The 70,980-nt window shown below is 43.0% G+C and overlaps 5 protein-coding genes across 9 annotated transcripts in view; 3 read left to right on the top strand and 2 right to left on the bottom strand.

The window, feature by feature from the left end:
• Positions 1-7,079, top strand: part of lfng (LFNG O-fucosylpeptide 3-beta-N-acetylglucosaminyltransferase) — an 8,485-nt gene extending 1,406 nt beyond the window's left edge. The window contains exons 2-8 of the mRNA XM_030347577.1: positions 3,809-3,857; positions 4,072-4,174; positions 4,306-4,459; positions 4,571-4,656; positions 4,797-4,962; positions 5,097-5,182; positions 5,301-7,079. Coding sequence (XP_030203437.1) covers positions 3,809-3,857; positions 4,072-4,174; positions 4,306-4,459; positions 4,571-4,656; positions 4,797-4,962; positions 5,097-5,182; positions 5,301-5,367 — 711 coding nt within the window. The 3' untranslated portion in view covers positions 5,368-7,079. The remainder of the gene's footprint in view (positions 1-3,808; positions 3,858-4,071; positions 4,175-4,305; positions 4,460-4,570; positions 4,657-4,796; positions 4,963-5,096; positions 5,183-5,300) is intronic.
• An 8,285-nt stretch (positions 7,080-15,364) lies between these two features.
• ttyh3a (tweety family member 3a) lies at positions 15,365-38,027 on the bottom strand. Its single transcript, XM_030347530.1, has 15 exons — positions 37,532-38,027; positions 37,046-37,327; positions 36,238-36,407; positions 32,641-32,752; positions 32,227-32,447; positions 30,741-30,836; positions 30,095-30,167; positions 29,849-29,924; positions 28,353-28,408; positions 27,491-27,583; positions 26,172-26,264; positions 25,506-25,642; positions 23,044-23,226; positions 20,689-20,764; positions 15,365-18,053 (listed from the first exon to the last, which is right to left on the bottom strand). Exons 2-15 carry the CDS (start codon positions 37,169-37,171, stop codon positions 17,982-17,984), a joined length of 1,584 nt encoding a protein of 527 aa, XP_030203390.1. The 5' UTR covers positions 37,172-37,327; positions 37,532-38,027; the 3' UTR covers positions 15,365-17,981.
• A 461-nt stretch (positions 38,028-38,488) lies between these two features.
• snx8a (sorting nexin 8a) lies at positions 38,489-46,977 on the top strand. Of its 4 annotated transcripts, none has more exons than XM_030347541.1 (14): positions 38,489-38,658; positions 38,823-38,889; positions 39,347-39,474; positions 39,836-39,965; positions 41,085-41,275; positions 41,483-41,603; positions 42,637-42,773; positions 42,932-43,012; positions 43,157-43,317; positions 43,572-43,701; positions 43,798-43,866; positions 44,514-44,663; positions 45,127-45,276; positions 45,746-46,977. In XM_030347541.1, the coding sequence occupies exons 2-14, from the start codon at positions 38,868-38,870 to the stop codon at positions 45,821-45,823; spliced, it is 1,548 nt and encodes a 515-aa protein (XP_030203401.1). In that variant the 5' UTR covers positions 38,489-38,658; positions 38,823-38,867; the 3' UTR covers positions 45,824-46,977. The 4 variants fall into 4 exon arrangements, with proteins under 4 accessions (XP_030203401.1, XP_030203425.1, XP_030203418.1 ...); XM_030347565.1 differs by lacking the exon at positions 38,489-38,658 and adding an exon at positions 40,739-40,892 and having other exon boundaries at positions 38,865-39,056; XM_030347558.1 differs by lacking the exon at positions 38,489-38,658 and having other exon boundaries at positions 38,865-39,056.
• nudt1 (nudix (nucleoside diphosphate linked moiety X)-type motif 1) lies at positions 46,947-48,574 on the bottom strand. 2 transcript variants are annotated; one of them, XM_030347603.1, is made up of 4 exons: positions 48,427-48,574; positions 48,185-48,341; positions 47,912-48,057; positions 46,947-47,403 (listed from the first exon to the last, which is right to left on the bottom strand). In XM_030347603.1, the coding sequence occupies exons 2-4, from the start codon at positions 48,334-48,336 to the stop codon at positions 47,231-47,233; spliced, it is 471 nt and encodes a 156-aa protein (XP_030203463.1). In that variant the 5' UTR covers positions 48,337-48,341; positions 48,427-48,574; the 3' UTR covers positions 46,947-47,230. The 2 variants fall into 2 exon arrangements, with proteins under 2 accessions (XP_030203463.1, XP_030203473.1); XM_030347613.1 differs by lacking the exon at positions 48,185-48,341 and having other exon boundaries at positions 48,427-48,564.
• A 227-nt stretch (positions 48,575-48,801) lies between these two features.
• mrm2 (mitochondrial rRNA methyltransferase 2) lies at positions 48,802-50,182 on the top strand. Its single transcript, XM_030347591.1, has 2 exons — positions 48,802-49,198; positions 49,344-50,182. Exons 1-2 carry the CDS (start codon positions 48,898-48,900, stop codon positions 49,769-49,771), a joined length of 729 nt encoding a protein of 242 aa, XP_030203451.1. The 5' UTR covers positions 48,802-48,897; the 3' UTR covers positions 49,772-50,182.
• The last annotated feature ends 20,798 nt before the right edge of the window (positions 50,183-70,980 follow it).

Here is a 70,980-nt window from a genome sequence, read left to right as displayed (position 1 = left end):
GGAAATGTGCGCCGCCGCTGCTGGGAATAGAACAAGCGCGCCGGGGTTATGAAAATGTGCAAAGAATCTCTTTCAAATTGAGCCACAAAGAGGGGGCCGCAGAGCCACGGGGTTCGGGGCGGGGGGGGGGGGGGGGGGGGGGGCAGGAGGAAGCGGCTGTAGTCAATGTGATTCTGTGCCGCGGCCGAGAGTGGCCATGCAGCGTCCTAGCGTATAGAGGCCCTTTTCATGGGCGATGGACGTGGTCCCTAAACGTAGCTCTTCGCTTTTGTCCCTCGGAGAACGGAGAGTGTCACCCTGCATTATATGGAGACTGTTTTTTGCTGCGAGCCATTGGCAGTGCTGTCGGCGACTGGGGATTTCTTTCCCCCTCGTCATTGTTGAGTGGCCGGCCGATGAACACAGTGGCCGGGGGGGGGGGGGGGGGTATCCAAGACAAAACTCCTCAGCCGTCAAACCCCCACTCCTCAGAACACAAACTTACTCACTAGTACCACCACCTCCATTAGCTTAGCATAAGTTAGGCCTACACTTCAAACCAGGCCTCTCTCAGAGACTGTGGTATCGTGTTGCAGGTGTGGGCGACCCAGTGGGTCGTAATGACAGTGATCCCAGCTCCCCCCCCCCCCCCCCCCCCCCCCCCCCCCACCAGCCAGTCCACGGCGGCAGTGCAGCAGGCAGCAGGGGCTTTAGGCTGGCAGCTGGTCTGGAGGCTGGGCCGACATAAAGGATAAGGCTGCTGATCCCCACAATGCAAGAGGGAGTTCCTAGAGGCAGAGGAGAAGCCAGGTGGCCACAAGACAGAGAGACAGAGGGGGAGAACAATGGACAGCCTTAATGCCGGCCATATGATGCGGTGAATTCCCACCAAATGCATATGGTCCCCTTCCACTATCAAGTTTGATGGGAATTATCAGCTGAATGCTTTTATTTTGAAATCCTATTTTAGACCACTCTCCTTCAATGGATATTTTCTGTTTTCAAAATAAAAGTAAATCAAAGAAAATAAATATACTTTCCATACTTTTATTTTGAAAACACAGGATATCAATTGAAGGTGAACTGCTCTAGAACAGTATCCTCCCACTCTCCACGCGGAGGACAATCAATGGAGACTTTAACATGTAATGGATATCTCTGCACAGGTTGCAGCAACACAGTTCCATTGAAACCCAAGCGGCCTCTCTGATGGCGTGGCCCCTCCTTATCTGTATGTTAATGAGCCCCCAGTCACATGATGTTTACACATCAACATAAAGGGCAGATCACTTCTGTGATAATCAAGCCCATCTGTCAGGCTACTTTTCTTCAATTGTGCTATGATTTAAAAGTGAATGGACCGTTTTATAGGATTGATAGTTATACATAAAATAATTATAAAAAATACTACTATTGAAAGTTGATGAGGCAGGAATATGTAAGGTGGGTTACATTTTAAATGTAGATGAATTGTACCTAAATTGGCTGTGTTGATTCAAACTACTTTAATACATTTCCAATGCATGTGGATGCAATTGTTGAAATGCAATTGAAATCTTACTGTGGAGCTCAAGCTTTACTTAATATCCTTGACATATTATCAGTGGCACACACACACTTCACACGTTGCATTTTTCCCCCTGTAATGACTCCCTTACTTCCATAAATCTGCAATGAAACAACGCCAATTCATGAAATAAAGAATGCGTTGTGAAACTCACTCACGGCTGCCATTGAATGAGGTGGACAAAGGCGGGAAGGAGGCTGGGTGGAGGCCATTATTGATTGGGGTGGAGGGTGGGGGGGGGGGGGTCCCGGTGCCCTTCCTTCCCAGGGAGGAGGCAGCCAGCCAGGCACCACTCTGGGCTTAGACTAGGGCCGGGGAGGCGTGCCAGGCCGTCTCTTTGACCAGGAGAAGTGGAGTCTCTCATCTTCTCCCACTTTTGTTCTCAGCCTCCACACCCTTGTGTGTTTTACCACCTACTGTATATTTTCAGAAGAAATATAAAAAAACAGGAAAATGAGAAGAAAATACAAGGAAATTGGCGTTCACCGTGATTGAATGTCCCCTTTTAAGGGTCAGTTAAGAAACAAAGAGAATAGGGGGAGTGAGGGATTCGTCTCTTTGGTTAACTCCTGCAGCTGTATGCAAATGCTGGCAAACATAGTGAGAATTTACCACAGTGGAGGCTTTACCCAGCAGGAAAAGTCTCAGTATTGTTCCATTCAAGAGGCTGGCTATCCAGGAGGAGATGGGGGGAGGAGGAGGAGGGGTTGGATTGAGCGAGTGAAGTGGATTGAATGGCCACACACAGATTCTGAATTACCAAACAGCAGTGAGAATCCAACCCCCTCCCTCCCTCGCTTGCTCCCTCTCTTGCTCCCTCCCTCCCTCCCTCACCCCCTCCCTCCCTCCCTCACCCCCACTCTGTCAGTACCCTGGCTGCCCCGCCAGCTGCCTCTGTGATTAGGCTGCCTTTTCACTTGGGGCTTTAAAGCAAACAGTGCCAGCCTGTGATCCCTTTTACCGCCAAAACCACCACCGCCACCACCACCACACGCACCACCACCCATCCCCTGAACAAACAGAGGCCCAAGGCTCCTACCTCACGCAACATCTGCATGGACACTCTCCAACCGTGACGCCCATACATTGCACCATTGTACACCAGTACCCACAGAGAACAAAAAAGAGGATCAAACCTTGGACCAAAAAGCAGGAAGGACCCAGGAAGTCCTTTTTCCCGTTCCAGCCAAGCGCACACAGCAGACAATTAAGATGCAGATCGCGCAGACACGGCAGACTGTTGCAACAGGATGCCGGGGTTCACTGAAGTTGTGAGGGAGCTACTTTGTGCTAGTGTGCCACAAAGCGCTTCTCAGTATTCGCAGAACCGACGAACCAACCGGCGTGGGGTGATGGGGCGGGGGGGGGGGGGGGGGTGCTGGAGGAGTGAGACAACCAACGCGTGACCCCGGCCTGTTGCCACACGCGGCCTTGATTATATAGCGTGAGCTTAGGCAGGTGCTGCCTCACCTGAGCTCAAGAGTAAACACACAGTTTATGGGACAGTTGACAAGGCCACCCGCCCCCAGGGCATTCAATCTTCAATCATCGCACACTCTGCTCTGTCTGCGACACACAAACACACCCACACACACACACAGCCTTGCACCTGCTCTGTGCAGGCCACCATAAAAGCACCTTATCCAAAGCTGGATCGTTGTGTGTGTGGTAGGGGTTGTGTTTTTTCTTTATAAAAGCAAGGGGTCATTGTGTTCCTCAACTGCAACGTCTGTTGCAACCGGTTGCGGTTTTAACCAGACCACACTTTATTGTGTGGATTGTATCTTGTATAGACCCTTAACTTCATGACCCACGTGTTTGGTTGTGGTGTGGTGTGTGTGTGTGTGTGTGCGTGTAAGTAATATATTACATGTTGTAGTTAGTCATTGGGCAAAGTGGAGGAAGGGCTCTACTAGTCAAGATGGGGTGGGGGTGGTGACTGGGTTAAGATGGATGGGTCCCCCACACCACCCTATTGTTCTATGTCTGAGATACTTTGGGGGACATTGCAAAGTTGCCATGGCGAGGGTGAAAGAGGGGACACAAAGGGTCTTTATCGGAGCTGGGGTCTGTTTAACTCCATGTGCTTCCCATTGTCCCACCAGAGGATGCTTATCAGACCCCCGGGCAGATGGGAAGAAAAGCAAGAGACATTAGCTAGAAGCAGAAGGAGTTCAGAATTGTTTTATTTGTTCCAAGACAATTGCATTTTAATTAGAATTTCAGGACTTCTTGTTCACGTTTTGGTTTTTTTGCTTACAGACTTACGTCTTCACAGACGGAGAAGATGAGGAGCTGAAAAAAAAGATTGGTAAGTTTGTCTGAGCAACGGCTAGTAGTATGATTTGAATATCTTTGTCGTAGTACAACTATTCAGCGTCCTATTCATGATATGCGATCAGGCCAACATTAAATGAGGCCTTAGTTTACATACAATCGTTGTAAGCTGCCTTAGCAAATCTAGATTTAACCATCTCATACTATGCCTCGTCATAACTCTTTCTCTCTCTTCATTGATGCCACAGGAAGTCACGCCATCAACACCAACTGCTCCGCTGCCCACAGCCGGCAGGCTTTGTCTTGCAAGATGGCAGTTGAATACGACAAGTTCATTGAGTCAGGCAAAAAGTAAGTGCCTTCGTGTTCCCCTTCCTCCTTCGATCCACATCTTCCTCTTCTTCTGCATCACACGTTAAGCTCTTTTAAAAAGCCTTAATTCTGCAACATCTAAGCATGTTCTTGCCGTTTCTCCTTTCCAGATGGTTCTGTCATGTAGACGACGACAACTACGTGAATGTGAGGTCCCTGGTGAAGCTGCTGTCCCACTTCCCCCACACCCAGGACATGTACATCGGCAAACCCAGTCTGGACCGGCCCATTGAAGCCACCGAGAGACTGGGGGACAACAAGATGGTACGAGATCCCCATGTGGAACAAAACCATTGCCTGTGTGTGTGTAGTTGGGTTCTTATCTAGCAGGAAACTCTTTCCCGGCGCTAATGTGCTTCCTGTTTCCTCTTTTAGAGACCCGTCAACTTCTGGTTCGCCACCGGGGGCGCAGGGTTCTGCGTGAGCCGCGGTCTGGCACTGAAGATGAGCCCATGGGCAAGGTGAGCTGATGATGATGATAAAGATGAACGAACACCATAGCTTCCCAGTCAACCGCTAAACTCCCCTCCTCAAAAACCCTTCCAGAACAAGTGTACGGCCTATATACTGACAGGTTTCCCTTTGTGACTCCTTCCCTCAGTGGTGGTCACTTCATGAACACGGCGGAGAAGATCCGTCTGCCTGACGACTGCACGGTGGGCTACATCATCGAGTCGGTTCTAGGGGTGCAGCTGACCCGCAGCAACCTCTTCCACTCGCACCTGGAGAACCTGCAACAAGTCCCCCGTTCTGAGATTCACAAACAGGTCAGAGGGCTAGAACTGCCTTTTGTTTTACCCTTACTGTACTGTTGTTGTTATGGATGATTCCCCAGAAAGACTACAGAGGGGTGTTGTGAATTAATAATAACTCATCTCCCTTTTGGTCTCTTTTCTTTTAGATCACATTGAGTTATGGCATGTTTGAGAACAAGAGGAACATCATCAACATGAAGGGAGCTTTCCCTGTGGAGGAGGACCCCTCGAGGTGAGACAAGTGGATTTTGAACTGAAAAAAACGCTGTATTGAAGATGTGACGAGAACTGCTTCAAAGCCATGTGAATCTAACTTCACTAACTACTTTCTCTCTCTCTGGTTCTTCCAGGTTCAGGTCTGTGCACTGCCTCTTGTACCCAGACACCCCGTGGTGTCCTCCTCAAGTTGCCTTCTAAAGGCGACTGCTCCTTCTCATCCTCGTCTTCGTTAAGGCCTCGGTATCTGAAAGGCCCGTGGAGACCAGCGTTTGGTTTATTAGACCTCCACACTGCAGACTTTTTCGCTGCGGTTGTGTTTGGTCTCGTAGTAGTTTTAACTGGGCTGCTGTGCGGCCCATCTTGGGATCCTTCCTTCCTTCCTGTCTCAATGAGGCGGAGGAGGGCCCTGCACCCTCTCCTAGGAGAGTATAGTCCGGGGCCCTCTTCTTCCCAGGCAGGAAGTTGCTTTCAGCATTTAGCTTTTGCAGGCAATCACGTGTTAAGCTTTGAGATGATGTATATGTTGCTTGTAAATGTTTCTGCGATTCTCATAGAATGTATTCACTGCCACATATTCAAGCTTTTTGCCAGCTTTACATTAATGATTGCATTTAGATTTTGGTTTTAGTCCAGACATTTAAAAGAAAATTTAACAGAAAGCCATTGGAAACTAATGCCATTGGTCTTTATATTTTAAGGTTGTGTTTTTTTTGTTCGTTTTTTGCTCAGAAGACTCCGGACTAAATTTTTTAATATGAAGATAGAATTTGTGCTTTTACGTTGAGGTTAAATGTCAGTGTTATTTCTCTTATGATTTGAGCTGGTATTTGGCAGTTTACCAAATATATCCTTGGGTAAAGTACCCTGAGGTATATCAGGATAGAGCACTTTCCCCTCTCTGATATTTTTGGATAAACTGACAGAATTAATTTTCCTTGATAATGTAAGGTGTGCAAATAACTCCAGGATTGTCATTATCTCTGAATTCTAATATATTTAATTAAGCTCCTTGCATTCGTTACAATCAGGGAAAAAATAATATATGACAGAGATAATAATTTTGGGGTTGCGATCAGATTTAGATTTGCCCACCTACAAATGTTTTAAAAATAGAAAGAAATTGCACAGCTGTATTTCAAATTAACTGTTTGTGTGCTCCTGTTAAGAAATGTACCTCATGTTGCGGAACCATCAATGACCTGGCAGTTACAAGACACTTTAATAGTCTTTAATAGTTAGCACGGTAATGAACCAATGAGACTGTGTTCCTTGCTCTTTACATCCATTAATATTGGATGGAGGATCCTGTCTAGCTCAACTGCTCTACCCCTTGAGCAATGGCATGAAACACTGCCAGGGTTTTGGGTTCAACCCCTGCTAGTGTTGCCTGAGAATTTATGCAATCACGGCATTGTAAAAAATTCTGTGTTTGCATACTCCAACCAAATGGCATATAGTAATACAATATTGCCGGGTCATTGTTGAGGCATGTGTGGGGAGAACTTAACAGGAGCAACAACAGTATTTATTTAGATTTTTTATTTTAGACAGAGGTATTTGCATCTTTGTGTTTGCCAACCCATATTGGGTGAGCTCGTTCATCTAGTCTAGGCAGCGCCGGTACTGTGTACCGTGCCACTGCATAGGTTTCTCATGTAGTGATTGTAAAACGTTCTAGAATGTAATTTCTTGTCGTGGTTTACATATGCTTTTGATGACCTTGACATGATTGCGTACGGCTTGGAACTGTACTAAATTACTGCTTTATTCTCCAGTATCTGGAGTTTTTTTTTTTATCCATTCCATTACTGGCTTCTCAGGGATTAGGATTCTGATCCTGGTATTATCACCGTGGGAATCACATTGGGGACCTAAACCTCTGATTAAAAGTCCATCGCTGAGAAACATTACAGAGTTGTCTGTCTTTATTTGAGCGGGAAAGAAAGGAATGCATGTGGGAGTAGAGTGAAGTTCTGTATCAATTGTGAGCATGTTAATGACCGATTAATAGCTTTCACAAATGTTACATTTGTGAATGTAATGAGAAAGGGGAAACGAGTGAAAACGAGAAAGGTTTATGGAAATACATACAAATAAACCCCCTAAGACGTCTTAATTAAAAGGGCAGTTATTTTTTGTGCGAGGCTAAAAGCCTGAACCGGGCCAGGAAGTAAATTGTGATGCTAATGGAGAACAGAGCCAACACTTCAAATCCTTGCCTTGTTTGGATGTGTTTATTGTTTTACAGCTCTTGGGAGTATGGGAACGGACATAATTACAATAGCAAACACATGAAACCCACCACAGAACTACATTGAAAATGATACCAATTGTAATTAAGTAGCCTTTAATCTACCATCAGAAGTTTATGTTATAGGGGGGTAGGATCAACTAGGATTCCACGCCAAACTGGAGAAAACACTATTTAGTCATTATGCATACACTTTTATCCAAAGCAACTGAAAATATATGTCAGGGATGGGTATGGGATGTGACAGACTTTAGGATGCTTACAGGGAGACTGCAGATATTGCCAATTAAACCCAGAATCTTTTGTCTGGTAATGAAAGACCCATGACACTATCCTGTCCTAATTGTCCAGTAGTCATTGGTTAGCAATCGTCTATTGATTAAACTATTTCGATGTTTAATACTTTCAAAAAATGAATTAATTACATAATATATAACCTTACGTAACGTACGCTGCTTTACACATGTAATCCCAGTAGGCAGAAGTAAAGGGTGCATCTTTTTATCACATTAAAATAAGTCTACAGTAAAACCAGCCTATTTATTATGTTGAAGCTGCTCTTATTTGTTGCAAAGATCAAACTGCCTCACATGGGATTACCAAGTACGCCTACACTTTCACAGCTTGCCAATTTAATAACTAGAATTGCAATCCCTGAAGGTATTGCGGTGTGAATGCTAACGCTGAAATGCTCCGCTCTACTGCTGAAGCTGCACGTTGAAGAATCGTTGCAATGAATCTAGGACATCTGCTGAACATTTTGAATGTAGAATAAAGTCTGTAGAATGAATCATGAATGAGTTGAATGGTTTTGAAGTCATACTGCTAAAGTCTGCTGACGCTGAAATGCTCCGCTCTACTGCTGAAGCTGCATGTTGAATCAATACACTGAATCTAGGAAATCTGCTGAACATTTTGAAGGTAGAATGAAGCCTGTAGAATGAAGACGCTGAATCTAGGAAATCTGCTGAACATTTTGAATGTAGAATGAAGTCTGTAGAGTGAACTATGAATGAGTTGAATGGTTTTGAAGTCATACTGCTAAAGTCTGCTGATGCTGAAATGCTCCGCTCTACTGCTGAAGCTGCACGTTGAAGAATCGTTGCAATGAATCTAGGACATCTGCTGAACATTTTGAATGTAGAATGAAGTCTGTAGAATGAACTATGAATGAGTTGAATGGTTTTGAAGTCATACTGCTAAAGTCTGCTGATGCTGAAATGCTCCGCTCTACTGCTGAAGCTGCACGTTGAAGAATCGTTGCAATGAATCTAGGACATCTGCTGAACATTTTGAATGTAGAATGAAGTCTTTAGAATGAACTATGAATGAGTTGAATGCTAAAGTCTGCTGACGCTGAAATGCTCCGCTCTACTGCTGAAGCTGCATGTTGAATCAATACCCTGAATCTAGGAAATCTGCTGAACATTTTGAAGGTAGAATGAAGCCTGTAGAATGAAGACGCTGAATCTAGGAAATATAATAGCAAGATGGTACTAATGCAGCTGAACGTTTTAATGTTTGAATGCTAACATCAGCGCTAACGCTAAGGTCAACTCAAATGTCAGCGCTAACGCTAACGTCAACGCTAACGTCAGCGCTTATGGTGACGTCAATCCTAACTTTAGCGCTAACGCTAACGTCAATGCTAATTCAGCGCTAATGCTAACGCTAACGTCAACGCTAACTTCAGTGCTAATGCTACCGTCAGGGATAACGTCAACTCCAACGTTAGCGCTAATGCTAACGTCAATGCTAATTCAGCGCTAATGCTAACGTCAGGGCTAACGGTAACGTCAACTCTAACGGTAACGTCAATGCTAACTCAGCGCTAATGCTAACTTCAGCGCTAATGCTAACTTCAGCGCTAATGCTAACTTCAGCGCTAATGCTAACTTCAGTGCTAATGCTAACGTCAGCGCTAATGGTACCGTCAATGCTAACTTTAGCGCTAATGCTAACGTCTGCGCTAACGCTAACGTCAACGCTAACGTCAACACCTACGTCGGAGCTAACGTCAGCGCTAACGTCCGCGCTAACGTCAACTCTAACGTCACTGCTAACGTCCATTGTTGTAGTCCATGACAAAGACTACAATACCCTCCACCACACTGGCTTTAACCAGATTCCAGAGTGGTGCGCTCGCCACTGATAGTCAACGAGCAACAGCTGTGGAAAACGGTTAACGAATCCGGAATAAAACTAAAACTGTGAATTTCAAAAAACTATAAATGATATCGAAATTATGTTTGAATATTATTGAAGAGACAAATGTGTAAATCTGTTTAATTCTTTGAATGATGGTAAACGGTTGAAATTTGACCAAGTTATGAAGGTTTGAATGTTGGAAGGGTTGAATCGAGTCAAGGATGAATCAGCCTCATTTGAATATCGACTGTTGGAGACCACTGATTGGTCAACGAGCTGTTGCCATGGCAAACGGTTAGAGTGAGAGCAACTGAAAACGAATCCGGAATAAAACTAAAACTGTGAATCTGAAAAAACTATAAATGATATCGAAATTCTGTTTGAAGATTATTGAAGATACAAATGTGTAGATCTGTTTAATTCTTTGAATGATGGTAAACGGTTTAAATTTGACCAAGTTATGAACGTTTGAATGTTCGAAGTGTTGAATCGGATGAAGGGTGAATCAGCGTTTTTTGAATTTTGAATGGGAGTGAATGGGGCAATTTTCGGTGAATAAAGTTGAATATCTCGGGAATTATGAAGAATATCAATAAGAAAAATAATAGCACGCGATTCCTAATGGAGCTGAACGTTTTAATGTTTGAATTAAGTTTCTACGTTGAAGTATGGCGAAGGAGTTGCACGACAAAAAAGTGGCGGAATAATAAAAATAAATACGTAGGATTTCAAAGCTGTGAATGCTAGCAGCATTCACACCAATAAAAGAGTTTGATTCTAAGCCTGGTCTTATTCATTTCCCATGGGAACATGGCCAGAGGAAGGACTTCCCTAGTTGTCCCATCAACAGGCTCAGAATTTAGAATCAACTGCCATTTACAAACATCAATTCGGCTATAAGGTAACCGAAGCTTTCCCCCATTAAAGGCCTATGACATCGATTTTCCAGCTTTTTCTACATTCTTCCATGTGACCACAACAGAGAATAAAATGTGTTTGATTTAGGAAGAAACCCATGATGACGGATGTCTCTTTAACCATGAGATTCAGATACATAAAAGCCTCCAGCTTTTCCCACCGTACATCCCGGCTAAGCAAAAGCTATCATTATGGTCTACTCTGTGGTGTGGATGTTTGCTTGTGTAATTTGTCTCCCATGCTAGGCTTTGTTAATGTTTCTTCCACTATCGTGTTTACACAGTGCAACTTTGAATCAACCCAACATTTTAACGTTAACCGACTACGCGTGTTTTAAGTGCTTTTATACTTTATGAGGAACACGCGCGACTAGAGATTTTAACTGGAGAGATTGTGATGATGAGGCGATGACAGGAAACTGTTGCTCTCCAGTGCGCGTGGGCTACACTTCTGTAGTATGAAAGCCACCTGCCAGGATGTCTGGTGCGGCGGGATTTGCGGCTGTTGTTGTGGCTTATTATCTGCCGATGATAATTTAACCAGTAACCAAATATGTCTATTATGTCCTGTTTACAAAACATACACAAGTCTCGAACTGGTACAGATGTCCGTGGTGTCACAAAGTGAACAATCATCCAGGCTGTGTCGGCCGTCAGACCTATGGGAAACAGAGTTGTGTTCAACATGACGCTTTTGCAGCCACTGTTTTTAATGATTTGATTTCTTAGGGGGGGGGGGGGGATTCTTAGCCCTATTTTTGACCACCCCGCCTCCTTGTCTTCCCACGCATGCCTTCAACTGTAAGCCTGTTGCTGTTGTAAAAGCAGAACTAAATCAGGAAATCCCTTATAACTAAGAATTAGTCAAAGTTGTGCTTGGATTCAAAACACTAACTAAAGCAACCTTTTTTTGATTCACTTTTACTCAGCAAATTTGAGACGGGTCTGGTATAATCAAAATAAAGATATAATTGCTAACCTCGATCAGGACATCCAACACGTGAACCGCTAACTGAAATCCCTTTATGATGGGGCTTTGTATTTGAACAAGCCGTGAACGTGTATAGCCTCCAGCCAACCCCCCACTCCCCCAGTCTCACCAGGGAAGACTCTTTTATAGCGGCTAGTTAGCCTTGTATACGGCGGGGGCCAAACCAAACACCTAGGTGTGCTTTTTACACCTCTTTTCAAAGGCGTTGGAAGGAATCTGTGAAATTTCACACGCTGTGGAAGGCTCTGACTAATTGTTTTTTTGCCTAACAAAATACAAACCTCGGCACCTCAACTGTCAGACTCCCGGGCAGGTATTGAACTCAGCGGAAAGTCAACCGTTGAGAGTTTTCGTGAATCCCGAACCCGGCAACAGCACGACTAGCAGACAGCAATTCGGCCTACAGGGGACGTGTTGACCAATTAGAAGCATCCAGCCATACCAGAGAGGGACATTCCAGAAGGTGCCGTTGGGGTTTATGGGCGACATGACTTCCCTGTCCACCTCTTATCGACCCGCCGTCCAATTAACGGGCCTCATCGGCAGCAGGATTAGTGACACCGAGAAGGGTGAGCCGCTGGCCCTGCAGGGAGATTTTACAACAACTGGCACAGGCCTTAATCCTCCTCTCTCCCCCCCCCCCCCCCCCCCCGGCACAAAGAGCAGGATCAGAAGGGGGTAGCATTTACGATAATCCTGGTATCACATGTCCACACGATAAACAGCCTTCATGTTCCTAGTAACTCATACTGGACCAGGGCCATTGTTTTAAGGGGGGGGGGGGGGGGGGCCTCTCAGACGCTACTCGTCTGAGTAGCGTTGTGCCCAGGAATTTCGATTTTAAAGCATGGTTGATTTCGGTTATATGTAGGGCAATACACAATATGTTAGGTTTGTTTAGACGTTCGAAAAAAAGATTGTACAAGTGTTTATTTTTAAGGGGGTCGTTTTCTCGAACTACTTAGCCACTCATTAAGTCTGTTAGCAGTCCGTCATAGTTTGCATATAGTCGGTTGGCCGTTGACAGGTCAGTATTTTTAGACGTTATATCCAGTGTCATGACAAACATGTCTGCGTGTGTGACTGTCTCTGTGTTTTCATAGCACTTAAATTCACTGTCTCAAAGTACATTTTATTTGTTGTTTTACATTTACTATGCTACTAACTTTAATTGACGCTGACACTACGTCATAGTAATGATATGACTTTGGCCTCAAAGTTTCACACACTAGTGACATGACATTGATTTGAATGTCTCTGGGGGAACAATTCTGGCAGAGCAATATGAAAATTAGAACTATTGAACATGCAGCTGGAATTGGATCTGTTCCAACAATTTCAATGCAAACGTGGAAATGTAGTATTGTGCTGTGTTCTGAACAAAAATGCAAAGCGAGATGCAAATAAGTCCCACGCTCTGCACATTCCTGGCACCGTTCCAGAGGTAGACCTACACTGAACGACTTCAGTGTCGTTAAAACGGAAGGAAACACGTTTAGTCCACCTGGCAGGTTGAAGATTGCTTCAACATCCATTACGCATCACTGTTGAGAATCTAAACTGCCAGAAATTTGAGTTTATTTAAATGATTCCCATCTTCCCTACTGAGAGACCACTTGGCACAGCCTGATGGCAAAATTACCCCAACGTCTGCCTTCTAATTTTTATCAGTTGGTGAGGAAACGCATTTCTCTGTCTTATGTTAAGTGTATAGAGCTTGAGGTGAACCACTGCTTTATGAGACATCTTGCTCTGAATGTAAAAAGCAGGCCTTACCTCACTGGGAGTATTATGGAGGAGAAAGCTACTAACCAAGATATGTTCGGAAATGACATAATAATTATTATTCACTACTAAGTGTTCTCTTCTGAAGCTCAATCCAAATGGATGGGTGAGGGTCCCCTCAAAGCATGCAGTCTGTCCATGACTAGTGTGTGTCCACACGCGTGCATGTAATGCGTGTTTGTATATGTGTGTGTGTGTGCATGTTTATGTCTGTGCATATGTATTCGTAAAAGGTGCAGTGACACCCAGGATACAGCTCCTTCTCTTTTTAAACCCTCCTGCCACACAGACAAGAGGACAAGCCAGCCACACGCACAAACGCACAAACGCACGCACGCACGCACGCACGCACGCACGCACGCACGCACGCACGCACGCACGCACGCACGCACGCACGCACGCACGCACACTTCAAATATCACACACATGGAAATGTTCATCTATGAGTGTACTCTGTGTGCCATGCAGCTGTTTGGCACTGGATTGGAGCGGGCATGGAGTGTGTGTGTGTGTGTGTGTGTGTGTGTGTGTGTGTGTGTGTGGGGGGGGTGATATGGTTGGAGATGGGTCAACAGAACCACAGTGTGACCACCTGGCACGGAGCCCAGGCAGGGTCAGGAAGTGTCTGCAAGGAGGGGGTCACCACAGTGCAGGAACACCCCCCCCCCCCCCCCCCCCCACACACACACACACACCCCTCGTCCATTCAGCCAGTCACCTCAAAGCATTAGTAATGCATTCCTCCACTCCAGCTACATGCAGCGTAATTCAATTTCCTAGACACTGGGGCCGTGTGAAATTGAATTCCTTCGTCTTCCCTCCTCATCAGTCTGGCAGTAGAAAGTCCAGATGACCACCTCAATGTAGCGCAGTCACCCCTAACCTCGACCCCACAACAAACAGAGGAGGGTATGATGTCACCTCTGTATCAATGCGCCGCCATCTGTCTGCGGACGGAACACGTGTGTGGAATGAGCTCACATGTACTGAAATCTCCCAGCACATCCAAACACATTCAAGAGCAAATGGCATGAGGCGTCATTAAGGTAAATGCATGCAATCCAGCAAAACAAAAAATACAGTCAAGTAACTAAAAGAGGAACAGGTGGTCCAGAACAATGTCCACTCAAAACAATGTGCATGTGTTCTATTCTTTTTATGGACACCTCATCAAGCCCATCCCCTTGAGAGTGGTACAATTATAAACTGTCATTTTTTTTTTTTTAAACCTTTATCCCAGAACCTTTTCTCTTCTTAAAATAATATAAATAGTGGAAGCACCACACATGGGCCAGATGTTTGTTTTTAATTTTTCAATAAAAATATTAAAAAAAGAGAAATCCTCCCTATGACAACCGTAAGACTCCCCTCATCATGTCCCCCATCCTCCCCACATACCACATCGCCGGCACAACAGCTGGCCGTCGGACCGCAGGAAGCAGACTGAGCCAGACTCCGTGTCCTGTGGATGACATGGCCCCCTCATTCGCCGTCTGCTCAGAGCGAGAGAGGAGAGGTCACCGAACACAACGCTTCTCTCTTCCACATGGTCAAAAGGAACAGGCATTTGGGGCACCCTCAGCCATGTTGAGGCAGATGTACAGAGTGCAACCACACAACGGCGGCCCCATGCCTATCACGCTAATCTGTGCAACAGCAGCTCTTCAGTGTTCTGCATCCGGGCTTTGTGGATAGTGTGGATACTGTAGTGGGTGAGGGTGCTTGACTCCCAGCTTGAAGGTTCTTCTGGGTAAGAAGCCATCTTTATGTCCCCTACTTGCTCCTTCATGACTTTTTGGAAAATAATCCCAATGTTTTGGAAAAGGGAGTCTGCTAAATTACAAAATCTTTGGAAGTACTTTACCGACATTAAATATACTGAGATGGGAATACATTTCTAAACAACCAAAATAAAGTATTTCCGATGGTAATGTTCGTCTGTGAGGATGTGTTTGTGCTGCTACCTAGTGTTGTCAGGCCATACTGCTAGCATGTGGCAACTGAAACACAGTTCTTTGTGAAGCCACAACAAGGGAGATAAAATTGCCTTTTTTTCCTTTGTCTTTTTTACTGTCAATGCATTTAAAAACAGAGCAGCGGATTACAGTTAAGATTTTGGTTTATTTTTTTATTTTTTAAAACAGTGTTCAAGCTCAAGGTAACCACAAGTTTAACAAACATTTTTGTTATCACAAAAAATATTTATAAAACAATGAGTCAGTCTGCACTGGTCTTTTCAGAGAGAGCGAGAGAAAAAAAATGATGAAAGATGTAAACTATTCATTAAATTAAATGAAACGTACGTTTGCAAGATATTCTAAAATGCAATTTAAGAAACATTATCAAAATGAACAAAGCAAAATAAAAAAAAACGTATGTTGCTTAAAATCAATTTAAAAGATTGCTTAAGATAATGTCAACTCAACCAAGATTTAACTCCATTTTCAAACATTTATATTCTGTACAACATCATTGCATGACAAATAAACGAAGTGTCCTACCCCAAAAACAGTAACATTGCGTCGGAATATTAACATTTGTATATTTTACAGAGCACAGAAGAGTACGCAAGATTTTAAGTCACAATCCCGATTCCTTCGCCCAGGCAACCCTGTAGCGGGAACTTCACAGACCTAGACCTAAGTGAAGACATAAAAAACAAGATCTTGTGCTTTGTCGTTTGGTCCAGTCCTACATAAACCAAAGAAGAACAAACTCCTCTTCAGGAAACTTGTACGCCATGCAGAAATATGGAGGCAGTAGTAGCACAAATATGTCATATTTCACTTCAGATTCTTAAGGACTGTCATGCTTACGGAGGAAAAAATGACTATGCAGAGGATTCACATGAACTCTGGAGAGGAATACAACGACACAACAAAACAAGCCCCCACGGGATCCGTCCTGCAGGATCGGGCTAACTCGTTCATAACTCAAAATGCTAAAACACATTTGTGAGACAGAGCCACCAAAGCGCCGGACCAGAGGAAAACTTCCAGCTTGGCCAATGCATCAACAGCAAACCCAAACCGCACTCACGTATCAACTTTCTTCAGGAAAGTTTAACCCAAGTGACTGCAAACCCAAACTCAAAAAGGTGTATTATTTGCCGTCTCGTGTATTATTTGACTTCTTGCATTGAAGGACAATGCGACACGCTTCGGGTGCCGACAGCACTTCAGCAAAGTTTTCATATACAAAAAAGGGGCAGTTTTGAGTCTGCACTTGTTGCTCATTGTAGTTCTACCTGTAAGGCTGCAGATGACAGCAACATCATGACGCCCACTAATGTCTCCTGTCCGTTCGGTCCTCTGTAAGTCATCCTGTACAAACATTTGTGCTTTCTAGCGGTACAAAAGATTCTCTTCTGTAGTAAACGTGATCCCTGGAGGATACCACAGTACTGGGGGAGTATGGGGAGGGGGGGTCCAATCCAGTCTGGGCTACTGGCTGGATGGAAATCGTTTGTGAACGCTCTCCCCAGATAAACCTATTCCACATACAAACAAAACAAAGACAACGGTCCAACGTGCATTCCAAATGAGCAAACCAGTGGCTTTCTCACTGCATCGTAAAAAGGGGTTGAAATCAGTTAAAGATCCCCACATGTAACAACATACTTCCGGAAATAAAAAAATCACAGGCTTTTCTCATGTGACCGGACATACGATACGTGTGCAAGACTGCAAAATAACTGGTCCCATACAGTCCCCCATGTGGGCAGAAGAATAACATAAGACAGGTGAACGGTAATAAAAAGTACATGCTTGTTTTATATACCACAGTGTACACTGGGTAGTGGCTCAAATGGGAGTGGCTGACCTGAATATAGGAGGCTGGGTTGGGGGCTATCAAACCGCCACCGCCACCACCTCCCCCCCCACCCCCCCCCCCCCCCCCCAAACCCATATCTGAAACAAAATACACCACCAAGCGAGACGATGGATATTCAACAAAGTTTGTCTGTTGTTACACTCCCTGAAACACAGCAACGATGGAATGGTGTGAGATACGCTCATTGGGTCGTGGGTGTTTTCGTGTCCGTTTTGCACCCACTCTCTACAACATTTATAGACTAGTCTGGCGTCGGGTGGAACCGCGGAAACACTAAGTAGTCATCACCGTCAAGTCCAGCATCTCGTATGGATTTCGGTTTGACTTGTCGGCTCGTCAGATCCTACGCTAGGATGCATTCGTCAAAGAAACATCCAAGATTAATCAGAGGAAACCGTTTCGCATCTTTTTTTAAAAACAATGAATCACACTGCAAATAAATCAAATTCTGCAATGTTAGTCCAACTGCCTTCTGATGACCGCATCTCAGCACAGTTGAATGAATGACCAGATTACTGAAAGAATGTATGAATGATAAACCAACAATGGGAGTTGAATAAACATCTGACGACCAGATGTAGGGTCCCTCTCAAACATGTGAATGATCTGTTCCATGCATTGTTTGTATGTGTATGAGTTTGCGTGCGTGTGTGTGTGTGTGTGTGTGTGTGTGTGTGTGTGTGTGTAAGTGTGTCTGTGCACGAGTTTGAACTGTGTGTTTGTGTATATGAGTTTGCGCGTGTGTGAGGTTGAACGAGTTTGCACACGCGTGTATAAGTTTGCGTGCATGAGTTTGCGTGCATGAGTTTGACATGTGTGTGTTAATATATATGCACGTGTGTGTTTGTACGCATGGGTGGCCAGAGAGAGCGAGGCCAGGCGTGGTCTAGATCGCTGCGGGTTGGTCCAGCTCCGGTGGACTGTTGGCCAGGTACTTAGCCCTCATGCTGGAGGTGTACTAAAGAGAAACACAGGACATGACACACAAGTTAGCTTCACTTGCATTTCTTTACAACTATTGCATGCATGAACTATTTTAGATTGTATCATTAGCTTCAACATCACAGAGAAATGTTGAAACTTAATGAGGGTGATCTAGAATCGGACAACGTCGATGGTCAACAAGAGGTTTGTAAACGACAGCTACAGCTAAATAATGTCTTATGAATCCATATTTGTTTGGTCGCCATCTTTCACAAGTAAAACTACATTGCAAGTGAGCTTTATTCCACTCCATAATCCAATATGGATACAACTCTTCCGACAAGTTGCCTCAGACTCCCCACTCCTTACTTATGAAGTTTGCTTTTCATAAGTAGGGATGACCTACAAATACCATACACCCATTCCCCATTTCACCAATGAACACAATCTTTTTTAAAGATGGGGGGGAATCAAGATAAGCTTGTTTGGGTCCTGAGATGGAATGCAGTTCCTTTGAAAATAAAGCAGCAGTCAGTGTATTTTCTGCTGAGGGCAAAACATACAGTACATCTTTCACCCTCAGTTCACTACTTGTTCAATCATCGTGTGCCACCTTCATGCACACTTCAGCCAGGACCATGCGAGTCACAATGCAAGTGATTGAACTTCCAAATACGTACGGGAGAAATAACACGGTACATGGTATTTGTACAACAACACTCACCAACAAAAGTGCCATCACACTAACAAAATGTTAGGATGCAATTTGATTTATTGACACCGCCTGTACTGTAGTGGGAACATTGCATATCAAGATGATATCAAACTTACCTTGGAGGCAGAGTGGCAATATTGTTTTGAATTGTTGTGTGTATGCTACATTACATCATCGAGTCATAAGTGCACTCTACTCTGGTCCATTAGAAAGATTTACGGGCACTTTCATGTAGTGCCCCCTCGTTTTAAATGTATCAACTTTGTCCAGTTGAATGTGAAATACCTCCCTTCTGAAGACTAACAACCCATTTAGGGATGAAGAATGAATCAATATTAACCAATAAACTAAAGTATAATATTTTACGAGAAATCAATCTATACAGCCCCCCGGAATTTGCTTAAATTTACAGATAAACCATATCCTGAGGTTGTTAAGACAATATCCGCTCTGCAATCATAGTATCACAACAACCGATGTTGGGGCCGTGGAGATCCAGTTACTGAGAAAAAATAAGAAAATGCGAATAACAAACGGCAGTTTGGGTCAATGGTCTCCCAACGTCAGGTAGCAAAGGCTATCTCGTCATCTTGTTATAGTGATGTCTTTAGACACGCTGTGGTGTGGGGGTCTGGGGAATAGAGAGGGGGGGGGGGGGGGGGGGGGGGGGTTCAGATGAACATGCAGCCCGAGGCCACAGCCGTCCAGAGTGCAGGTGAGAGATCCTACCTCCAGGCAAACAGACCAAAAGAGAACGCGGGAGAGTGGGAGTGTGGCTGGGATGCGGTCCTTAAAGGTGCTACTGGGTAGGCTAGGTTCGGGGGGGGGGGGGGGGGGGCTGCGATTCCAGGGGAAGGGAGGGGATATGGGAGGGGGTGTTGGGTGTCCACAGTCCAGCAATCAGGGACGGAGGAGGGGTTTGGGTTGGGGGGGGGGGGGGGGGGTCGGGTTAGGTGGTGGTGGTGGCAGGCATGAGTAGTACCTGTTAGCGATAGGAGATGGAGGTGATGGAGGTTACCAAAACGATCTGGAACTCCCCGAGGGCTTTAATTGCCAGCTCTGACCGCTGCTACTGTCGGCGGCGGTCAAATACAACTGGACGGATTTGGCGGGGGGGGGGGGGGGAGAGGGGGGAGAGACGACAACAACAACCACAAGAGAGGAGAGGAGGGAGAGAGAGAGAAAGAGAGAGTAGATACAACAAGGCTGAGGCTCATCTGGATACCAGGAGGAGTTCTCAGAAGGACGGCGGAGAAACCAAGGGGAGGAAACCAGGGGAGGAAACCAGGGGAGGAAACCAGGGGAGTAGTCGGGGAAGACGGAGGAGGGGCGAGACTAAAGCTGGGATTTGCGACACGAGGGAACTACACGATATCAGAAACTTCCATAACCCTTGGGGTCGTTGTCGCCCTGTGTCCAGAGCGACGGAGAAGACGATTGAGGAAGGCTATGGGACTGGGTATTGGTCCATGTTTTGAACACGGGTTCAATAGCTGCTGTCAACACCACATGCTGCCTTTGAGGAAAAAACTATTAATAAAGGTGGCGTGTGTTCATCTAAGGTCAAGTAGGAGTAACAAGAAAATTACCAATGAACTATTCAATTTGAGACATACAAATTGCATAGTTATTGTTTTTTTATTATCTTACGTTTAACAACACCTCTCCAAAAGAGATGAGGGAATAAATTATACAAAGCATTGAACGAAGCGCGATCGACCAATGCAGACACGCGCGTACAGACGTTTCCATGCTTCCCACGTGCACTAGGGAGACGCTGAGAGTGTGGTCAGCCCGGCAGGGTGCTGCCCTGAGAAGACGATGTGCTCGGGGAGGGAACTAATTACAGCCACGTCGTTCCTCTGGAGGGCTGGCACGCGGCCCACGGAAGGGAATCAAACAGGGTTGGTTTTTTTTCCTTTTCTACCCGGCGACCAGCGCTGGCTGTACTTACAGAGGGGGGAGGAGACTCTCGTCCAATCAGAGGGGTGTTTTCGCAGCGCGGGTTCTGGAAGGCGGCGTTCTGGGCCCTGAGGATCACACACACGGACATGTATTAATATAAAAAGAAGACAGCGCATGAATCCTTCTTCTTATTCACCCAAAGGCGAGCTACATAGGACATGTGAACACATCCCACTTCTCATATTACTAATAAATAACTGAAATAAGCTCTTTAAACCCGTGTTGCATGGAACATGTATAGAACAGCAGGTTGGAGAATATAAATATATACATGAATGGCGCGCACACACACACACACACACACACACACACACACACACACACACACACACACACACACACACACACACACACACACACACACACACACACACACACACACACACACACACACACACACACGAGCGGGTTAACAAGAGTCAGGGTCTCACCCCTCGGCATGCAAAGGCCAGGGGGCCACCCGAGGTCAGCCCCCATCAGCCTCCACCCAAACCCCCACTAATCTTGCGGAGGGCCTTGGGTTTCAAAGGGCGCCCAGCTGGGGAGCAACAGCTGCATGCGTCGGGCTCCACAGTCAGTATGCACTGGAGCAGCATTTTCTCCAAGACTACGACCAAAATGGTTGAATTTGCGATCATCTATTATTTATGTTGTATGCATGTTTTTTTTCCCCAGGGGGCATCGGTGCCAGTAAAACTAAAAACATGTATAGGTCATAGTTCACCAGAAACAGTATAATTGTAATAATAATGTGGCAATATGCCATGCTCTTTCCTAACAATTCAAAACAGGGCTGTTGTAACGCAGACATCCATTGGTGTCGTTTTCTTTTTTTCCGCATTGTAATTTTAAAACGGTTAAATTGGAATAACGCAACAACAACAATAAGAACAATACTACATCACGAGTAGGTGCTGTGTGCCGGCAGTCAGAGGCGTTCAGTTAGCGCAGAGCTTCAAGGCAAAGCGAGATGGCACACCATACGAGCACCGGGGGGCCGTGCAGCCATTGCAAGACAAGGCAACTTTATTCGTATAGCACTTTTCATACACAAGGCAGACTCAAAGTGTAGTAGTAAGACAACGCACGTCGGCAGATTCCATTGTAGGTCTCGTTCCGTGTTTAGTATGATGTGTGGCAATGAAGGTTTTGAGCAGGGCTGAACGCAGCCGCGGTGTGAGGGCTCTCATTGGAAACACAACCCCTTTAAGCTCCAGTAGGGACAAACGGCTAAAAGAGTTGGTTTGTTCGCTGTGCAAAGTGTAATGTAATGTAATGTCAATGAAATTACACAGCAGCGCTAATGCTCAGGCATTCAAGATATGCGAACGCGGACACAAACACACACACGCCAGAAAAGATAAATCGTAATACATTACACAATAACCAGCCTTGGATTACAAGTGGGTCGAGATTTTTTATAAAGTAGGAGGGGGAGAGTTGGTTCGTGAGGCAAGAGACGTCGAGGTAGACGGAGTATAAAAGAAATAGACCTATGCCTATGCAATAAAATCTTTTTGTCTCAAGTGAGTCAGTCTTTAAAAATGAATGTAGACAGATGGATGGTGCGTGACAAAGGCCACGCTTATACAGCAAAAAGGCAAGCCCTGCTCTTAGGAAACCCTTTGGGGTCCTTCCAGATTCAGTTCCCCTTTGCTCCTGAACCACGGCTGCACGATCACTACCGGATTCGATAATTGAGATTATCTTTCCCGATAATGGGGATAGCAATTATTCATTGCGATTAACCGATTATGGATTCAATTTGCCATCCACAGGTCATTCCTCAGACGGACACACCAGATTCTAGCGCTCATAAAAGACAATTCATGTGAATTGTTAGAGTGCAAATTTTTAGGATTTAAGACTTGCCCCAACTCCCAACTTTTAAGACAAGACTGAAGACTTTTACGCTTGTTTTAGCTTTCTCCTAAATCTTAAACAAATTGCACTTTCAACAATGCATTGTTTAAACTTTGCCTTTCTTGTACTTTCATTTACTTTTATGCATGACGATGTTTCTATGTGAAGCACTTTGAGTCTGCCTCGTGTATGAAAAGTGCTATAGAAATAAAGTTAACTTGCCTTGCATTGCCTAATTGTTGAGTTGCTATTGTTATACATTTTTTATGGAACACACAGACAAAATCGGATTACACCATTTCTACCATTATATTACTTTGAATGCACGACGTGGGACCCTTAACGATGATCAAATTACGGAGACAAAAAACGCAACTTCGATGAAATCACAAACAACCGTGCAGTCCTTCCCAGAGCTCCCTCACTTTTCCACGGGGGGGGGGTCTTGTTATTTCATAACCAGGCGGGCGTTCACACTCACATGTACTCGGTGACGGGGGCGTTGCTGACGGTGTGCGCGGCCGCGGGGATGCTGGTCTCGCTGCCGTAGCTGCTGCCACAGCTGTACAGGCTGGGCATGTGCACGCGGTACAGGTTCTCGTGGTTCTGCCGGCCGCCGTGGCTCAGGGAGTCGTCCTCCTCGATGTCGTCGTCCTCCTCGCTCCTGGAGGGGAAAAAAACAACCGAAACAAAATAGAAGTCAGTCGTGCAGTTACAACCCGTCGCCACCAGGAGGAGCCCTTCGCCACTGGGAATGGATGATGGCACTAGTGATACAAAAAGAAAAAAGAAAAAAAAAAAAAAAAACGTTTCCAGTGGATCAAATGTGGTTTCTTTTGTGCTTAATGCGCTGGAAGACTGCGTCTAAAAATAGCCTCACTTGGAACATGTAAAGCTCTCTTTATGACCGAGAGTCCTTCTGACACTTAGGAACCCGGTGGTTTTCACTGGGATCTGGTGGGGATGGTGGAGGGTACGGTGGGGGGGTCAGTAACAGTGGCTCACATGACCAAGGCTGTTAGAAAGCGGCAATAGAAGCACATGGTACATCATGACTACCTATGTCCCTCTAGTGTACAGTAACACAACGCCCCCCCCGCCTCCTGGGGCGTTGTGCAGCATAGCCAAACAATGACATCACCGCAAGCCAATCGGTGCACGCGTAATAACGGTACAAAGGGCAGAGCGAGAGATGCTGAGCTTTGCATTGTGGGGGCTCTTTAAATCAATGACTAATAATATTATGCTTCCGTATGTTCCAAAATTGCAGCAGTAGGGAAGGATTATACCAAGACATGGACGGCTCAGAGGGCAGACTGAAGACAGTGGGGGAACTAAAACAAACAGAGGGGGGAGCTCAGCCAAATGACTTGAAGGCGCGATGCACGTATGCCAGGGAATGACCCACTGGACTCGATCAGGCAAGCCATATGTCCACTCCAGTTAGGAGTGGACAGTCCCCTTCAATGATCAAATGTAGCACAAAGGCTTTTTATATATTCAGTGTTGAGCCATCCACTACTTAAAGAGATACAAGTAATTTAGGAGCAGGAAGTGAGTCATGTTCCTGTACAGTTTCCTCCACCCCATACCCCCCATGTGTAACTAGGTTTATTGAGCTTTAGCGCAATAAACATAGAGATGGATGGTTTAACCATGACAACATTTCGCTGAGACGGCATTATGTTTTAATCCGTTGCCAAACGAATGCTAATCTCACAACGGGGCGATGAAGGAAGCGTTAAGAGGACGAGTAGATTGGCCTCGTCATGAGCATGCCGAGCTCAAAGCCAGCGCGCCCGGCCCCATTAAGTAACGCCGTGCCGCAGGCCTAGTCGGGCAAAAAGCCCACTTCCCCAAACCCAACGTCGCGCTCAAAAGGAGGGAACGGAAATCGGATGCGTTTCATCCCGTTTCCACGGCAAGCGACCCGTTCCAAGAGCGTGCACACACACACACACACACACACACACACACACACACACGCACACACACACACACACACACACACACACACACACACACACATCGGAGGTAGGATGTGGAAAGATTCTTTCCTCCGGCCCGGAGCAATTAGGTGGGCTGACAGGAAGCGGTGTCTTTAGAGGGAGCAGCTGGCGTGGGCTGGCCCGGCTCCAGCTGCTCTGGGGAGCACACAGCCAGTCTATCATCGGCGGGGAGAAAGGCAGACGCGGCAGCGCCCCCGCTCAATGGGCTCATCCGGCGGATCGTTAGGGCTGTCTGCGCTCCGACGCTGCTAAAAAACCACCAGAGGGGACTGACCCCGAGCCACGATCCTTTAAATGGAGTTTATGAAGAGGGCCGGGCGAATACCGTAAACACTCATGTTTCACTTCCCCGTTTCAATATTGTTTACTCAGGAAGAGGAGGGGTGTGGATGGCTTTTAGAGCTTTTCGCAGTCACTTTTTTTTTGTTCCGAGTAAAACGTGTGTGAAGCAACAAACCACAAGTGGGATGGGATCATACGTCAGGCTTTAGATGAGCACAATGGGGAAGTGTGATGTGTTATTCGCTGGAATATAAGCTGGCCCACGTATTCATCGCTTCCAAAATAAAGAAACTGCTTAAGAGAAGTTGGATGTATTAGTTGGAGGTCAATTTGCGATTCAACCCATTGCCAAATAGGTGAATAATACAACTGCACAAAAGAGACTATTACAATACTGTCAATCAGCAGATACTTCAATAGAAAGATTTACAGGGAATTGTATAAGAGACAGGTTTTTAATGAGCAGGTAGGGGGAGAGGCATCTTGCTCAAGGTTGCCCTCCGGTGGAATTGACATTGCCAATGACATTTGGGTTCAAACCCGCGAACCTTTCGGCTGGCAGTCACACACATTGTGAGACCTGGGGACAACCCTGCCACCTGAACCAGGCGGAAAACAGATCCATGTGAGCCAAAAGGTGGGCATGCATTACCCTTTGCTGTGCCAGGTGTGAGGGACGCTGCAGATGATGGAGGTGAACATGAGGGCCGTGACGAAGGAGAAGAACAGCAGGTAGATCAGGCCCTCCAGCCCGTCGTAGCACAGGCCGGTCATGGCCTGAACGTAGTCCTGGAGAAACACAGAGGGGGGGGGCAGGGCTTCGTTGAGGCACGTGCTGATCAAGGTTAAGACGATTAAGATCAGCTTTATGTTCCCATGAGAGTTTATGTTTATGAGAGGCCGAGGCTGTAAAATGTGCCCACATTTTGTCACACACACACACACACACACACACACACACGCATTCAATGATGACTAATGAACATTTTTTTCATAGGGAGATACTCGGAAAAACATTGACTTTCTCTCTACTTTGTACACCACAAAATGCATCATGCGATAATGTAAGACCCATTGTGCTTAACCAAAACCAAGGAACTGCTTTAGCACCACACGTTTCCCTTGAAATAGACCCTCATTTGCGGAGGATAGTTATGTGGTGTGGAATCATTTATGATAAGCACGGTCGACGATACTGCGGCAGTAGACAACAAGGAGGGAGGACGGTTTGAGGAGACTGAGCAGGGCATCCAACAGGAGCTGGCCCACACAGTGGCGCTGTGTGTACAGACAGAGCCCAGTGTGTGTGTGTGTATACCATGTGCAGGCTGCGGCAGTCCACCAGCGCCGTGAGCTGATGCAGGCCGATCTCCGTGGTGTTCAGGACCCCCTGGATCTGCTCCAGATTCGGCTGGAGAGAGCGAGAGCGAGAGAGAGAGAGAGAGAGATGTAAACCCTAAGAATCGGCGGATGATTAAAAGCTCCAGCAGGAGGTTGAGAGCCTTTGTGTGTGCCGTTCCTCTCTCTGGTGTCTGGAGAACGCATCTAACCACTGGTCCGGCCCCGAGACCACACAAAGGGGCTTGGTGCGTGTTAGAAGGACTGGGGAAGTGCCCTGTGGTACTGTAGGTCGGGGTTATATTAACAAGGCCGAGAGAGATAATGAGAAAATGCCGTCACACAATAATGCATAACATCTTTGTTGAGAACAAGGGCTGTTTCCATCTATTTTATAGATCGTTAGATACCAGTAAAATAAGGTGGATTGGTTTGAGCCTCTTAAAAACATACCTTATATCAATTGAATGAATTGATTAATCAAGGAAAGATGCTTTGAGTATAAAGAGTCACCATGAATGCTAATCAATCTCCTCTACGTGTCCTCCGGGGAAATTCCACCTGCCCATGTGCCTGTTTTACTCGTTGTAGTAGTACTACTACTACTACTACTACTACTTCTCCTACTACTACGTCCCGTGGTACCGTACACACATTCTTAATGACTCGGCACATTTCTCTGTGCGGGCGAGCGAGCTCCGCTGATGAAGCACGGCCCCGCTCTCCCCGAGCTCGTATCACCTGCCCCGGCTGAGGTCCCAGGACACCGTGTGGTGCACCGGCCAGTGAGAGCACAATACAGCGGCAGCGGACCATAATACAGTCCCTCTAGTTCCCCCAACCGTCAACAGGCCCTTTATGTAAACAGGTGCACTTCTCACTCTGTCTTACCCCCAGAGTGAGAAGTGTGTGTGTGTGTGTGTGTGTGTGTGTGTGTGTGTGTGTGTGTGTGTGTGTGTGTGTGTGTGTGTAAGTCTGTCAAAGAACAACAAAAGGTACTGTAGGTGTACTGTAATAATAATAATAATAAAACAAACTACAGATTCAAAATAAAAAAATTAAATCCTCTCCAAATGTATTTGGGCTTTGTGCGTCGGCAGGTTGGCACCTCTCTGTCTCCAGCTGCTTATGGACTCAGGATGGAGCTGGTGTAGAGCCCTGGTGTTGTAGCTACATGCTGCTGGTGGAGTACAGTACAGTGGAGCACCGACCCCCCCCCCCCCCCCCCCACACCCACCCACCCACCCACCCACCCACCCACCCACACACCCACACCCACACCCACACACACACACACACCTTGGTGTCGGCGTAGTCCCTGGCCGCGGAGCGCAGCAGCTCAGACACGTCGTCCTGCATCTCTACCAGCGCCTTATGGCTCCCGGACAGCTTCTGCAACACGGGGTTAGAAAGAGATTGATATCTATAGATAAAACAATACCACACACACATCAGTCTCGAAGAGCAGCAGTCTGCTATCGAGAGGTTAGCGACTGCCTCCGTCCCGTCACTCAGAAAGTTCTCTCCCCACTGTCTGTGCACTCAGGGGCGCGCTGGTGGCGGACGGCGGGTGAATGGACGGTGTACATGTGGAAGCAAAACGCTGTGCATTATACATAACCCGGCCTCTGGAAGAAAAAAAAAAGGGGGCTGCCTGGGGCCTAAGTGGCACTCAACGGTTTTCATTAATTCATAAAGGCCGGGAGGGTGAAATAGATGATGAATGATTTCAGGGGGCAATCTGCTGTTTTTTTGTTTTCTCGTCTCCGAAAGGATGTTTTACAGTAGCAACATTATTGAATCTGAAACTAGTTCTGTTATTCTCGTATCCAGTCCCGCATGCGTTTCTGTTTTTTCCTTCTGCTGACGAGGTGGAAGGGAATGTACTTTAGTCTGAAGAACGAAAACCGTTCTCTCCAGGGCCACGTTTACTGGGGCAGAGAGGGAGGGGGGGGAAATCACTCACAGCGTATCAGCCGCAGGTCATAAACAAGCTGGAGACCATATGCACAAGTGTGTACACTTGTATATGCCATCATGCAAATGTATGCATGAGGACAGAATGCTGCTCTTGATGTAAGGAATACCACAAGATCCCCCAACATAAATACAGCATTCATCATCTTTTATAAACATAAGGTTAAATGTCAGTTCCACAAACCTGCTGGAACGGGTTGGCTTGCTCCACATTGCAGGTCAGGTAGTACTGCAGGATTTCTGAGGGGGGGGGGGGGGGGGACAAAGAAACACAATAGGCGTTTGAGTGCGTGTCAGCCGCAATGACAATAACGCTCACAACCATACACTTACAGTTCAACAAACCAGATTTGAAAAGGGGCAGTTTTGTGCCCCTGTTCAAACATGTGACTTTTGATTGTGTACCTTTGTGGTGGTAAACACCCCGACCTCCCCATTGACTTCTGTTGACATGCTCCGCTCATATTCCATTGGGTTAGAGGCGTGCCACGGTACGTTTATTTGGGTTGTATTGTCTTTCATCGTAAACGCAGACTAAAAAAGATTCCCAGGCCCACAGTTAGTTTGGTTTCGCGGACTTGACGCTAGTACTGAAGCCCGAGGAAAACCCGCGGTGGAAGAGGAGCCGCAGCGGTCAGGCCTTGAAGCAGACATCTCCAATCAAAAAACCCCACAATGCCTTTTGTTAATATGTCTTGCCATCTCGCCATTCTGACACATTTTAAAGTCGAGCTGGTCAGCAACTTAACCGAAAACAACCAAAACACGGGACTCATCACCCGAGATAACAGCGAGCAGGTCCCGTTCATCAGGAGTGCAAAAACAAGAAGATCATAAACCGTGTCTTTACCAAACGCACACACAGCAGCAGCAGAGCGCTGCTGTGTGTGTACATGAAGCGGAAAAAAGGAGACAGCAGGAGGGTCACATGCATGGCTGAACCCTGGGGGGGGGGGGGGGGGGGTGGACCGACGTACAGTACTACAGCAGCGTACAATGCGAGCGCACAATAAAAGAACCATGGAAATCGTGCTTCGATTTAAAAAGGCAGCCATGCACCAACCACAGCTGCAGACCTCGTCTCCATTATTCTGGCCCGGGCACAACGAAATGTGCGCGCCGTTGAATTCCCCCCCCCCCCCCCCCCCCGCGCATAGAATTAGATGAGAGGAAGAGCGGGGACATGGAAACACTCATTGTGGAAGCCTGCGGGGTCCTTGATAAGGGAGTGTGTGTTGATAAAAAAAAGAACGAATCGCTGGCTTTTATTTTCCAAAGCGGCCTCGAGTACGACAGAGGGAGCGAACACGCATGCTGTGTTCCAATTGTTCCGCTCGCGCTCGCTCCGCCCACTGAGGGAGCAGATTGGTCGATTAATTACTGAAACCGCCACACTGGAAAGACGAGAGTTATATATGGGATAGTCAACCCATTAGCCTGTTAGCCAGAGACGCTGCTGATCATTCATTTTTTAGGGCCCTTTTTATGGCCCCATTGAAAAGACAAAGTCCCCCACGCCCTCGTCCATAAAACAAGGGCCTTTTTTAAGGATAATCAGAAACCACGGGGCCGTGGAGAAGGCACCGGGCTGCCAAACGAAAACAGTGTTCTTTACCGTTCAGAGCTGGGTGACATAAAAAAAAAAAAAAAGACAAGCGATGATTAGCTCATCGTTAGTACCTGGTTTCATGACGCCATACTTCTCCGCCAATTGGGTCACGTAAAGTTGCGGGGAAACGCAGAAATCACTGGAGGCCTGGAAAACAAAAAGAACAGAGAATGTTCTTTACCACATTCAAATTTCCACAAAAAAAAAAAAAAGAGTAAAAAGAATGAAACCGAACAATAACTGCGACACCCATTGGTGCGGCCTTGTTCTATGCTCTCCGTGGAGACCAGAATCCTGGTTTCCATGGAGACACTCACCGCGGAGACGGCGAGCTCCAGGCCGAGGGAGGCCCAGCTGATAACCATGGCCAGCACTGCAAACAAGCACACCCTAGGGAGGCGGGAGAGCAGAGGTGCACAGACATTTACCAATCATCCACCGAGTTCTGTATTGCATAATGGTCTCTCCTGTACATGTTCTTGCAACTGCATTACTGCTGATGCCTTTTATCAATCCACATGTGTTTTCTTCGCTCACATTGGGTTGTGCTGTTCGAGGCCTGGATCCTTAAATGACCTCCCTGGGAACAGTAAAGCACTGAACCCAATCTGCTCTACAGTGAGGGGAGGATGGACCCCGGGCGATGTGGAGCATTTCTCCATCAAGTATGGAATACATAGGTGGGGTCGGATGCAAGCCCATACATTTTCCGACCAAGGGTAAGTTGGTTAGGGTAAGTTGACATTTTGTTTAACATATCCAAGTCATACATCCCTGGGTATTTTAATTTTACACAATAGTTTTACAAACCCAGATACCGGTCATTATTGTAAAAATAATGTTGCGGCTTGGAAGACATTTTGGTGTCTTTCAATTTGGCAGTTTACAAGCCTCCTTTTACTAGACACCAGCATAACATATTCCTTTTAGTGGTGCTAGGTGTGCCATTTGAACGGTACTCACCCAATCAATGTTCCTTTGGAGTTGCGGATCAAGCCAAACAGCACCAGAAGGCAGATGAGGACATCAAACAGCAGTAGGCCCAAGTAGCCCAGCCATCTGTGGATCAAAACAAGGAAAAGATAACCACGATGACTTCAATTAAATGAAGGCAGAAGCACAATATAATCTAAAACATAGACCAACAAACCAGATCAGGCTCCACTACACAGATTGCTATCATTATTCACATATATACTTCACTATATAGATCAATGAAATAGATCACTCTTTGAATGAGAATACGGCCAACAGCAGAGGACCATATCCATCTAATGTAAAAAACATTTCTAGACAAAGCCTTACAATTTTCCTAAGGAGCACATTTATCCTCCAGTGTGTAGTATTTGTGTGCCAGGTTATAAACTCGCCTTGCCAAGGTGGAACCAACCCTTTGCTCTGTCTGTACTAGTAGAGTGTGACGTGACCTCATTGTTGCAGGAGCAGGTCAACCAACAACTTGAATTACAGTCACGCACACGCACGCACGTTATTCTGACGCTAATGTTGACTGTTGCATCGGATACGTAATAAGCTTCCCACTGACTCACGGACTCCAAAGCCTTGATCCTTCTCCTCAACAAAACCTTTGACGTTCCACTTTTGATTTATTTAGAGATTGCAGTAGCAGTCTTGGCTAGCATAGCCAAGAGTATAGAGAAACACTGGTTTAATGATTCGCAAACCAAGCCTTGTCGGCCTTATTATTTATGGATTGTTTTGAATTGTGCTGAGGGGGTTTCTGTTGGTCGGTGTGGTCTATTCCAACACATGGCTTTGAAATCCATGCCCTGGCTGTGTTGGTTAGCTTGAGTGTCGCGCCAGAGGCTCAGTGCAATGTTAAATAGCCTAAATGCTAATGTACAGAAGTTTTATCGCATCCGCTTTCTCGTGGCAATCTGACATTAACGATTCAGAGAGATTCAAACACATGCATCGTTTGCAAGCAAAAACATGCGATGGCCTGACGAGGGAGGGAAAATTAGGGAATTGAAAGATTCAGTTACCGTCCCTGATGTACAGGAATGAACATTAGGGATAATGTTGTGCAACATGGGACTAGAGGGACAACAGGAATGAATTTGGAATAATTCAGTTCTTCAACCCCATGAAGTATAACAGATGTTTCTAACAAAAAGGAACACATTTTTTGTTAGAACACACTTTTTGTTAGAAACATCTGTTCAGGTCAAGGGAAAATAACCAAATCTACAAATCGGGACTTGGAACACACTTTATTGAGCATTAACTCATATTGACATCATCCCCAAAACTGCTGATGTGGTCGGTGCTTGTATATCGTTCATTCCTATTGCCCATACTTTCTGGCGTCATTTCCCATCCGGGATTCATAAAAGAACCAGCCGCCATTTATTTAATTTAATTATGATCAGTGCAGCGGCACATGGGCCGGTCCCTCTCCCTCCCCTCAACCCCCTGACAGCCGTACCTGTACCAGTCGTAGAGCTCCACCTCCGTGGCCAGGGCCTCCAGGGAGACGCGGCCGTGGTCCCAGAAGGTGATGCCCGCCATCTGCTGCACCAGATCCTCCAGCTGGCCCTGCAGCTTCCGGGTGATGGAGAGGTAGTCCGTGTGCTTGGTGTACTGCACCTCCAGGTACTGCAGGTCCCCCTCCACCGTCTGGTTGAGGGAGAACGCACCCTCCGACACCTGCGGGCAGTGGGGGGGAGCATGGTTCAAGAGATGAAATCCAAAAAGGGCTACGCCGCTAGGCATTGTGGGAAGAACTGCAGGGTGGCCGAACAAGTTGGACGGTGTTTATAAAAAAAGAAATAAAAAAGAATAACATTGTTTTTATTTTTGGTTTTGCATAATTTGGCAGTTTGATCGTTTCGGGTCTTACCAGTTTCTGCACCCCTGTGACTGTGCGGTTGGCATGACGCAGGGAGTACGTCAGGCGGTTCACACCGTCGCACGTCTCGCTGTTCCCATAGAAACCGACGGCAATGCCAGCGCTGGGGGCAGACAAACGAACGGATAGGGGGGAAGAGGGGGGGGGGAGCAAAAGGGGAAGAGAGAGAAGGGGGGTGAGCCAAAATAAAGTAGGGGAGATGGCAAGCAGCAGGAGAGGCATGTGAACCCCACATTAACCCCGTCAGTCCAGAGGTCTGTGAACAGACAGCATTGAGCTCCTGCGGCGCCATGGTAACCCGGAGGAATGAGCTAGCGATGCGGCGTGGCCCACGCTGCAGAACCCAAACAAAGACTGCACTGAGAGAGCCGACCAGAGCCCCGTTGGTCGGCCCTTTACATGAGAAATTTGATCAAAAGTGCCCCCAGCAGGACCGACCCAGGTTAACCAAGCGGATGTTTTCACCTCGTTGAGGCAGAAAAACACACACTCGTACAAGTTGCAGATTGTATGTTGGCTGTTAACCTCCATATCCGCTGCAGTGCAAACGAAACCAGAGCATGAACAACCCATCTAAAATGTACAGCGATCAATTAACTTAACAGTCGTTGACTTCCCTAAAACACTTTCCTGGTATGCGTAAACCTACTGTGCAAATAAATATAATTCTGTTTATGATTAGAATAGATGTGTGTGTATACACATCCCTTCAAACTGCAACTATTGTAGAAATAAATAACGTTAAAAACAACACCAAACCACATTATACAGCCAGTCCCGTACAAAGACACTGGCCCCATGCAGATAAGGACTTTCTGAAGCACCACTTTGATAACGGAAGTACATTGAGGAAGAAAAATAAATAAATGGAGAACATTTTTGTTCTCTTTTTGACCACGGATAAATTAGACCAAAAATGTGCCCGGCGGGACCGACCAAGTTTAAACAGGCGGATGTTTTCACCTCGTTGAGGCAAGAAAACACACACTCGTGCAAGTTGCAGATTTAATGTTGGCTGTTCACCTCCATATCCTCTGCGGTGGAACTGAAACTAGAGCATGAACAACCCATCTAAAGTGTACAGCGATCAATTAACTTAACAGTTGTTGTCTTCACTAAGTCACTTTCCTGGTATGCGTAAACCTGCTGAAAAAATGAATAAAATAATATAATTCTGCTTCTGATTAACATAAATTTGTTTATACATACTATAGCTATTGTAGAAATAAATAAAGTTGAAAACAACACAAAACCACATTATACAGCCAGCCCCGTACAAAGACACTGGCCCCATGCAGAGAAGGACTTTATAAAGCACCACATTGATAACGGAAGTACATTGAGCAACGGAAAAAGCGAGCCCATGCTCTGTTTTGTGGCATGTGAATGGGCATGCCGATTTCCTGAGTGTTACTAATCTCTTCCTCTCACAAACCGCTCGCAGACGGGTAAAGACACTATCAACATGAGAACCTCCATTTTTATGGTATCACCATAGTGAGACCTAAAGGAGAACTCGGCTTAATGCTTGAGAGTTTTTAGAGGAGAGGTTCTTGGTGGGGGGATAGCGCTGCCTACCAATCAGTCTTCCTGTTTTCAATAACGCAATCCTATTGGATAAAGGATTCAAGGAGCCTTTTGAAAGGGGTGTGTGTGTGTGTGTGTGTGTGTGTGTGTGTGTGTGTGTGTGTGTGTGTGTGTGTGTGATTTTTGGGGAACACAGAAGAAGTGATTACAAGAAATAGAGGAAAACTTTTCATCAGGGCTTCACGTTGTCGGTTTCACAGCTAGGAGTGAAATGACGCAATGGACTCAACCAAGATGGCTCCCGGGTGAGCCATCAACCGACAAATGAGGCCCAACAGGAAATAACCGAAGCCATGGTCTCTAGCTAGAGAAGGAAACAAACACTGAACAGCCTTCACTCGTAAAAAGAAACAAGGCTCCCTTTTCAATTTAAAACACAAAAGTCCACTAGAGGATTCATGTAACCAAGTATTGGCATCATGTCTCTGATTTCAAAATGTTGGTGTTGATGGTCTTAGAAGGAGAGCCTAACAATTTTAAAACAAAGAAGATAAACAGGGGAAAGGTTTTGAGAGTGTATTTGGAAGATACTAAACAAAGAGAGGTACGGGGGTTTTTATTGATAACATTATCAAATCACTATCGATCTACTGATATGTGAAGATATTTTGATTCGACGACATTGTTGAAATGTCACACATTGAGAGACTATAAATAACAGAAAAAAAAGGAACCTGGCATTCTCTTTTGCTACGTCAAACAGCTGAAGTGAACACCCACTGACCAGAGGTATACAAGAACAGCTGTGGAAGTAGACAAGTGAGGTCCTTTAGGGCCAACCTCTAAGCACTACATTAGACCTCGACATTGTCTGCCACACCACTCCTTGTAGACCTTAAATTACACATGCAGAGTAATAGACCATCCATCAAGATAGCCTTATTGTGGCACTTCAAATGTCTGTATACGGCTTGTGTTTGCGTGTACACTATTAAAACTGCCATACATTTCTGAATAATTTAAATCCTGAGGATATCAGTGTTGTGGCACATCTACTTATGTTAATGAGCACAAGCCCTGCTCTCAACTTCTGTGGTTAAGCTATTGGTGAATCGAAAATACTTGAGGAACTGCTTAACATGAAGAAGCCTTTTCAAAAATACCTTTGCAAAACCAGCATACCTTTGCTTATGAGATATGGCAGGACTCAATAATACAAATACTAATAGGACTTGGCTCCAAAGCCTTCCCAACGGTTATTTGAATAAGTTTTATTGAAATGTTAATCAAAACTTATTGCAATAATTGAGTAACTTTTTTAACATCCTATATGAATTTGTGCATACCAGTGAGTCAAAAATATGTGTTGGTAGAAGGATAGCCCAGTGGTTAGGATGTTTGGGATTCAAACCTAGATCCCTTCAGATTCAAAGTCCCAATGGCAGTCTAGCAGTTAGAAATCCTGCTTGAGGATGTCTTCCCCCAATCTGTTCGGCAAAATGACGAAATGCTGATGCAGATACTGCAGGTGCCATATTGCCAACATTTTGGTCAAATTAGCAAATGTTAATGTTGTCTATATTTCCGGAGGCCATGGCTATGGTTGAAAATAAGCTAAAACCGAGTTGGTAGAATCCTACCAAATCCAGCACACATCACCCATCAGCTCCCCAGGAACCATCCCTTTCACGTCTATTGAGCCGAACTTGATGAGGCACTCAACTTTTTAATTCAGCTGGGAAACACTTCTGCTGTAATCATCAATGGAATCATCAATAGCTCGACAGCCACCGGACAAGGTGCAACCGATGGCACCGTCTAAGGTAAAAACTAAAATCGCTTAGCTCCAACTCTCGAAGAGGAACGCTAGCATCAACTCAACACTTGCTCATAAATTACAATATCAATCTTTGAACAAGGATGGTTTTCCATGTACAACGAAAGGTTTTGTGAGGACCCTCAAGGGGATGCAACGTTGAGTCGACGTGACACTGATGGCCGACGCCACCCAGCCTGCCTTTCCGGTGGTCAAGCACCAGCCTTATCAATGCGATGACTCACCTGCAGACGAGCGTGGCGACGATGACACACCAGGCGGTGCAGCAGCAGTCGGCCCTGGCGGACTCCTGGCTCTTGGTGCGCCGGCAGCACAGCCAGAAGGAGTAAAAGAGCAGGAAGACCAGGTCCAGGGCCAGGCAGGCCAGAGCGATGCCGGCCAGCAGCACAATGGACTGTGGGTGGGGGGGGGGGACACAGGAGGTCAGAGGTGAGAATATTCATGGCTTAATGGCGTTGGAGGTTAGGATAATATGCCTGCTGGAACTTTTGCAAGACAATGCAACACAAACATGGGACAGCTTTGACATTATTGACTTGACATTTACAAATAATCATTGGAACGGCATAAATAACAACTTCAATGAAGTAAACCTTTTAGAAACATGGGCTTTATCACCATATGTGTTCATCTATTCCCTAAAATAAAGCTGTGCATCACTCATTATTGCCTTAAGGTTTAATAAACAATACAGCATCTTGAAAACAAGGGAAAGCACGGCGCCCTTGGATGACCTCTGATCATTTACCCAACAGCTGAGCATCTTGAGCTATTCTGTTCTGACATCATGACGTACCCAACAGCAGCTACCATGGGGGGCCAAGTAAGAGAAACACAAAGCTTTGCCCTTGTTCATGCAATGCGACTCACTGTTAAATGAAATATAACACATTTAAGTGGGTAAAGTAATACAGATTAATTAAATAACTTGATACATAATCACGAATCTCATTTCAACACAATTTGTGGTCACAATAACAATGGAATCAAGGATTCTGTGCTACTTGAGCCAGCCAAAATAATTCAATTTACCTCCTGATATGTTGGATCTGCAGGTTGAAAGTCACTGCTGGTCTGCTCGAACCGGAGGTTGAAATGGGGAAGTCTGTGCAGGAAATTCACCCACCATGGAGGCGAGTAGCTCACAACTGCTGCCATCGCCACTCAAAAGTCAGTGCCGCTGTTTAAGGAAGCAGCTGGGCTTTTAAAAAGGAAGGATGTTGCCCAAAGATACTTGTCGTGAATCTTGGGAGCTTTCGAAACGATGTGGCTGTTGTTGTCATCAATAAACCCCCAGGTTAGATGACTGACATCCTGAACGCCAGGCAGAACAAGTCACAGATGGTTGTTGTTTGTATCAGTACTTAAGGACCACTGTCAAGTGTCTTCTACATACTATAATAAAATAAACCACACGTATAAGCACGTTAAGCAATCTCAGGTGAACACACGCAGATAAATCAAAGCGAGTGAATTCGCTTCCTAATCATACATCAATGAAGAACTGCGTCCACTCACTGGCTTAGCGATAGCATGGTACCGTGCTAGCGGTTGAGCCAGGATTAAAGTATCCCGTGTGACCTCAGCCGAAGTGGGACGTGGAATAAGTCGAGATCCCAGTGTATTGTGGTTTATCAAGTGTCCGCGACGTGTTTCAGTTTTGCTTCAGACGTCCCCAGTCATCCGAAATGTCTCTTCCTTCTTCTCGCTAGCCGGGTTAGCCTGTAGCTAGCTCTGTGGGGGTAGGTTACTCCGCTGATGATTTGTCAACGATGCAAATAACGGAGTCCCCGTTGTTCCACTTTGTCGACATCTTGGTCTTTGGATCGATCTTGGCTCATAGAGGGAGATATTTATGCAGTTGACTCATGCCATCTTTCTCCATTGGTTTCAACCACGAAACGGTGAACGAGAAAGCGGTGGAAGAGCTTCTCCAAACATTGAACAACACAAGCAGTAGAGCCAGACTCTGCCTGCCGAGCACTGCGCCCAATGGTGGAGCTGGCAGTCGAATCGTCAGAATCAATCACAAGTTAGGCTGAGAGAGGATGCTGAATTGTAGCGTTATCCCGGTCTACTGACGTATAATTTCCGGTGTCTTACTTCCTAAGCGTGCAATGACAGTCGAGTTTAGGAGAAAATAACAACAAGACGATAAGAACAAAGGCAATAACAATAAAAGTGGAAATTTTACGAATAATTTGAAAAAGCTTTATCGGAAACCTTTCAAGCCCTTTATCGAAAATCCCTCCCTCTAACCCTAAAACCCATGTTGCAAAGTCCCGCCCACTCCCCGAAATAACGCTCATTTTGGGCATCCTGTTCCATTGGGACCGTCGGGATATGAGAACGCCTGGGAACGCACACACACAGCTCCACAATGGAAGTGGCGCCCCGAAGAGGCAAGACTGCGCTACTGACGGCGACGGATTAAAAAAAACAAATCGGAGGGTTTCGATATTCTGCCATTCATCATAGAGGAAAACACCACAACACAGACCCACATACATCTCAACTCAGTCAGAGGCCTACCAGCGTACCATGATAAATGAGCAAACATTAACCCTTTCTGATATCCCGAGTTATAAGGTGCACTATACTTACACATACACACGTGTTAATCTTAAACGTTTATAGATTCAAACGTAAGTTTTTTTTTTTTTTTACAACATTTTAACACATTCATGCACTTTACGCAGCGATGGGACATCGCATTACTTGTGTGGACGTGTTCCCTCTGACTGTGAGGGAATCACTACTACTTTAAGGAAGGAAAAATACTTTTTTCTTTTTTTTCTATTTTCTTCAGGAAATCACATGGGGGAGCTGTGGCTCTCACATGACAAGCTGAGCCATGGCTGGAGAGATCAATGAAGGTATGTACGAAATCTCAAACAGTGGTCAGCGCCCCACTGTTTTAACGTCAACTTCTTTTTAAGTTGCATTTGGTTTGCCAAAACGTGTTAAGCCTCGTCAGACGCCGACTGAAAGCACGGTGTTCACTTGGCAGAACGTGGTGTACTTTTCACTGCAACTCACTTATGTAAGTTGAAATGATTATTGCATGGCACATTGTTTCGAATACTTTATAAAGATGCATTTAGGCTGTGGTTAACTAAATGCGAGTAGGGTTTCGCCTCTCTTTTTTGTTTTGTTTACAGATGTGTTTTTCCTGTCGGTAATCTGCGTTAGGATTTTGGATAGTGTTAAACAACATGTCTCAGTTAATTATGTGCTCACGTTTTTGTTTATGGTAACCCGACGCCCGATCTGTGTGAGACTGAAATAACGTGATCTGAAAGATCTTTGGGGGGATTTTGGTTTGGTTTTCAGGGTCCGTCCCTCCGTACTACAGGGAAGTGCATGAAGCCATCCGATGTAGAACGGATGAGAGGGTGCAGGTGGAGGTGTTTCAGAGGTTACTCGACAGGACGGATCTCCAGAAGGCTGCTCTAGGACAGGTGGGGACAACGCACCCCGATGGTCTAGTCAGTGAGACTCGGATAAATATACAATTGGCAATGAAGCTGTTGATCTATGTAATTGCATTGGCTTATTTTGGTTTGAGACTCTTTCAGAAAGAATCCAGTCGATTCAATATTTGGATGTCAGAATATATTCCCTATTAATTATTATTTTTCCTAATGCGTCATGTTTCCAATATTGGCGTGATTTTTCACGAAGTCAGCTTGATTGTTTCAGGTGAATGATAAGTATACCATCCACTGTATAAAATGTGTAAAATAGTTAAACCGCGGTGGGTGTTCTATATACACCTTGACCTCCCGCACTTTATATGCACTTCATGTTTTGCAACGGCAGATTGCTGAGCACGTTGATTCGACGGGAGGCTTCCTGAGCAAGTTGTCCCTCTATAAAGCACTGGCCTTGATTGCTCTCGCACAACAAGGGAAGCAGCCGAGTCCGAAGCTTCTGGAAAACTGCATACAAGGTCGGTGACAGCACACGTCTTCAAGCCGGGACAGCAGTAAAAACATGGCTTAATTATTAACTCATCAACATCGCATGTTTTACGGCTGGTCTCTTTATCGTATCAAAATGATTGTATCGACACATATTATATCTTTGCATTATTTAAACATTTTTATACACAGCCTGGGTGTTAAACTGGACACATGACTTTATGGGAAGAACTTTGGTATTCCAAATCCAAGTGCTATGTGGGTACAGAATAGAGGAACCAGTTGCTCTTGTTTGTGTTTCTATATAGAGGTAGCTAGTATATGGTTTCCTGGCTAAGGTTTATTTTAACTTACTGAAAGGATTTGAGGCCCACTGTGTTATTCCAGGTGTTTTTTAAAATGGTGGCTGACTTCTGCACTTTATTACCTATCTTTGTTGAATACGGGTAATGGGTTAACCTCGCAATTGTAAGTGCTTGGCACACTTTGCACATGTTCTATGAACATCCTTACAGTACTGACAGCGATATATTGTTTTGTGTGTGTGTGTGTGTGTGTGTGTGTGTGTGTGTGTGTGTGTGTGTGTGTGTGTGTGTGTGTGTGTGTGTGTGTGTGTGTGTGTGTGTGTGTGTGTGTGTGTGTGTGTGTGTGTGTGTGTGGCAACGACATTACATGCTTCTCATGATTTAATTGGACTTTGCATTGCTTGCATGGTTTTAACATGACATCAGAAGCAACCGGTGTCTGAACTACTACTATGACTGTACAGGCCGGTTTCTGAACCACTACTATGACTTTACAGGCCGGTCTATTGGTGAAGAGAATACGAAGTCAGCCACAGCTTTCATTCTGAACATTTTCGGTCGCAATCCAATTGGACCTTCACTCCTGGGCCTTCAGTGCTACTATATGGTCACATGAACCTAAGCAAAAGTTGATTGAAGGGCTCAGAACCGGTGTGTTGTGAATCAATATATTAATTGATTTGATACAGTTTATGATTACGTGATATCCACACAAACACCAGCTCGCTCACTCACTCTTACACACATCGGCAAGTTTTCTCTAATAGTGTCACTTCAGCGTTTTGCTCATTCAATTCATCACGGCATGACACAGCCTCTTTGTTTGTGTCTGTTTTGCCACAGAGCTGCCAAAGCCCCAGCTTGGTGAGCCCAAGGACCTAGGGACATTGAGGATGCAGGCGACCCCAGACGACCCGCTCACGGTCGCTCACAGCCTGGATAAGCTGCTGGTCAAGGACTGCGTTCAGGTTGAGCTCATCCCCGAGAAGAAGGGCCTGTTCCTCAAACACGTGGAGTACCAGGTCACCAGCCAGGCAAGTGGTTCAAACAAGAGCAAAACCAACAAAGGCGTTTTTAATGTGTTGGGTAAACTTTCAAGAAGAAGACTGTGCAGAACAGTCATTTTTTTATGTACTAATCGCATTGGGAATTGATTGTCAATAAAATGGCCATGTATTTGTTTGTCGTCACGATAAGAGAGAAAGGGTTTTTAATATACATTTTTGTGTCTGCCTCCACAGCATCACAAGATATCAGTTTACAGGCGCTACAGTGATTTTGACGTCTTTCATGAGTTGCTGGTGCAAAGATTTGCCTACCGAATGGTGCCAGCCCTTCCACCAAAGAGGATGTTAAAAGGAGGTATGTCACATGCTCTTCTGTTTTTTATTTTATTTGTTTTATTACACACATTTTATTTATTCGTTATTTCCAAAGTGCACCCTTTATGTCAACGCATCTATCACAAATTCGGTGGGATTTTGGTCGAATTTCCTGCAGATTACTTTTAAATAGTTAAATCCCTTGTGATTCTGTAAAAGGAAATTCATTTCCGGAACAAAAGCAGAACTGGAATAGGGACGACAAAAAATAAGATATGAGAAATAATACTGTACTTACGAATAGATGCAAACAATTATAGAAGGCTGTATACAACTCACAGGTTGATGTATGCTGCTGTATGCAAGTGCAAATGTGTGGGCTATTACTTTATCTGGTGCACAGATGGCATAAGGAATTTATTGACATTTGTGTTAGAGTATGTAAATGTAGGTATTCACAGATATGGATGGCACATTTCAGACGGTATGTGCATTCGTTAGGTATTATTCATTTTTTGAGAAAAAAATCAGGCAGAAGATACTGCTTTCTTCTTTTTCCTCATTCACATTAGCATTTCAAGCAGATGTAAATACTTGCTGCTCATATTGATTGATCTGTTTATGTGACAGGAATTATGTTGATTCGGTGACTAAGGTACTGTGATTGTATGGAAAGCGGAACAACATTTTTCACTTTATCTTGAAACATAGTTAGATTTTTCCTGTTGTCATCATGCGCGTGTTACTTCCGTTTGACATTCTTGGCCGAGATCAATGCTTCTTAAATAACGGCAGATTCTAAAGTCATATTCTGCCTTCAGGCTACGCAAATAATCATTGAAGCACTGCATTTAAATACTTCAGTCCAGTCCGACATCGTTACTTCCTTTCATACACACAGCGGTTTCTATGTCGACATCATTGCGAGATGTGTTTGATGAATTAGTAAATAGGCTGATGTGTGAGCCCATCTGTCCCAACAATTTTTACTTTTCTTCTCATGTTCCACTGCGATACTGACATTAGTATTTTCTGATTTGCATTATAATTATTCTAGTTCTTTCCCCCCACAGTCCTGACTTCTATCTCGGAGCGAGAGTTCATCGAGGGGCGGCGGCGGGCCCTGGGCCGGTTCCTCAACCTGGTGGCGCGCCACCCGTTCTCCTCAGACGACGAACTGGTGAAGATCTTCCTCGCGTTCAACGGATCGGTATGCAAGCTCCCTTGAACCTGCATTGGGAGGTGACTCTGGTTTATTTGTCTTGGAGAGGGGAGGGATGTGGTAGAGTTGGGGAATGGTGTGTTATCAGGACAATTAGCCAAAGAAAATGTGTGACATTCCGATGGCTCCTTATCTTTGTTCCACAGGACGTTCAAATCAAACTACGTGACGCCTACAAGAGAATGGGCGACGAGTTCATCACAAACCGGATTGCAACCCAAGCAAAGGTGTGTGTGCTGTACTATACAATGAGCTGATTCAAATGTTTGTTTCAAACAAATAAATGAAAATGAATAATATAGTTGTGTGTCTTTTTTAACAGGACTAGCCTAAGGACAAACTAACAGTCTGGTTACCTTGTTTTTTTTTAGGAATATCTTCCCACTGACATCCAGAACCAATTCTCAGCCAGCAGAGAGTTGATAAGAAACATCCACAACAGCTTCCAAAAGCTGCGAGACAGAGCTGAAAAAATGGCTGAGCGCTCTAAAGAGAACGCAACCGATTTGCTCATGTTTGGCAGAGAACTCAGGTATGTCACATGTTCGTTTTTGCTTTAGACTTTTTGTGCATTCATGTTTTTTACTCATGGATGTGTATTCGTAGGAGAAGTGAATGGTTACTGGGTTCAATACCCAACCTTTATAAGCTACCTCAAGGCATCATTGAGCAAAATGACTAACCCATATATACCTTCCAGACATTATCTGAATTCAATGAGTGTCATTCTGCACAGAAGCATCAACTACAAATGACAAAATCTAAATTCCTCTCTTGTGTTCCAAGTACGCTGGGCTCAGATGCCTCATCGATTCCCCCTCTGGCTTCCTCTCAGAGCACCTGGGCGACCTTGAGGAAATCTCTCAAAGGCCTCTCTGTAGAATTTGCATTGCTGTCGGACAAAGCCGCTCAACAGGTGAAAACCTGCAATCCTGTTTGACTGGGCGTCTTTCAAGCCCCATTTTGCAAAACTTTAGCCAAGGACCAACCTTTTCCATGCCATTGTCTTCAGGGTCGTAGGGAGGAAGACGACGTGGTGGAAAAGCTGAATTTCTTTCTGGATCTGCTGCAATCATACAGAGTTAGTACAATGATCGCTCCCCTACACAATATAACATGCCATCCAATATGCATTCTTTATATCTTTATTTAATGTTTATCAATCAAAGTTCAATTTAATGGAAATGCATATATGGTGGGTAAAATGGTGTGTTCAAATACCAGACAGAAAATATTCCTGGATTCCATCCTCCAATCCACAGCCTAACTGTAGGCATCCCAGAGACAAATGCCCGACTGCGCATAAATAATAACCTCCATCTCAATCCAACCGATCAGTGCTCTTGGGATTAAAAAAAAAAAGCATGTATTTTGAGTGACTAAGTAAGGGATAATACACCCCCTGAGTCCTGCATCACCCTGTCAATTTATTTTTTACAAATAATGATTGATTATCCGACTTATTACACGGCTACATACTAAAGATATCAAGTCTTTGATCACAAAATAAAACAACAAACGATTATATTGCTTCTACTTGATTACATAGTCCTTTTAGATTTTGGATCTGCTTCCATAACAACAGTCTGTTATTCATCGACAGCGGTCTGCTGTTCCGAAACAACAGACCCTAGATTGCCGTAATTGACCAATCAGAATCGAGTGTTCAACAACAAAACTGTGAAATAAACCGAGATCCGTCTCCGTGGTGGTGGTGCTGCTGTGCAGGACCTGTGTGAGAGGCACGAGAAAGGCGTGCTCCACGAGCACCAGAGAGCCCTGCAGAAGTACAGCGTGATGAAGAGGCAGATGATGAGCGCCACCGCGCAGTCCAAGGAGCAGGTGTCCGTGGAACAGCTTGAGTCCCGCATCGTTCAGGTGGCTTCCGCCCTTTGTCCCCACCGTAATCTTAGCCTCTTCTTTTAGTCCGTCAAGGGTATTGGTTGTGAGTTGGTGCTGTTCCTAGGCTTGTCGTCATTCGCTTTTACACTTTGCTTGGGTGTTTCGATGTATAGCTAATGCTAGATTCACGGAATACGTAGGTTGTGGTATTGGAACAATAATAATATTATTCATAACCTATCCATTCAATGTTTTAATTGTTTTGTCAGATGGAGTGTGCCCTTCGCAAGTCGGTTAAGATTCTGAAGACCTAGAAAAAGTTCAAATCAGATTATGCAGTCTTTGCTAATGGATTTGTACAAAAAATTATAATAACTTTGGGTTCCGAGATTACTTGTTCTCCCACGTTGATTCATACACTAGAAATACCCTGATCATCCATGGTCAATACGATCTGTGTTTGTGTTTATTAACATTTTCCCGCCTCCTCCGAACATAGCAAGAAAACGCTATCCAGACCATGGAACTGCGAAACTACTTCTCCCTGTTCTGCCTCCACCAAGAGACTCAGCTCATCTTCACCTACCTGCCTATGACCTACCACATCCTGGGGGCCTTTGTCAAGTCCCAGGTCCAAGGACACACAGAGGTAAGGCCTACTGAAAATAAGAACCGGTCCTAATTACTACTGCATTGTTAGTGGAGGTTGGATATTTTTTTTTTAGAATGTACAATTTATAGGGTTTGTACGTTGTTGCGTCACATGGTAATGTGACGTCAAGTAGTATTTTCTTGCATTACGATTATGCAACGATACCTCAACTCTCGCGTCCTCTCAAAATGACAACAACAAAACATTCCTGGAGGCATTCTGATGTACGAGCCCACTTTTTCTTTTTTTGCTTTTACAAATTGTTCTTTTAAAAGTTAACATTTTGAATGGTATTGTAGGGGCTACTACTTGTATAAAACAAGCTCTAAGTTCAAGTCAATATTTTTTAAAGTGTAGTAACTGTCGTGTAATGATTATGTCAAGGATAACCCAATTCCCAATTCAGCACTTTTTTAATGGCATAACTGTTATAATAAGTAACTTATCTTTCTTGCTTTCTGTCTAGATGGGTGAAGTGTGGAATGATCTTCAGCCTAAACTTGGATTTCTCTTCAGTAATAATGGGATTCAGCCACCGTATTAAACTCCCAATCTACCACAGGCTGCTAATGCAAATCATAAACTGAAAAGTCCTTATCTGCAAGCTAAAAGAAGACGTAACCCAGCATTAAACTTTTGCTATAAAGAAAAAGTATCCAGTGTTCTACATTGCAAATTATTTTTGCAACGTAATCATATGCAAGGTTTTTGTTGTTGCTGTATTGCCTTGAAACTGAAAACTGACAAAAGTAATATAAGATTTTTTCTTTTTTTTTCTTTGACATATCACTGTAAAACAAGGAAAAGCTGATGACAAGAAAAACCCTGTACATTTTAATTAAGGAGCTGTAGAAGTCAGATATATTTTTGTTCATTCCATTCTCTTATGAGCCAAATGTGTAAATACTTTACAAAGTACACCCAAGATAAGTGGCAAAAAAAGTGGAACAGGTGCCCTTTACCTGGAGCTGGCCAAGTATGTTATCATATTTGCCAATGGGCTTTTGCATCAGACTAACTTGAAACACATGGTTATATTCAAAATATGAATGTAACTGAAATATATTTTTCATAAATGAAGGTCTTACTTTATAGATGTTAGCATAGTTTATTAGATCCTTTCTAGGTGAGCTTCTGTCATTCCATTCTTTTTAGATTGCAAAAATATGAAACAAATATAACTACAGACATCAAGCTTGCACATATTTGTCAAACACAAGTGGTATTCGTATCATTTATCTGATGAAATTATATTTTCTATTTTGTACATATTTTTAACAATGGGCAGTTGACATTTATCCAACAATTTGTACCAAAATGTGTTCTCACTCACTGTATTTTCTATCGCTGGCTGTGATAACAGGGCAAGATGAAAATCTTTTTGTGTTTTAATACCTTATTCCATTTATGGTATTGAAAAATGTATTTCATACATACTTGTACTGTACAATGATTTTTCTATGGAACAACATTTCTAAGCTATGTCAAAGGGACTTGTCCTGTCTGATTCTGAAGCTATGTTTTACACTATAATTCACTCGCTTGAAAACAGTTCATACTTTTTGCACAGATGTTTGGTTTAAGAGTTAATGAAGGTAAAAACAATTCTTGTTTAATGACGGTTGGATGACTGAGGATATGGAGGCAAAGTGGAAAATTGTGAAATATAAAGATCTATAAAACGTTTATTATGCTCAAGATGATGAATTTACAATAATTGTTTGACATTTTCGTTCCTTGAATTTTAAAACAAAAGTATGTGGAACAGATTTATCCCACACATAATACAGTATGTTGTTTACTCACATCTAAAGTGTATAATACAGAAACTGTAACCCCCCTCACCTTTTAACAACCTCCTCTAACAAATGATACAAAAACGAAATAAAGGTTTGCTCCTTTATGACTACATCCGTGGGTAACGATATCCAGGCAACCATTGGGTGCTCTTTCAGAGGTCCTCTACCTCATCCAATGTGTGGCTCAGGATCTTGTCTTGACCCTGGAACTTGAAATAGCCTAGGAATTTCTTCTTCTGTAACAAGAGTGGAAACCAGAGGATATCGTCTGGCCACATCAGGCTGAAGGGTATTTTGTCAATGTCAAACCACTGAGGCCGCATCTCTGGTGGGAGAGAAAGAAGAATAATCATAATCATAGTCATAAAAAGACAATGAGACAAAACAGTTCAGCCTGAGTTAGATAGCTACTGCTACACCAAGGTTAACGGAAACCTCCATATTTTGGACTTTCTGATTTGCAAAATGTGGCTTCAAGAATTAAAGAGAATTAAAATAGACACGTCGCAAAACAATGCATATAGTTAATAAGGAACAAAAGCTCCCGTTATCATTACCTGAACTACATTAATGTTAAGACCCATTGTATTATTAAATCAATGGTTGGTTTCACTTCGCTGTTGATGGTCCAAGCACGCACTGTGTTGCTTGTATGAAGTTAAATATTTGCTTTAGATTGCATTATGGAATAGAAAAATACTTCATATGAAGTAGGCCTACTTGATTGCTTTCTCCTGTTTGTGATTTACGACCTATTCAGTCAAATTGGACCTTTATCTACATTGTTTAATAATATGTATATTTTTCTATTATATATAATTATGTAGTCATACCATCCGATTCTTTTGGTTCTCCATTATAGGAGTCCGACCTGAAAATATGCACATCAAGAAGTTCTTTTTCGCCAACAAATTCAAATTTGATATTTCCAATCTTCTCAAGGACGTCCACTTCCAGACCACTTTCTTCTTTCAGTTCCCTAAAAAATATATAAAAGTTAAACAAGTTCAGAATTACATTTATAACACACACACACACACACACACACACACACACACACACACACACACACACACACACACACACACACACACACACACACATACCGCCTCGCACCATCTTCAATGGTCTCTCCTGTCTCAACTTTGCCCCCAAAACCGTTCCATTTCCCTGACCCAAATCCTCGCTTCTTCATGCCAAGCAAAACTCGCTCAGGCTCGATCACAAGAACCAGGGTTAGTAGTTTTGAGGTTGACATTTCACCTATAGGAAAATCGCAATACAATCATTAAAAAAACGCTGTGCATCATGCTTCGCGGCATGTCTACTTATGGAACATTGTGTTTACCAGTCAGCGCAACCTTTCAGAAGATCGATACGTATATGGTCATAAAAGGCCCACGCGCTGACTTCCTGGACTACTGATGCAAAAGACTGCCGCATCCAAAGCATGGACTGATCCAATCGATCCAATGCAGATCAGACGTGTTACATTCAAACATGCTCGACTTAAAACATTCATGATGGTCATAATGAGTGAAACGGCACAACAGAGTAATGGCTTGTATTTACAACGTATATTTCGACTATATATACACGTGTTTAGTGTATCTTGTATATTGTACCGTCTAACTTTGTCTTTGCTCAACAAAAAATGATTGTGTGCTGCTAGGTAGGAACTATTCATCCAGTGCGACAAGGGAAGGGGACTGTTTTTGTCTGTAACCAATTTATATGTTGTGGTTATAGTGCGCACGCGCAATTTACCTTGCTTGATGCTAAATGACCTATAGAGATAAATGACGTTTCCTAGCCAAGTATGCAATCTTCAAGTTTTCCAAAAAGATATCTGCATACCACACTAGCCTTTACGAAAAAGATCCCACATAACCTGAAAGGCAAAACTACCTCTGACCAAAACTGGCTAGTGCGGCAACTAAATGACCCATATGTAAAGGCATCTCGCGTCCACAATTACCGATGTAGAAGTGCCTTCAAGCTTTTGGAAATCGTTGACAAGTACCGCCTTTTGAAACCAGGAGACAATGTAATAGATTGTGGGGCAGCGCCGGGTGCTTGGAGTCAGATCGCAGTACAGAGGGTTAATTCAACTGGAGCAAGTGAGTGTTACTTTTCACCCTATCAATTAATTATTTCGTCTTTTAAAAAGCCGAACCCATTTGTATGCGAGTTGTTATACACATTAGGCCACATGTCGCGATTGCACGAACAAAGAGGCATAAAGCTATGTTCTTTGTATCCCAGATGCAGAGCTGCCCCGTGGTACAGTGATCGGGATTGACCTTCTGAACATAGCGCCTCTAGATGGCGCGCACTTCCTTTCCAGTCACGACATAACTGACCCCTTCACACACGCCAGGCTGCAAGACCTTCTGCCCAGCGCCAAGGCTGATGTCATTCTCAGTGACATGGCACCCAATGCCAGTGGATGTAAAGATATGGATAAAGAGAAGCTCATCACCATGTGTTTGACACTGATTGACCTAAGTGAGAAGATCCTCAAACCTGGCGGCTCCCTGGTTTGCAAATATTGGGACGGCTTCCTGGCTCATACGCTTCAGAATAGACTCTCTGCTGTGTTTGGGTGTGTCCGATCTCTAAAGCCAAAGGCAAGCAGGAAGGAATCAGCTGAGAAGTATTTCCTTGGGCAAATGTACAAAAGAATAAAGTAATGAGTTTTGCATATGTCTTCTATTGACTATACGTTTTCCACTGAACTCTGTATTATCACTATGCTACATATATTATTGCAACTCTGTCCACTATTGTTAAGTTAATACACATTTTTACCAGAAGATGGCACTGTTGTGACTTAGAATACAATCCTTCCAGCAGTTCCTCGGCCAGCTTCTGCTTTTTTTTTACTGCAATATGAACGCTATAAAAACTAACTAATGCAATATCAACCCATGCAATAAGAATAATCAGACGCCGAATTCTCAAGAGCACAATGAAACCCGTGCACTAACATCGTTATTGTTTGCCCAGAGTGTTTCCATTCTCCAAAGTCAATAAGGTATTTGTTTTATAAAAAAGTAATTTTCCAATACTGATTATGCTAATAAATGACAGTCAATCATGTAGAAAGATGTAATCACTCTCCTATTTACAGTAAATGGGGTGCATAAAAGACCCACGTGCAACTTTGCAAGCCAATCCTAAATTCTTTCACTTTTTGATTTCTGACTCCTATCTCTAAGAAAATAATGCTCCCAATCTCCCGATATATTTGAGGTTCAGTGAAATATGAAAATATCTGAACTTAATGATTTGATGAGCTAATTGAGAGTTGAGCTTATAGTTTGTAGGATGGCCTGGTTAAGACGATATGCTGTTCTGTCTAACTGGCCTTTTTGGGGGAAAGTGTGCTTCAAATCTATCTGCCCCTTTCCCAGTTTTAATAACAGTTCAGTTACACTTGCATAGTATTGTATATGAGTGTCTCATACAGATGCTACTCATAACCGTTAAAAACAAACCACTTTATATATAAATGTATATATATAATATATAATCCTCAAGTGAGTAGAAAAGGAGCAGTACAATGTACAATTATTGGATTCGGCTGAAGTAACAACTTGTTGCACTTGGACCCGAGGGTACACTGCAGGTAACAATATATTAGTTTCATTATAGGAAGGAGGCTCTGCATGTTGAGACACTGGAGGGCACTTTAGCTTGAGGTGTTGGATGTTCGTTTCACCGTCGGACCCTTCCCCGATACAAGGACAGGACATATTTATTTTTCTCTGCAACACGTAAAGACAACATTAGATGAGATGGTACTGTATCTCCGAGGGGAAATCCACTTGTAGCCAACACAATAAAGCAGGCAGGGAAAATACAATACAAGGGAAAAAAACGGAGTAAAATGTAAGTAAAATGTATAAGCAATAATAATAAATATTAACAGTTTAATTAACTTGTCAAAAGCAGTAGACCTACTAGCAGCACTAGCCTCAGATTATGCTGAGTAAACAGGGAAATCTGCAATGATAACCGACCAGTATCCTTACATACAGCACCTTCAGCAGTAGTCATCCGCTGATGTAATACACAACAGTGCTCCTGTGGATGTAATATTAAGGTGTATGTTTTGATGGAGCGTTTGATATACATCTTGGCTTGTCTACAGAACACAAGCGCCTTCTCGCTTTTCTGTGGCACTGTATGTAAATGCTTTCCTAATCATAGATGACAGTTTAACAAACACCATAGTGACATGCAAAACATATGCATGTGTGAGCCAGTGTTTGCCATAGCTGCTGCTTTTTTTAACCTTGTGTATAGGTGTGTGTGTGTGTGTACGTGTGTGTGTGTGTGTGTGTGTGTGTGTGTGTGTGTGTGTGTGTGTGTGTGTGTGTGTGTGTGTGTGTGTGTGTGTGTGTGTGTGTGTGTGTGTGTGTGTGTGTGCGCATATGTGTGAGTGATAGAGCAAGGTAGCCGGGGGGGGGGCGGGGGGTATTATAAGCAGAGTTATGATCGGTAATAAACATAGTTATCGCTGAACTTGCAGGAGTTTTGCGTCACCTAAACAAAAAAGAGAAAGTGATGAATGACCTCCTCCATCTCAAACAACATAAGTACGGGTCCATTTTCCTCAGAACTCAAATATGGTTCGAACCAATGAACCACTTGGTTTCTCTCTCTGAAGGATCATTTATTGTGCAGGGAAATAATGGTACTAGTGAACTAGTAAGATGCAGAACATAACAGATGGCTTAGTTCTGCTTATTCATTATTTGTTGCTTATTAAACACTAGTTCACTATAATGACTACAAACAACTCTCTGAAACAAAGTGACATTCCCTTTGAGTCTGAGAAGTGGAAGACAGCAGTGCTAGCCCCTAATGGCGGGCATGTCAAAGGTTAATTCACTCTTGTCTGGCCAGCTGGTGGGTTGTATGTAAATATTAGTAAATGAATAGGAGGATAAGAGACAGATGGTGTGCCTTGAGTAGAAACTCCTGAAGTTAATCGGGACTCTGAAAACCTTTTTACAAAATTATCCTAAAAAACATCCAAAGTAAGCATGCACTTGAAAAGTATAAAATGTTACCCCAGTGTTAAAAGGTTTTAATTTCTAGTGACTTTTGCTAATGTGTGACAGTTCCTTGTCAATGAAAGATTCATGGGTATTTGTGAATTCAAATATAAAGGTTACACGGAATAGGAACATGAGGCTGCATTAAAAGCAGCTCATATCAAAGCTCACCTCTAACAACTTTGGAGAATGATCTATGCATACCAATACATTCTTAGGGGAAGAGGGGATTTTTTTTCTAGGGATATTTCCCTTGCATTCACTTCGATAATAGATATTTTCTACCCAATTTTTTACCTATTTACTCATTCCTCGTTATATTCTGCGAGGTCAAACAATGCGAATCCCCTCTCCAATCTGATGTCTCAAATTCAACAGGAAATTAAAGAAAGGGAGCTCTCCGCTAAACCCGTTGTGACCGTTGATTCCCAAAACTGGCTGTGTGACTGCCAGGATCTAATGCTCCAATGACAACATTCATCATTCCCCCTTGAACTGCTCCCGTCCAAATATGTTGGCTGACTGATCCAATATTGCATCCAGTAACACAGAGAAATGACTTGATGATGATGATAATTCTGGTCTTTTTAAAAGACGAGAATGGATAATTATAATTTATATGCAACCCTACCTGCCTGTCTTCCAAAGTTAATGAACACTACCCCCTCCTTTGCCATCATGGTCATTTTTATATATTTCTGGCAAACAATTTGACATAATTACATTTGACAAAATCATTATAAAAATATCTATATATGAAATATATAGATATATTTAATATAATGTTGAGGGGTAGAATAATGTCACCTCTCGAAGAATGTGGGAGTCTAGAGCAGCATGCAAATGGTTATTCATAGGCTACCTGGTGAGACAATGTGTTGCCAGGTTACTGATAGAAGTGTTACGGCGCATCACATGGCCGGAAGAGGTTTAGCAACAGTTAGGGAAGCTCACAGTGTGTAACTTCTACAGCTATTATATCATTACAATAATGCGCAACAGTGTGGTTCCGGAGGAAGAAATCCAATTATTTTTTTCAATAGAGGTTTTGATTAAAAGCCATTATGTCATAACCATCCAAAGAATACTTACCACGAGCTGTTATGTTGTGAAATTATGGTATTTGCTCCTGTAGAAGCTACAAGTTTAAAAGGTAAAGTTCTAGTTTTAGAAAAACACCTTTTAATCGCGATGTCATTTGAAAGCACTACGCTACCCACATCCACATCTTGTTTCATAAAGTGTAGCATTGTCGATGAAAACGCTATGCACTATATCAAACACTATACATGCACACCCACATACAGACACACAGAATATGTGGCACAACTTGTTTTAACAACCATTAAAAACAATTTTGCAGTGGTTGATGGGATGAGTAGTTCCTTCACTCATTCCCAAAAAATATTGTACAAAGTCTTGTACCTTTGCTTTTTCTTCCGTTTCCCATTTTTTGTTGTTGCCCCAAATCACCGATATCATGGTCACGACTACCTTGATGAACGATTGGCTTTGTTCCAGGCTTAAAACTCTTTATAAAACAATTTCACGAAAAGTAAATGGAGAAAATGAATGGGAAATTTACTTCCGGAACCAGAGCGGTTCAAAAAGGTGGCAGTTACCGGTGCGCTCTGTAGGAAATACATAAACAGCTACGCACATGAGTGCACAACATTTTGAATAAAAATAACGCACAATAGCCCACTGGTGAGAGGTGATGGGGTAACGTGGTTAGTTCAGTTAGAATATTTTAAGCAACCCTGAGGATTGCAGCGTAAGTGACACAAATAGAAAACAAGTGATGATTTTTTAAAAGACTTCATTATAAAAAAAAAGGTCGTCAATTCTGCAGGAATCAATCCCACATCACGAATCAATAAACGTAGCATTAATGGTCTTTGATGATCCTTGGAATAAAGGTCAAGGTTGCATTTCAAGGACATAATTTACACACACTGTGTCTTGATTGATTATACTGACTGTATGGTCACATAAATAACCATCTAAACTGTCACCAAAGAATGTGAGAAAGAACACAATTTCTATTCACTTCATCACTACCATCATCGTTATTATCCCCCTCCTCCTCATCCCATTTTCATCACCATCCATCCCTTAATCAGGGAAACGATAGACCCCCTTTCAGAACGTTTGTAAACACCTCCAGTGTATCTATTTATTTCTCCCGGCCCCATTGACAGCATCAAGGAGGGACTCGTCTGGAAAAGTAACTGAGATCAGAGCAGTGGGGAGGTCATTAACCAGGGACCCTCATCTGAATGCCACTCCACACATACACACACACTTGCATGCCCACATGCATGCACACAGACACACACACACACACACACACACACACACACACACACACACACACACACACACACACACACACACACACACTTATGGGAGGCCTCTAACACACTCACATGCACACACACACACACACACATACACACACAGGCAGGTGCACACACACACACGCACGCACGCACGCACGCACGCACACACACACACACACACACACACACACACACACACACACACACACACACACGTATACAGACAAACACACACACACACACACACACACACACACACACACACACACACACACACACACACACACACACACACACACACACACACACACACACACACACACACACACACATATGGTAAGAGACGCTGCAGCAACAAATCCAGACCTCTCAAGTTCTCTTATACTTGGAGAGATCTTGTTAAACTACATTTATACCGCATAGCACTGAAGTGGTGATGGGATTGGGGGAATTTCAATCATGATAATGCACTGATTTAGTGGTAAATGATACCTTGAAGTTTATTTTGTGCCATGCCGTTGTTATTAAGTGTTTTAGTCTGACTGGGAATATAAGACCTATGTAAATATGTTCCTGAATTAGAATAGAGCCCTTTAAATAAGTCAGTGCACCATCAATGATTCTTCATCTCTCTTTTTCTTTAAATGTTATCTTCGGTTAGTTAAAAGGGAATGCATTAAAGGTGTCCGCAATTTAATGAAACTGTCAATACCCACTGAATAGAACAAGTGTTTTATGTGAGTGGTTTTAAGTAGCGGTTTATTAGACATGGTATTGCTACTGGTCTAGGCATAAATTCCCAAGTAACGAATGAATGCCTAGAATACATGCATAATAAAGGGTTTGTTTACTTTCGCTTTCCCTTTACTCAGACATTTCAACAAGTATGATGGTGGAATTCATCGTGAGGATCGATTCTGCTGACCAGAGACGCAGCATGGATATAGTGACTTGCTTTTAATGTGCTTTTGGACGACGGAGAGAAGTCTATGGCACAGACATCTGCTGTGAGCGAGAGAGACACTAATTGAGGGCAGGGGAAAACATTGTCACTTTTGGTCATTTAGTTGGCAATGGAGGTAATAATACATAGATAAATAAATAAATAAAACCGTGAAAAAAACCCGTAAAAATGACACAATTGGTGTCTGGGAAAAGTTGAACAACAAACAAAGGTGACCCTTTCCAAAAATGCTGTATTTCAAAGTTTGATTCACTTTATATAGCCTACAACGCATAAAGGTCAAGCCTGAGGCTGCTTTCATAAATAGTCTTATTTAGTCCTAATGAGCCTAAATAACCGTTTTTCATGTATTCCACTTTTTAATGGACAGGTGTGAGGCCGTTCCTTTGAATGCCAGCAAAGACCTGGCTGGTCGATTCAACAGATAGGCCAGAATGAAACGTTATGCTCCAGTGAATGAACACAACGAGTACAAGGCAGATTGTGTGCTTATTCTATGATATCTTCCTTGGTTAATATTACATTCTGATAAGAAAGTCCTGCAGTCTGAGACTTCCATCAAGGGTTCAACTTAAATTATCTATTTTATAACAAGAGCATAAATAAAACTTACCGAAACCAATTACTATATTCCTCTCAAAGAATTTATTTTCGCCCATGAATCATATAATTGGAATGAACAAATAACGGGAACGAACGGATTCATGTGTATTTAAAAGAAATGCAGGGCAGATTACAGTTCATTGCTTTTGGCTCCGCGCCACGACTTTATTGCCTTGATGAATAATGCACATTCATCAAATCCGACGCTCCGATTTAAAATTCCTCCCACTTAACAGCTCAAGGTAATGAGTGAAAGATTCCCTGGATATCTTAAGAAGCCAGAGTAGAAGCTAGGCTCTCCTGGTGGAGTACACACGCTCATTAATCTTTGTCAAGCTGCTGAAGGCATACCTGGACGCCTCAGACGCCACTGGACTTCCGGTCAGAGGCTCCATGTGCACGGCCGCCTGCTACAATCACAGGCGCTCTATAACCTTGCGAGTCCGATACGTTATTATATATATACATATTTATTCATTTTCCATCTCTGTCCCTTAAGGGCGCATACTGGGTCTGTCTTTTGTGTGAGGAAGCTGAAGGGTTCCTGTATGTTTTTTTCGCCATTGTAGTTAGTGGTTGATATGGATGACTTCATCAACCATTCACCGACAGCAGAGAAGTAGGCTACCCTTCTCGTCAAATTCCAATTGAATCATTTGTGTTCGATCCTCTACCGTGGCATCAAGTTCCTTTGCATTAATTTAGAGCTCAGGTGGTCTCTCTGAATTCAACCCCAGCGCCCGGAATATTATTATACTGTATATTTCAGATAACTAACACGGTCAAAAGATGTTATTACACAATTTCCCTTTTCTAATGATTTTGTTATTATGTTTTGCAGTTTACACTGCAACAAGACATCAATGTCTAGTTGTGATGTTTACACCCATCATAAAACATTCAGTTTTTTTCGTCATAACCCGCCTTATATTCCTCCGTCTCAAGAGAACTTTGAATTCAAATACAGACCAACCCCAGGGTGCGTGATTTCAAGAAATTCAAGAAAATATGATGATAAAACACATGGAGGATATGTCTTGTTATTTACCACAGGAAGTTGCAAGGAAAGGCTTTGAAGTTTGACTATAGCCTACAACGCATGCATCTGAGGGCTCACGTTGTTTATTTGTGTTCGCCTCTGCTTCTGTTTAGCAAACAGTCTCCAGGAATACAAGGGACATTTCCCTCAAGATGCGTTGAAATCTCTCGGCCACTCGTAATGCATAATGAATACACAACAGCATTCGCAGGTTAAACCTTTTAGTGGTGCATGCTCTGAAGCTTGATTCCACAGCTTTAAAAGAAATGTAAAAGCAGAAACACCTTGCGAATAAGGCTTCTTCGTACCTTTGAATGCGGTACGCAGAAGACAGGCCGAACCAGTAGAAAAGTCTCACATAACCATCATCCCATGGCCGATTTATTAGAAAGTTAGAATGGATGTGTGCGGTATGAAATGAAGACATGAGGTCACCCATTAGTTGGGAAGCGAGGGAGGGTGAGGGCGGTCTGATGGGACAAGGAGCCACACCTGAGTCCCATTACCACCACCTCCCCGTCCTCCATTTGAGCCTGTACTGAGACCCACCTGTAGGCTTCTACACCAAGCCTGGGACGAGAACACACATATTACTGTTTGGCTGGCTTCATATGCAAGAGTTTCAGGATCACTGCATGCAGCCAGACAATTTGTTTTTCCAAACATACTTTTTAAATTTGTGTGGGGATATCTAAGTACATAAGTCAAACAAATGAAACAAAATTGAATTAAGCATTTTGAGTATTGTGACTTGTTGATGTGTTTGCAGGAGAATGTGATATTGGGTTGAATGATGAAACAATAAAATGCATTTCCCTCACAATGAATTGCAATTGATTCTTGGGCCTCGGTTTAAACGTCAAAAATATTAATTGTTTGCTTGTGTTGTTAGCCTTGGTGTGCTCAACTTGTCAAGAAAAGTAAAACAATTATAAGTAAATAATGCCTTCTTATCCATTTCATAATTAATGATAATAATAATAATAATTGATTTCATTTATATAGCGCTTTTCTAGACACTCAAAGACGCTTTACAGTGATGGGGGGGACCTCACTCACCGCCATCATGTCAATGATGCATTCAATTCTTAGAATTATTATGCTGCTTTCTCTAAACTGATTAAGTGGTTAATTGTTAAAAAGCTGTCGTCAGGAAAAATACCTTCTACGATATAAAAGTGTTACAATGCACCTTAAACCAGAGTAAAAGCTTACATGTACCCACAAGTTGACGTTCCTCTTGACTTTTTATTCTTTGGTATGGAAGACGAATGACGAATGGAATCAATGCATCCAAAACAAAATTTGTCGGAAAATCACACTCTCCAGGCTGGGGTAAAAGCCAACTGAACCAGTAAATGGAAGTTTCCACTCAAGTTCACAACCACACCCTTTCCAATTACTTTTGATATGCCTCTCCTTTTTCTTTCTCTTATCAGTCCACTTTGGCGATTTTGTTGGGCCTATGAGTTGTAATGTGAACACGTGGTAGCTCATCGTGGGTGTTAAGAGGCTGGTTAGTATTTATATGGACATCTCTTTGTAAGGACGGCAGAGACAGAAGCAAACTGCCGGTGGAATGTAGCCATCCATCCCAAAAAAGGAAAGATTTAGCCCCTATTTGACACATATCTTACCCCATCATGTCCAACCCATCTACCAACCCCAGTCCACTTACAATGAATGAAACCCCTGGCTCTGCCCCATTCAGCCACCACTTGGTTCCAATGGGCTAAATGATTGAGAAGCCATCTTAGACACAGCTGTGGTTGTGGCGGGGGCTTTCGGTCTGGGCTGATCTCAGAGCTTTGCCGTTTCCTGGTTTAAGCCGAAGAACCGACGAAAACATGTTTCTTTATTTGGAGAGGAATCAGGCTCTGCTTGTTGCTGCGCTCCGTGCCCCTGAACCAATACTCCACCACCTCACGGACTGATTCAATAACCCCTTTCAACCGACATGTAGAAGGATTTCCTGCCTTTCAGGGTTCTAGGCCTACAGCACAATAATGTTGCTGCACTTATTGAGTGGCATTAGAGTTGATCTAAGTACTCCTACTAAAGAGACAACTACTACTTAATCTACTGCTAACACTACCACTACTACTACTACTACTACTACTACTAATAATAATAATAAAATAATTGAATATAATAAACTAGCAATATAAACTTGTTATAAGTGCTAAACTTGTATACAAAATAAAACGATATATGCTACTGAAGCCGGTAAAGTTAAGTAAATATTGGATGGATAAGCCTATTTTCATCAAAACATTAAAGAATAATTAAAAAAGATATAATTATGATGTAATTGAATACACAAATGATTATGAGAAATGCATATCATGAACACAAACACACACACACACACACACACACACACACACACGCACACACGCACACACACACACACACACACACACACACACACACACACACACACACACACACACACACACACATACACACACACACACACACTACAACCATAAAGAAATGTACTGCATAATCTGCAATCATATGTTCCTGGTGCTGAAAAAATAAAGAAGTCAAATCATACCACTGTTTAGCAAAACAGGAGGGCCATCGATCGGCGGTGGGATTGAAAACAGGCCCGGGAGAGTTCATCTGAATGAAGTGAGTTAATCAAAGGAGCGAGTCGCAGACGCAAGGTCCTTATTATTGATGTTCCATAAATAAGAAGCATATGTTTTACAGTGTGACAGGCTCCCTGGATAAGGAGCAGTTCCAGACCCCAGGCCATTATTACAGCCGGACACGATATATTGCTGCTGCTGCTGCTGCTGCTGCTGCTGCTGCGGCCAATTCATCCTTATAGGTTTTTAAAACTATGCTTTCATGCAGGCGGCCAGCACTCTACTCCGGAGCAAATAATATGAAGAAATGAGACGGTTGCTGCTGCAACACGAGCCATACGGCTATAATTTTCAAGTTCATATTAATTACAAGAATGCTTTTAATTAACACCGGCCGGGGTCAAGAGTTAGATTACCTCTTGGGCTACCCATGCTAAGACTGTAGGCCCTTGTTATTTGTGCTCTGGATCAAAGGGTCCATGAAATAAATATATATATATATATATATATATATATATATATATATATATATATATATATATATATATATATATGTGTGTGTGTGGTCATGTATAGACGTGTGTGTGTGTATGTGTGTGTGTGTGTGTGTGTGTGTGTGTGTGTGTGTGTGTGTGTGTGTGTGTGTGTGTGTCTGTGGGCGTGTGTGTGCTTGTGTGAGAAAGCAAATTCCTTTCCGCATGGTTGACTTGATGTCAGTATAACAACTACATTATAACAGCATTTATAACATAGTCATATTATGATATAATATAAAATATCATGATATCATATGGTATACCTTTGCTTAGACATTGCAGGATATGCCATCCAATTGTTGGAAGGGACAACCTGTCATAATACATTGGGTTACATCACTAACAAATAAACTGCAATTTAAAGGATCCCATAATACAAACAAACAAAAGCATAAAAGTCCCTGAACGCTGAAGCTTGAGTGGTTAAGGGCTGAACAACAATACATTTTGAAACGGATAGTTGTGCTTGTTTCTGCACAATTCATAAAATGACCAATTAAGGGCAGATAAAGAAAGAGAGAGAGGCTCGTTGTGGCCCCGGGGGGTAGATTACAGCGCCCGTTCCCCCAGGACACGTTCAGTACTGTATTCAGCATCTCAACCAGGGGATTATTTCAGACTACTAGGATATTATTTATTGAAAAGCATGAGCCAGTTTAACTTGAACCATGTGCTAACATTAAACCATGATCCTTGGAGGGTTTGGCGAGCTTTATTAAATGTAAAGAGGGCTTAGCAGGGAATTCACTGTACGGTGACATGAGGAGAAATTAGACCGGAACCCATTTGTTGTGTACATAGCCTACATGTTGTTTTGCGTATCTGCTTTTCAGATAATTTCTTTCCTCAACGCTGTGTGATTTTCGTTAACGCTTTATATTAAGGACCTTGTATTAAGCCTTTGTTAATAGGTAATAAGACACTTATTTAATGCTTATTAACATTGATTAACAGTGTTAACTATTAATTGATCACTTAATAATATTAATAATAGTCTTATGAGTTTCTTATAGTTGTTAATAAAAGCATTACAAACCCATTTATTGAGTCTTACTAACTTACCTATTATGTCATTGTATTAACTTTACTAAGCATTTGTTATGCTTATTAAGTCTATTATGTCTAAACGGCTTAATGCTTATTGTAACCTGTCTGCTAACTGTCTATTGTGGTCAATGTTCTTTGTGTTGCTTTATAGAGTAGCAAGAAAGACCAGCAAGAAGTATTCTCAACCATCCCCTGAGGCCACGGAGAAGCCGGACTTGGATTCATCTAGTCCGTTTTTTTAAATGTTGATGTTCAAGGATACGTTATGAAGTTTTGAAAATTAAAAATATACATGTATTTCAAAATATGTGCTTCACCGCCATTGTATTTACGGTATATGTATTTTTTATTTTACCTTTTATCAATCTTGATAATATATAGTACTCATTAATTGTTATTAAGTGTGTATTAAAGGACTTATCAACCTTAATAAGCATTGTCCCCGCTTGAGATCCTGTACCTGCAAAATGCATAATTAGAAGTTTACTAAAGGACTTATTAACCTTAATAAGCATTGTCCCCGCTTTCGATCCCGTAACTGCAAAATGCATAATTAGCAGTTCAATAAAATACTTATTAACCTTAATAAGCATTGTCCCTACAACTGCAAAATGCATAATTGGCAGTTTAACAAAGGACTTATTAACCTTAATAAGCATTGTCCCCGCTTAAGATCCTGTTCTGCAAAATGCATAATTAGCAGTTTAATAAAATACTTATTAACCTTAATACGCATTGTCCCCGCAACTGCAAAATGCATAATTGGCAGTTTAATAAAGGACTTATTAACCTTAATAACTTAATAAGCATGGTTCCCGCTTTAGATCCCATACCAGCAAAATGCATAATTGGCAGTGTAATAAAGGATTTATTAACCTTAATAAGCATAAAACATGCATATTAAAGGATAACAATGGCATAATAGGTAAGTTAGTAAGACTCAATAAATGGGTTTGTAATGCGTTTATTAACAACTATAAGAATCTCATTATATATAAGACCATTATTAATGTTATTAAGCAATCAATGAATAGTTAACAAGTTTCTTAAGGTCTTATAATCTCACAATAAACACGTTTATTATGTTATTATTAACACTTATTGATAGTCTTATTAACGCAAATTAATGTTAATAAGCATATAATAAGGTCTTATTACATATTAACTAATGCTTATTACAAGGACCTTAATATAAAGCGTTACCTAATTTTATTTTAAGGGCCGACAATGGATTTTTCATCCCATAATGTACAATTTTGATTTGTGAGTCCTCGCCGTCATTGCAGCCGGCAGAGGTCACAATGCACAGCTGCCACACACCCACGCACGTCCTTTACTCTTTTGTTAGGGAACAATAGTGAGTCACGTTAGGCAGGCCCTTTCATGTCTTTATGTGCGTGGCAGTCACCTGCGAATGACTCACAGTTTACTTTACACAACCACTGTTAACGCTTAGCTTTGAGCTAAGCGTTAGCTACCAACTTTGAGCTACCAACTGTTTTGTTGTTATATGCTTTGGTACATATGGTTCTTCTCTTAAGGGCAGACTAAAAGGCAGATTTCAATTCGTAATGAGTTCAGTTTTTTTGGAAAAGATAAATGTGTTTCGTTGGATATGATCCCAACGTCTTGAAATGGCGGGATAACTGAACTGCAAAGTGAGAGTGAATCTTACATACAGGGATTGTTGGGTGAAATAAAGCATCCAATCAGACATGCAATTAGAATATCTGTCGGTTACATGTAAATGTTGGCATGCAATGCCAAAGGAATTAACGTGGCTGCTTATTCACACCCCGATGTGCTAATCATGGCGTACAATTCCGGTGAGAGGCAGAAAATCAAAGCTCAATGAAGGCACAAATCATGAATGCCTGATTGCAATAAATTAGTCAATGACATACAAATGAATGAGTTAACAATACAGACATTGTTTGATTTAATACAGACATGTGTTTTGGTTTAGTTAAACCATACGGCAAGCGTACTGCAATTATACAATGCATTTTAATAGGTGCACCATGAATAGCTGTGAACAATAACACTATTGTTTTCCGTAGATTAGACGCACAGTCCATTGCATCCTTTTACGGCACAACATCAGAATCTTTCAGGTAAATCAAGTTTGTGAAGGAGGTGGAATCAGACCTATTGATCTGCCCCAAAATGGCCACATAAAACAGGACATTGCCAAGCCAAGGGTCTACTGGTTTGGAATTTATTTTCTTCTATGAATGTATCTGCATAAATTACTATGACATATTCATGTTTCCCAGCCAGGTACACGTACCAATCAGCATGCCTAAATGCACAATCACGTACGCACGCACACACACATACATACACACACACACAGATACATTTACCCCACCTTAGTAGGTTCATTTTGACTTTTAGGAATGGAATATCGCTGTAAACGTGCAAAATTACAGATATTGGTAATGTTTATTAAACAGTAATCTGAAGCCAGATGGGGATTTATATTTTCCACAGAGATGAGAGCTGAAGAGCAGAACTTCAGCCCAGTGTTTGTGATTCTGATTTTTGGGCTTAATTTTAACCTATTAGTTTCAAAACTCTCTGTCAGTGATGATTTATGTGGATGGGTCTGATGGATGTTTTGTTGTGATTCAGCAGCAGAAAATGAAGTGGCGTTATCCATGACAAAATTGAAATGAGTTTATTCTTCTCTTGCCGTTGCTCAGGGTGTGTTATCACAGCGTGGATGGATGAGTGAACTCATGGTTGGGATGTTCCAACTGGGCAGATAGAGGAAAAGAAAGAAAATGAAAGATGCACAGAAATTCTACTTCCAGTCCACTTCGCGAGCCTTGCATATTCATAATATTGTATGTAAATCGATGACGTCTGTTCAAACAGTTACTATTTAATAAGTCGAAGAAATCATCAATATTCGTAGTGAGGTTTCCTTCACTACTTACTTCACATTTGGAGTAACTTGTATTACGTTTCCTAGGGTTTCGAAACAGTTGCAATTTATAGAATTGAGTTTTCTGGAATAAATCTTTACAGACTTTTTAGGATTTATTTTCAGATGAATCCCTAAAAGGATTATTGTAAATTAATGAGATACACTTTTCAAATTCTTTAGTCATTAGTATTACACAGCTGTATGCTCAAAATAGAAGTATCGCACACATAGTATATTACCATCATGACATCTTGAAGTTCAACAAATTTGTTTTAATTTGTGGATACATAATATAATGCAAGCCTGATGATGCCAAAGGAACAATGTCCTATTTCCACTAGGCCACATTCTTAAACATTGTTCAACCACTTTCTAACTTTAATGTAGCTTTATTAATTTGTTCTTACCTCTGGCCTCCCTGTAATCTTTTTCAATGTGAGACCTTTATGTCTTTAACCGATTTAGTTTTTACCAGGATCCTGTTCTTTCGATTAAAATATCTTTCTACAAGGCCGCCCACATATAGGAATACATAAAAGATTTGAATGCACACATAAAACATTGTAATGTATTCTCCAATAACCCAATCCATGTATTTTCAATGAATAATTCAAGTTTCATAAGCTACAAATCATTAGAATGGCATCGAAAACCACTGTGCGTGGGCACATAAATAACTGCCACTCATTAGTTCTCCTGATGATTCACTGACGCACTAAAATGCCACAGAGCAATGTTAGGTGACACTGGGATTGTTCACAGTCATCATGCTCCGAACAATGTACATGTATGTGTTGAGCCTGATGTAGATGTCTTTCATTCAATCCACGGGCCAAAAGGCCCCAACCTCGTGATTCATTGCTCATTCCACCCCAACCACCAAGCATAGACAAGAGAAAGCAGCATGATCTGCATGAAGCTTTAAAGGTGCAGTGTGTAGGATTTAGTTGCATCTGGAGGTGAGAGTTGACTTACAAAAGAAATCCCTTCTCCCAAACCCTCCCTTTCGAACAACGTAGGGGATGCTCTGGTGGCCTGTAAAGGCCTGTTAGGTTCCAGTAGATATTCCAATAGAGTGTTATCGTCTATGACAGTATTGAGTAGCCAAATGTCAAGTGATGAGGTTCCTTGATAGATTTAAATATCGTATTAAGTTAGTTAGTCTTCAATCCTATAGGTCATAGCTTACAAGTATAAGCTTGTCATTATAATTGAGCTACTGTAGAACCTTGGCTGTGCAACATGGCGGCCTCCATGGAAGAGGACCCACTCCCTATGAAAGCTCAATCTAAGGTAATGAAAACATATTATACACTAATTATAACTTACTTATGAATATTATGTTCAGTTTGTTTCTGCCAAGCCGTTCCTGTAAGTGACACTTAGTATTCAAAAAATACACCTATTCTCGACAAGTTGTCACATCAATGCTTAGGTGGTTTCTGATTGTTAAAGTGGGGAAGACAAGAAAGGGTTATTTCTGTGGAGAGGGGAAGGTTTGTAGGGGCATTATGAGACTTGTGACGCAGCTGCAGGGAGCAGCAAAAGCTTCTCTGAAGGACTGTTCCCATAATTGCGACCCAATTAAAGAGCTAACTAAAATAATGGTCCCTATAGCACTTTTCTACTACTTTGTCCCCAAATCTGAGCGTCATTAAAAGTAGTTGTGCTTGACGATGACGATAATATGTTAGGGCATTAGACTAATCATATGAATCAGTTATATCACAGTTATATTATTATGCAATATATTGTTCTGGGCTTCTGGGATATAGAGGATCTATCTGCCATGTTAGAAGTCTCCTGCGATATATACAGCAACAAGGTAGAGCTTCCTTGATTGTAACCGACTCTTAAAAGTTAAGACTCAGTACATTTTTCCTCTCACATATGAAATAGGCCATCATCTGATTCTATACAATCGATTTAGCTATATATCGATTGTATATATGACGACTCTACTTACTTTTAATCTAACATCCCAATTGCATTATACAAGATATAATCCAAGCATGCAGGCTAAAAACAGTATGAGTCAGTGTTTTTCCTCCTTACATATGTATTAATATTTTTTGATTTACCCTTTCGACTTGTTTAATTCTAATTTCCAAACTTCATTAATCTACATGATTCAAGTGGGGGAAAAACAAATGCAAAAAACAACAACAACAACTGAACCAAGAAGGAGTCAATGTTTTCCCCCCAAACGATAATTGCAGTTTTCCATCTCACGCGTTGATGTTTTCACCCCAACCCGTGGTAGCATAAACCACTTATTGGTTAGCTGTGTACCCGTTCAGATAATTCATTAGACTATTGGGGGTTTGCGAAGCCCTGGAGGTACAATTACGTAACTCTATTCATTGTCTGGAATGGAAAGTATCGATTGAATTTCGGTTAATGCGGGGAAGTGAGGAAGTCCTGAAAGTAGCTCTCTGGGGGGGTGGGGGTGTGTGTGTGTGTGTGTGGGGGGGGGGGGTGAAGGTGTCCACCCTGTGCTTTGTTGGGCGTTATTATGAGTAAATCTGTGAACCACCCCTGTGCACCACAATGCATGCGGCATCTCAGATATATTTAGCATTTACGAAAACAGATTTGCCAAATTGATATTGCATTAGATCGGACACCATGGGGGTTTCATTCTTGAGCATGTAGCATCTCTTTCCACTTGATGAAATGGTGAGATGAAAAAGCATGGGTTTACATTACACAGTAAACAAAGTTTATTGTTAAACTTGTAGTAAGGGATGGGAGTGAGGATGACGGCAGAAACCTCTTATTTAGAGTATAATAGTGAGGATTTAAGTGCTGATTCTCGCTGACTCATTTCTGCCCTGGCTGAGATTAATAGATGGAAAATGCAATGCTTGCCTGTTAGAGCATGATGACATTTAAACCTCCAATCTTTTGTGTTTATTTTTTTCTTTAAATTCATCCATGTCCAAATCAACATGCTAAGCGTTTAATAAAATGTGATCAAATTGGGGACAGCAGGCAGAATAGTCTAGTGTTAGTTAGGGTGTTCAAGTCTAACCTGTGGGCCTCTCTGAGCAAGTCGCCTCTACTTTCTCATTAAAGACAAGCATTATAAAAAAGTTTATCAAAGTAATACAAGTGAATGACTACATAATGAATCATAGTTAATAATAAATATGACAAAATAAAATATGTTCAAACATCCCAAAAAGCTAAGTGTTCTGTTTTATATGTTTCATTTTCCTAAAATATGCAACCGATATAAGGGACTTATCGTCAAAGTGTCTTATCTCATCAAATGTTATTAAGGAAAACCTGGTCGAAAAACATCACACTGTTGATGAGCAACTTAATGACATGTGAAGCAAAAGCGAAATGAGGAGATAAAATTAACATCTATTCAAAACCTAAAGTTGTATTTATGCATACACACATTAAGAATAGCAGATGAATTGTTTCATATTTATATTCCAAAACACAGTAGCATTGGTCCTCATATGACATCTAAACATGACAGAAAAATAACATGTTTCAGGTCTGTCTTTGGATAAGTCCAGGGGGACTACCGGAAGACACAGAGCCACATGTTAAAGCTATGTGCAAGGCTATCATATGAATACTAATGTTGGATGCTGCCTCAACTTCTAATTGTGTTTCTGTCCGTCAGAGAGAGAGAGAGAGCGAGAGAGAGGAAGGGAGAAAAAAACAAGACTGACAACAGTTACCACAAGCTCCAGAGGACAAGACGAGGAAAATCGATTAACATACGATACATTGTTGTGCTCGTTAAATTATGTAGAAAGAAAAAACCCTGCATTGGAGGTGGCCAGGGTACATTGTTCTCCTTGCCTGACTCTTTAGTTAATTGCAATTCGGAAACCTCTTTGAAGCCTTGTGCAAGTTTGTGCAGATTGGCAAGCTCCACAAAGACCGCAGAGTTCCCATTCCAATCCATGGCTTGTCTTTGGATAATCCCTAATTGAACATGTATTTTCGCCGCGCAGCTTATTTTGTCGCTGCCGCATTTATTATAAGTGCATCGAAGGACCCTGCTTTTGGTTTATTTCAGGGTCTCTGCGATTGAAATCCGCCTTTTAGTTTTTTTTTTACCACAGGACGCTCCCTAATTGGGCCCTGGGTGGTTATGGAGAGGGTGTAGGGAGGAAGGGTATAGGACTGGGACCTCTCGCAACCTTTACAAGCTGCTGTGTCACTTAGAAAGAAACACAGCTTAGAAAGAAACACAGCAACATATTTTTGCTCTGTTTTCATCTTCCTGTTTGTTTTTTAAATACCTGTTGGTATTTTTTGCTTGCCCACAGCTAGGATGACTTGTGGAGCCTCATTTGACGTCACCCAAACCATTGTTATTCGGTATTCACACTTGTTCTTGTTATTTGTATGCATATTTCTGCATTAATTTCTTACTTTGTTCCCAGTAGGAAAGGAAATAAAAAATATAAACCAAAACAGGCAAACAAAGCACAAATAATAATCATAATGTTAATACAGTGTCTGCATTCGAAAAACACACTCTTCTACAGGGTGCGTTCATTAAAAGATGTGCTGGAATAAATGCAACAGTTCATTAGAGTACACGCAGCTTCTAGGACCGAGTTTTCTCAGGAACAGGGCCCCGAGGGACCAGACAGAGAGGCATCACCGCTGTCGGTAATCCTCTCAGAGAGAGAGAGAGAGAGAGAGAGAGAGAGAGAGAGAGAGAGAGAGAGAGAGAGAGAGAGACAGAGAGAGAGAGAGGGCATCCCTCCTGAGGGATGCCCACTAACTCCACTGTCTGTTTGTGGTTGAAGAAGAAAAACCATAGGGTGTCAGATCTTCGCCCAAGACTCAGTAACCTTTCCAGGGAATCCATGGGAGCTTAAGGACTTTGCCGTTGCCGTGGTTGTGGCTGCGGGAAATTGTAACAGTTATTGTAAAACGTATTGTCTGAAGTGTGAGAGGGCCCCTCAGTCAGAGCCATTAAGATGTGGTTCAGATAGCCTCTCCTGGCCAAAGACAGGAATGGAGGTGGAGGTTGAAGTAGGTTGAAGTTCCCTGGAGCTGCGTAGCAAACAGCAGAGCATTTCGCTGCGTTGCTATGAATGTGAGACGTCTCCTCAGGTCGAGAGTGTAGGACATGCTAACTACATGGGCTATCAGGGGAGGACCAGCTGTCTGTGACTTCTGGAGGGCTCCGGAATGTCAGGCAGTTACTACCGTGTGTGTGTGTGTGTGTGTGTGTGTGTGTGTGTGTGTGTGTGTGTGTGTGTGTGTGTGTGTGTGTGTGTGTGTGTGTGTGTGTGTGTGTGTGTGTGTGTGTGTGTGTGTGTGAGGAAAGAGTGTGTGTCTACCGGCAGGTCCATTCCACACCAATTTAAATTTAATTTAATTTAACTTAATTTAATTTAATTAAAAGAATTTGGTCCTCTAGGTCTGTTGGAACACTCCCAAAGGATGTTTTTGTTTGTCCTATAGTGTGCCCCCCCCCTAGTACCTTCCCTGGCATGTCATTTCCTGCATTTGTTGACTTCTTACTAGATTGAAACAGATTGAGCCGCAAGAACGTGCTGCACGGAACTCATCGTTGATGAGTACCATCTCAGGTCAGGGCAAGTTCAAATCTAAACAATCTAGGTGACATATAGTGTCACAATTTGAATCTCAAAAAGACAATGTTGCCAAAAACAATTATGCCACAGTAAATCAAGCATGATCTCAACCCTTACTCCTGCTAAGAACGTAAGCCCCTCTCGAGGGCTGGAGTTAATTAATCCTTGTAATCATAGCAAGGTGAGACGAGAACCTCCCATGACAACCACTAATAAAGCCATCCTGTTCTTATTAGTTCTACATGCTGCCGCTCTGACATTAGTCACTAGATGTGACGCACCAGAATACCGATAGAATACAAACTATTGCAGTCCTGAGCTGCCCTGTTGAGCAGGACCTTAGGAAACTAAATGCTTGTGTTTCGTAGCAACCTCTGGGGATGGAATGGTGTCTTTGTTGAGTAATATCGACTCATTTAGCTGACGCTTTTATCCAAAGCAACTCGATTGTGACTTTGTCGATACATTTCGTTAATGAGCATGGGTCCTTTGGGATTTGAACCCGCAACCTTCCCTCTGGGCGACAAACACCATGACCACGAGACTATCCTGCCACTTTATTAAGAACTCTCTTGAAGAAAGCACGTTGTGGTCGAGCTGTGAGTGCGAGCTATATTCTCGCTCCTGTTGTTGTTGTTGTCCGTACTAAGCTATCCAACCATATTTGTTATGACAACCTATCAGTGCTGCTGTTGCTGGGCTACAGAGTGTCTGCTTCTTTTACCTATCACCGGCGGCCAGTGTCGGGTGTCAGTGACCGGTCAGTGGTTTCATGCACCGTCAAAAAAGTCCATAACAAGCTCCCTATTCCCTCGGAGAAGCAGCTGTACCTACGCTGCCTCAGAGCATGACTTGACTTGAAATGTGCCTTCCCATTGCCCAGTGAAGCAGCCTGTTCTAATAGTTCTTGATGTCATTCATCCAAAATGAAGCAGGGCAAGTTTTACCCAACGGAAATCTTTGTGAATATTATTATGATTAACAGCATAATGATTACTAGTAGAAGTAGTGTAGTAGTAGTAGTAGTAGTAGTAGTATTAGTATTAGTAGTGGTAGTAGTAGTAGTAGGCCTTTTAGTGTTTTTATTCTTATATTGAGTGCTCTTCGGCAAGCATGTGTCCTTTAACTTTGTCTCCTGTAACTCATTTTCAAAGCAACCCGATAGTATAACTTGATCATAAACTGTACTAG

The sequence above is a fragment of the Gadus morhua genome, chromosome 2 (assembly GCF_902167405.1).
Source record: "Gadus morhua chromosome 2, gadMor3.0, whole genome shotgun sequence".
NCBI classification, from domain to species: Eukaryota; Metazoa; Chordata; class Actinopteri; order Gadiformes; family Gadidae; genus Gadus; species Gadus morhua.
The sequence above is the reverse complement of the archived record's forward strand: the minus strand, read 5'-3'. Positions and strand labels throughout refer to the sequence as shown.

Excerpts from the sequence above, each read along its gene's own strand:
- ttyh3a (XM_030347530.1), bottom strand. The coding sequence starts at position 37,171 with ATGGCAGCAGTTGTGAGCTACTCGCCTCCATGGTGGGTGAATTTCCTG. Across the intron at positions 36,408-37,045 it reads CAGATCCAACATATCAGGAG|TCCATTGTGCTGCTGGCCGG; the intron begins GTAAATTGAATT and ends CCCCACCCACAG. Across the intron at positions 32,448-32,640 it reads TCACAGGGGTGCAGAAACTG|GTGTCGGAGGGTGCGTTCTC; the intron begins GTAAGACCCGAA and ends CACTGCCCGCAG.
- nudt1 (XM_030347603.1), bottom strand. The coding sequence starts at position 48,336 with ATGTCAACCTCAAAACTACTAACCCTGGTTCTTGTGATCGAGCCTGAG. Across the intron at positions 48,058-48,184 it reads ATTGAAGATGGTGCGAGGCG|GGAACTGAAAGAAGAAAGTG; the intron begins GTATGTGTGTGT and ends TATATTTTTTAG. Across the intron at positions 47,404-47,911 it reads AGAACCAAAAGAATCGGATG|AGATGCGGCCTCAGTGGTTT; the intron begins GTATGACTACAT and ends CTCTCCCACCAG.
- snx8a (XM_030347541.1), top strand. The coding sequence starts at position 38,868 with ATGGCTGGAGAGATCAATGAAG. Across the intron at positions 39,475-39,835 it reads AGAAGGCTGCTCTAGGACAG|ATTGCTGAGCACGTTGATTC; the intron begins GTGGGGACAACG and ends TTGCAACGGCAG. Across the intron at positions 44,664-45,126 it reads TTGAGTCCCGCATCGTTCAG|CAAGAAAACGCTATCCAGAC; the intron begins GTGGCTTCCGCC and ends CTCCGAACATAG.
- mrm2 (XM_030347591.1), top strand. The coding sequence starts at position 48,898 with ATGCAATCTTCAAGTTTTCCAAAAAGATATCTGCATACCACACTAGCC. Across the intron at positions 49,199-49,343 it reads GGTTAATTCAACTGGAGCAA|ATGCAGAGCTGCCCCGTGGT; the intron begins GTGAGTGTTACT and ends TTTGTATCCCAG.